Source organism: Phyllobates terribilis, unplaced genomic scaffold (assembly GCF_046119375.1).
Source record: "Phyllobates terribilis strain yellow unplaced genomic scaffold, ASM4611937v1 Scaffold_4__5_contigs__length_816908805, whole genome shotgun sequence".
Classification (NCBI taxonomy): Eukaryota; Metazoa; Chordata; class Amphibia; order Anura; family Dendrobatidae; genus Phyllobates; species Phyllobates terribilis.
The window spans coordinates 676323745-676395565 of NW_027362764.1; the positions used below are offsets into that span (position 1 = coordinate 676323745).

A 71821-nucleotide genomic window follows, 5' to 3' on the forward strand; every position below is an offset into this window, starting at 1 on the left:
CACCCCTCCGACCAGGCGGAGGACCGCCAGCTGTCTCCAGAACCCTTCGGGGTGCCACCTGGTGGTGAATGGACAGAGACTTTCCTATACTCGGTACCCGATACCTCGCCCGCTTCCTCCAGTGAGTCCGACCTAGTGTACTCTGAAGCAGTTGTTTTCTCTGAGCCTCTGCACTCTTCTGACCCGGCGGAGGACCTCCAGTTGTTTCCTGAATCCTCCGGGATACCACCAGATAACAAAGAGACAGTGACTTTTTCTCATTATGTACCTGATAACCCGTCTATTTCTTCCTGTGAGCTTGACAAGATGTACCTCGAAGCAGAGATTACATTTAAGTCTCTGTCCCCCTCCAACCCAGTGAACGACTGGTCCTCGAATTCCTTGCGGAAGATTCTGGCAGGCCTGAAGAAGAGGGGGCGTAAGGGGGGAGGTACTGTAACATACCTGGCGGCGTCCTTGCATGGTGGTCCATCTCCCACTGTGCAAGAGGGCGCACTTGATCTCCTGTCCAGAATGTCTCTCTGGCTTCCCTCCATGCTGTCTGTTTGTGTCTGTTTCTGCTGCTTAAGGGCGGCGCCCGATCACTTCCTGCCTTTTGTACCTGCTGTGGGTCACACCCCTTGTGCGTCCTCAACCTATTGCTGTCTGTCACTTGGTATATAGCTCAGCAGCTCCCTTCTATCCCTGCCTGAGCATAGTGTTTCATTCAGTGTGTGCTTGCACTCTGAAGGTGCCAGGTCCCGTTCTGTGTTCTCTTGTCTGCCTATCCTGGAGGCTGTATTTCTAGGCCTGTCTGAACTAAGTCCTGTATGTCTCCTGCTTTGCGGTATCAGCTCCCGTGTCTGAACTGTGTCCTGTATGTCTCCTGCTTTGCGGTATCAGCTCCCGTGTCTGAACTGAGTCCTGTATGTCTCCTGCTTTGCGGTATTAGTTCCCGTGTCTGAACTGAGTCCTTTCTGTGTATCTTGTCTGTCCTGTCTGAACACGCTCCTAGCCTGTTCCTCCCGCCTTCTAGGGGCCGATTACCTAGACCCGCTCCTGTATCTTGTCTGTCCTGTCTGAACACGCTCCTAGCCTGTTCCTCCCGCCTTCTAGGGGCCGATTACCTAGACCCGCTCCTGTATCTTGTCTGTCCTGTCTGAACTCGCTCCTAGCCTGTTCCTCCCGCCTTCTAGGGGCCGATTACCTAGACCCGCTCCTGTATCTTGTCTGTCCTGTCTGAACACGCTCCTTGCCTGTTCGTCCCGCCTCTCTGGGGGCAGTATTCCCAGACCCGCTCCTGTATCCCGCTGCAGTGTCGGTCTCCTCCGTACACTCAGTTCCAGTCTGAACTCTCTCCTATCCTTTACCTGTTTTGCCTCTATGTCCGTTCCCTTCCTTTTTCTGCAGAGTCTGAACTCGTACCTAACTCCTGCCTGTTGTCTCTGTACTCCCGTTTGTGAGTTTGTGGTCCACTCGCTACTTCACTGCAAGTACCCTGTGGGTGTCTGGCTCTGCCTTTCCCTTCCTGTCTGTTCCGTGTGAACAGAGCCCTGTCCTCCCTGCTCAGCCTTGTCTGCACTCTAGCCGTGCTTGCCTGTACCCCTCTGCCTGTATTATTCCTGAGTCCCAGTGTGTACTGGGTCCTATCCCGCCTGTGTTCCTACCTGCTAGTGCCTCCCTGTCTGCACTCTTGCTGTGCTTGCCTGTACCCCCCTGCCTGCTTACCCGCCTGCCTGCATACCAGTCGTGCCTGCCTATACCCACCAGTCTGTGTGCCAGCCTACCAGCCTGTTCCAGTAATCCCTGTGTGGGTCAACCCCCGTGTCCGGAGTTTGACCTGGAGTAGCACCTGGTCCCTCTGCCCGGTTTCTCCCTGGTGCACTGGCGTCGTATGCCGTCGTGCCATCTTGGTCGGATCGGCCAGATACTTAGTTACGCCCCTCCAGGCACTCTCCGGTTCATGGTCCAGTGGAACCACTACAACCGCACACGCCAGTCAGTCCGGGCGTGTGCATAACAATTAACCCTTTCACGCAGTCTCCTGTCCACCCGTATAGCTAATTGCATTGCCTCCTGCAAGTTTCCAGGTGTGGGATAAGCAATCAGTAAATCCTTTACCCTTTCACATAGCCCTGCAAGAAACAAGCTTTTCAAAGCAGAATCGTTCCACCCCACCTGGGCAGACCACCGACGGAAGTGAGAACAATATTTTTCCACATTACCTGATCCCTGCCTCAAACGTCTTAATTCAGACTCAGCAGATGAGACACGATCAGGATCATCGTACAACAAACCGAAAGCAGAAAAAAAACTATCCACTGATCTAAAGCACGGATCACTAGGTTGGAGAGAGAAGGCCCATCCCTGAGGATCTTTGCGCAAAAGTGACATTATGATCCCTATGCGCTGTGATTCATCACCAGAGGATCCGGGTCTCAAACGAAAATATAATAGACAAGCATTTTTAAAAGAAAAAAAATCTTGTTTTTCGCCAAAAAATAGATCAGGCAGACGTACCTTAGGTTCCACAAAATGCGCTCCAGAACAGCTACTCACGTGTTGTTGGAGCTTGGTCACCTCCAGAGAGAGTCCCTGCAAGCGTTGAGCCAAATCTTGCACCGAGACCATGATGGAAAACTGGAGGTCTTTCCTTAGAGAATTTTTTTTTTTTTTTTTTTTTTATGGCTGGAATTACTGTTATGATCTGCTACAGAGACTAAGGAAAGAAAGGAGATCTATCCCTACAATAGAACTAAACTAGATCCCTACGATGTAGCGGGGAACCTGATCCTGCGATCAGACCCGCTAAAGTCCTCGGCTAGTCTGAACGCAGACCTATAGATGTGAGGGAGGGATCCCTACAAGATCTAGAGACTGGGAAAAGTTGGACACCTCCTAGCAGAAATAGTAGCAGTCAAAGACAAACACACAACAAAAAGGCATAGGGGTCAGAAGACCTAGCAAAACTAACAGAGAACGGCAACAGAGCAACAAGCTAGCTCAACAGTAGTAAATACAAATGAAGTCCAGCAAAGCCAGGAGGGCGGAGCCGGATTAAATAGGCAAAATGGTCATGTGACCAGCAAACTAAAAAAAAACTAACAGGAGAGTTGTAACACGCTTGGTGGCGAGCAATCTGGCCGTGACGGGGCGGACTCCGAAGGGTCCATGCAAAGTCTGTGCCATCCCTACAGGTGTGGTTTGTTTAGCAGTGATTCACCCGCCGCATCAGGTGTCTTCAAAAATGTCTCGGCGCAGGGTCTCCTGCAGGCTAAACCCTTCATCGCGGTAATGTGACAGAAAGAGCAAGCTGGACCCGTAACTTGGGGGCGGAGCGAGACGTTCAGGGGTGAATGAAGGAAGAGGGTGAGATGGTTGCCAGTGACTTTGAGCTGCTCTTCAGGGGGGAGGGTCGTGTTGCCTGCAAAGGTCTTCTGCTTGGGGTTACCGGTGGTTGTCTCCAGCCATGCGGGAGACGCTGGTCCTGGTGAAAAGGAGCCTAGTATTAAAAGTAAAGAAGCAACAATGCTGGAGGCCCACGGTGATCAGAAGGATGCTGGTATTTTGCAGAGATGAAATAGCGCAAGAGAGAAAGCAGATGAAAAAAAGAAAAGAGAATGAATGTGTGCACTTGTGAAAGGGAATAGAAAAAAGTCACAGAAGAGAGTGCCCCCTGCTGGTGGAAGGAAAGAAAAAGTAAAAGCTTTCAGCACCTGGTAGTCCCAGGCAGTCTCCCATCCAAGTACTAACCAGGCCCAACCCTGCTTAGCTTCCGAGATCGGGCACTTTCAGGGTGGTGCGGCCGAAGGCACAGACAAGCCTCTCACTTGCTGCTTTTCTACTTTGAAGTCTGGCTGCCGTCTGCCGTCTGCCCTTTCCAGTGTTCAGCAAGACCAGGTTCTTTTGTGCTTTCCCTTCTCTTCTATTTTTTTGCTGGCTTCCTTAAAAGGTCTTGTAGACAGAACGCCCCACTCAGAGCCGCTGAGTTCACTGATCGGCTGCAGCGCTGGCGACGGAACGTCAGCTTCACGGCCAATGCCACAGGCCGGGAGCAGAGGCGAGACTCACCAGTAGACCCGGGTAGGGTGAGTAGAGCATGGTTAGTTGCTTTCTAATAGCCTGCAGCCGGGGATTAACTTTTAATGAAAGGGAACAATCCCTTTGACTGTCTGCAGCGCGCCACACATAGGAAGCGCACTCTCACACACAAGCCAGCATGCACACGTGCTCGCACGTGACAACACCCCCTATCTGCCCCTGCAACCTCTCCGTCACCATGCGTCAGACTCTCCTGCCTGTTTTATGATTTCAGGGCCCTAGCAGGAATCACCCCCCCTCCCCAATTCCTTCCACACCTTCCTTGCACTGAGGTTAGCTCTTTGTCAGCCGTCTGGCTTGGTTACACAAGCTTCTTTGCAGAGAAACATGTTACTCCTGCTGGCCCTTGCTAGGCGGCCGGCATCCAAAACCTTCCCTGGGCACCTGCTGAAAGCCTGGCCCCTTCACGGCCCCGGGTGCTTTTAACGCCATCATTTCCACACGGCGAGCTGCGGAGTCAATAAGCACTCCTAGCCGTGGTAAGAAGCTCGGTGTCAGGCCTGCGTGAAGGCGGCGGGGTAGCGTACTTAGCTGCCAACTGGCTCAGAGGCCTTGGGGCTTCCATCATCTAAGTTACTTAAGGTCGGTGTCCGGCAAGGCGCCGTTCCATGCTAACCGAGCTGGGCAGTAGGGCAAAATGTCATCAAAATAGTCTACAGCACCCAGTGTTCCCACGAGGTCTCCCATCCAAGTACTAACCAGGCCCAACCATGCTTAGCTTCCAAGATTAGACAAGATCAGGCGTGTACAGAGTGGTTTGTCTGTAGGCGCAGACAAGCCTCTCACTTGCTGCTTTTCAAATTTGAAGGCACAGACAAGCCTCTCACTTGCTGCTTTTCTACTTTGAAGGCTGGCTGCCGGATGCCCTTTCCAGTGTTCAGCAAGACCAGGTCCTTTTGTGCTTTCCCTTCTCTTCAATTTTTTTGCTGGCTTCCTTAAAAGGTCTTGTAGACAGAAGGCCCCACTCAGAGCCGCTGAGCTCACTGATCGGCTGCAGCGCTGTCGACGGAACGTCAGCTTCACAGTCAATGCCACAGGCCGGGAGCAGAGGCGAGACTCACCGGTAGACCCGGGTAGGGTGAGTAGAGCGCGGTTAGTTGCTTTCTAATAGCCTGCAGCCGGGGATTAACTTTTAATGAAAGGGAACAATCCCTTTAACTGTCTGCAGCGCGCCACACCTAGAAAGCGCACTCTCACACACAAGCCAGCATGCACACGTGCTCGAACGTGACAACACCCCCTATCTGCCCCTCCAACCTCTCCGTCACCATGCGTCAGACTCTCCTGCCTGTTTTATGATTTTAGGGCCCTAGCAGGAATCAACCCCCCCTCCCCAATTCCTTCCGCACCTTCCTTGCCTTCCTTGCACGGAGGTTAGCTCTTTGGCAGCCGTCTGGCTTGGTTACACAAGCTTCTTTGCAGAGAAACATGTTACTTCTGCTGGCCCTCGCTAGGCGGCCGGCATCCAAAACCTTCCCTGGGCACCTGCTGAAAGTCTGGCCCCTTCACGGCCCCGGGTGCTTTTAACGCCATAATTTCCACACGACGAACTGCGGAGTCAATAAGCACTCCTAGCCGTGGTAAGGAGCTCGGTGTCAGGCCTGCGTGAAGGGCGGCGGGGTAGCGTACTTAGCTGCCAACTGGCTCAGAGGCCTTGGGGCTTCCATCATCTAAGTTACTTAAGGTCGGTGTCCGGCAAGGCGCCGTTCCATGCTAGCCGAGCTGGGCAGTAGGGCAAAACGTCATCAAAATGGTCTACAGCACCCGGTGTTCCCAGGAGGTCTCCCATCCAAGTACTGTCCAAGCCCAGCCCTGCTTTGCTTCCGAGATCAGACAAGATCTGGCGTATCCAATGTGGTATGGCCAGTAGACGCTGCTCGATCCATCGCCCGGCCAGCCTTTCTCAGTATCGCTTGGTGGCGAGCAATCTGGCGGTGACGGGGCGGGCTCCAAAGGGTTCATGCAAAGGCTGTGCCGTCCCTACAGGTGTGGTTTGTTTAGCAGTGATTCACCCGCCGCATCAGGTGTCTTCAAAGATGGCTCGGCGCAGGGTCTCCTGCAGGCTAAACCCTTCATCGCGGTAATGTGACAGAAAGAGCAAGCTGGACCCGTAACTTGGGGGCGGAGCGTGACATCCAGGGGTGAATGAAGGAAGAGGGTGAGATGGTTGCCAGTGACTTTGAGCTGTTCTTCAGGGGGGAGGGTCGTGTTGCCTGCAAAGGTCTTCTGCTTGGGGTTACCGGTGGTTGCCTCCAGCCACCCGGGAGACGCTGGTCCTGGTGAAAAGGAGCCTAGTATTAAAAGTAAATAAGCAACTATGCTGGAGGCCCACGGTGATCAGAAGGATGCTGGTATTTTGCAGAGATGAAATCGCGCAAGAGAGAAAGCAAATGAAAAAAAGAAAAGAGAATGAATGTGTGCACTTGTGAAAGGGAATGGAAAAAAGGCATAGAAGAGAGTGCCCCCTGCTGGTGGAAGGAAGGAAAAAGCAAAAGCCTACAGCACCTGGCATTCCCAGGTGGTCTCTGTTAAATGGTTAATTATGGAAATTCATTTGGAATGTTAATCGATAATCATTTTTCTGAGTTCTATGCCTCAGCCATCGTGTCTAGTTGACATGCGCTATTTGTGTGTGTATTTTTGGTTCACTACCATATGCTGAACAGGTGTCCATACGACTGGCTATAAAAGCTCATGGTACAGAAAGGGAGGGCTCTCTTGCTCTTCCCACCCCACAAGACACAGTATCTTCATGCTGAGAAGCAGATGACATGTAGGCCTGGACACATGCTGGACAAAGACATGATTTACCAGCCAGGATCCAAGGAAAGATGGGTGAATATCAACAATTAAGCTAATTATGGACAAATGGACAATTACTTTATAACTAATTATTGTATGTACCTGCTGCAATCTGATTCTTTTTATTGGACAATCCAAGAATAAATAGATACATTTTTTTATAAGAATATCGTGATATTGATACTTTGAGAAGTCCTCAGTAGAAAAAAATAATACAGGAAGAGTATTATTTTACAATGGTGAGCCAGCCAGTCCTGTTTTTTTGTTTTTTAAATTAAGTAAGTGAATTTCTTCCGTGAACAAGGGGGGAGTCCTGAAGAGCTGAACAGCTGTTGTTCACGTGTCAGTAAATTCACTAGTTTGTCACGAGAAGCAAAAAGGACCTACAGACTGAGGAAAGACAGGAAGCAGAGGTACTAACAAGGAACAGAATCACACAGGAAAAGAATCAGATGAACTGAAGACAGGACGTGCTGATAAAGAGAAGCCAAGGAATCTTAAGGTAAGCAAAATATGGATATAATTTCTTCTTTTGCTAAACAAAGTAATATTAATTTCAAAGTTAATGTAGGAGATGACATAGAAGTTTTGTGGCTCAGTTTATACAAAGAATGTGAATTGCAGAATTTACAGTTAACTTCTAAATTGGTAAATAGAGACAAACAGAAATTGAGAAATATTCTACATTTGGTAGATTTTTTTCATAGTCTTGTGTTAGAGATTTCTAAGCAGGAAAATAGTGTAGAAGTGTCAGACGGTGATACTGATTCTGACTGTAATGTGGAAAATGAACAAGAAGTAAGACACATGTCTGTAACTGAAGGTGACCTTGGGTCTGACCAAGAGACGGACATACAGAAACCTGACATGGGAGGAGACATGACTGACATATGAGAAACCGACATACTAGGTGATGTGGGAGGAGACGTGAGTGATGTAGGAGGAACGGACGTACAAGAGCCACTAAAAATATCAGAGAATTCTGGAATTACCCACGCTCAACTCCAAATTAAAATGAGGAAAAATTTGCTGAAATTATACAAAATCATGCCAAAATATGATGTCAAAATCCATGCCTGTAGAAATTCAGAAACATTTGAGAGCTTCTCTGATAAGTTTGATTTATCCAATGAGGAGAGGAATCAATTATTTAAAATATGGATTCCTGTGACATTGTCCAGACGTTTACATTTAATGCCCTGTGAAAATGACTCTCCTAATGGATGGGAAAATGATTCGGACAGATTAAGATATTTGATTTATTGTGTCACAAAGGATTTTCCCAACATAGAAGATCTGCAGAAACTAAGGATTGGTAGGAAGGAATGTACATATACATTCATGTCCATATTTGAACGGTTGTACAAAGCTCTCATCAAAAATGGAAAAGTACAACATATGATAACAACTTTTGTACAAAAATTCAAATTCCTAAATTCAGTTTCCCAAGTTATGGCATCACAAAAAAATTCATTATTTGAATGTGCGCAGATGCTGGATTTTGTTAGAAAACATGAGAATCGTGAAAAGAAAATAAATCAAGCTAAATTTATAAAACCAGGAAAGGTAAAATCTTACCAAAAGCCAATATCAAACTCTCCTAGACTGAGTCATCCCCATAGTGAACTCTATCAAATACGCAGAAGATTTCATATATGTTATAAGCCATATCAGCCAGTGCAAAGATCCATCTCTCCACAGAATGAGTTAATTCTCAGTCAGAACTGTGATTCTCTAAAAAGGAAAATGGCTGAAACTGATGGACAGAGACAGGTGAGACGACCAACTCACAGTGACGTCATGGAATGTGGACAGAAGAACAGGCAGTTCTCTGAGGTTTTGAAGGATAGAAAAATGTATTTCCTAAATAGGGCGTTCCTGGAGATATTTGAGAGAGACAGAAGATTTGGTTTAGGGAGTGGCTAAGAAAAAACTGTAATTATAATGTTGTATCAAAATGTAATACAATGTCTCAATATTTATTTATAATCTTATACAGTAAAATTGTAGTTTCATAGTTTCTCATAGTTCATATATATATATATATATATATATATATATATATATATATATATACACTTGTCTAAGTAGAGATTGCGTATAATTGTATTTATATATACGTTTATAAAATATATATATATATATGTTAATTAATAAATTAGAACTTCATATATATAAATTTAAGTAGCAATATTTTGAATTACATTAGAACCAACCAATATATGTATAAGATATTTAAATAATTCTGTTTCTGTATGAATTTGATATTTAATTTTATTTTCTTATATTTCCTTAGAGTTTTCATTCCAAAGCAAGATTTGATCAAAGAACTCTAAAATGGATTTATTTCTTTATTCACACAGGAAGTGAAAAAATTGCATGATTTTATGTGTATAACATTTTAAAATAATAACAATATATCTAGCTGAACTATAATATATATGTAATACTTATTAATTCTTTTGTGTTGCTAATATTTTCTGTGCATGAAGTGTTCGTGCAAATTAAAGTAGCTTTACAGCATGACGTGTGACAGCTGCGGCCTTTGAACTTTGAGCTAATAGTATAGGATCCCATTCATTCTATTTTCAACTGATGTAACTTAAGACCGGGCAGCCAGTGAAAAAAGAATCTAAGACAAGAGTTTTTTCAAGTGTCTGAAATTCCAGTGACTTACTCTCATATTATATAATATGTACTTGGGGAATATTCAAAGAAATAGAATCATAGAATCATAGAATGGTAGAGTTGGAAGGGACCTCCTGGGTCATCTGGTCCAACCCCCTGCTCAAAGCAGGATTCACTAGATCATCTCAGACAGATGTCTGTCCAGCCTCTGTTTGAAGACGTCCATTGAAGGGGAACTCACCACCTCTCGTGGCAGCCTGTTCCACTCATTAATCACCCTAACTGTCAAAAAGTTTTTTCTAATATCTAATCTGTGTCTCCTCCCATTTAGTTTCATCCCATTGCTTCTAGTCTTTCCTTGTGCAAATGAGAATAAAGGTGATCCTTCTACAATGTGACAGCCCTTGACATATTTGTAGACAGCTATTAAGTCTCCTCTCAGTCTTCTTTTTTGCAAGCTAAACATTCCCAAATCCTGCAACCGTTCCTCATAGGACATGGTTTGCAGACCAGTCACCATTCTGGTCGCTCTTCTCTGAACTTGCTCCAGTTTGTCTATGTCTTTTTTAAAATGTGGTGCCCAAAACTGTACACAGTATTCCAGATGAGGTCTGACCAAAGAGGAGTAAAGACCGATAATGACTTCACGTGATCTAGATTGTATGCTTCTGTTAATAGATCCCAGAATTGTATTTGCCTTTTTTGCTGCTGCATCACACTGTTGACTCATGTTCAGTCTATGATCTATTAGTATACCTAAGTCTTTTTCGCATGTACTGTTGCTTAGCTCTATTCCTCCCATTCTGTATATGCTTTTTTCATTTTTATTGCCCAGATGTAGTACTTTGCATTTTTCCCTGTTAAAAACCATTCTGTTGGTTGCTGCCCACTGCTCCAGTTTATTTAGGTCTTTTGGAATCCTCTCTCTCTCTTCTCTAGTATTAGCTATCCCTCCTAGCTTTGTGTCATCAGCAAATTTAATCAGTTTACCCTCAATTCCTTCATCTAAATCATTGATAAAGATGTTGAACAATACAGGTCCCAGGACGGAGCCCTGTGGTACCCCACTTGAGACATTCATCCAGCTGGATGTGAAGCCATTTACAACCACCCTTTGAGTCCGATCACTAAGCCAGTTATGAATCCACCTAACAGTTGCCTGGTCCATTGCATACTTGGTCATTTTTTCAATAAGGATGGTGTGAGATACTTTGTCAAATGCTTTGCTGAAGTCAAGATATACTATATCTACAGCATTTCCCTGATCCACCCAGTCAGTGATTCTGTCATAGAAGGAAATTAAGTTAGTCTGACATGACTTGCTAGTTACAAACCCATGCTGACTCTGGTTAATCACTTCATTCTTATCCATGTACTTACATACATGTTGTTTAATAATTTGTTCAAAGATCTTTCCTGGTACAGAAGTCAGACTAACCGGCCTATATTTCCCTGGGTCCACCTTCTTCCCCTTTTTGAAGATAGGAACAACATTTGCTCTTCTCCAGTCTTCTGGGACTTCTCCTGTTCTCCAAGAATTTTCAAAGATTATGGAGAGTGGTTCTAAAATTTCTTCTACGATCTCCTTCAGTACTCTGGGGTGTAATTCATCTGGACCTGGAGACTTGAACTCATTTATGTTAGCTAAATATTCCCTCACAATCTTTCTGTTTACAGATAACTTGGATTCCTCTATTCCTTTAAAAGGACAGTGGAGATCAGTTGATGTTACATTTTCTTTCTGAGAGAAAACAGATGCAAAATAAGAATTAAAACGTTTGGCCTTCTCAACATCCTCTCTTACCATTTCTCCATTTTCATCCTGTAAAAATCCTATAGCATCTTTGACTTTTCTTTTACTTTTGACATACCCCCAAAATCCTTTTTTATTGCTTTTGACATCTGTTGCAAGCCTTAATTCATTGTCAGCTTTAGCTAACCTGATACGTGCCCTGCAGGATCTGCAGACTGCATTATAATCTTCTTTAGATATGCCTCCCTCTTTCCATTTAATAAACATTTCTTTCTTTCTTTTTAGCATGTGTTTAAGTTCTGTGTTCATCCATCCTGGTTTCCTTAAATGCTTCCCATTCTTCCTAGTTTTCGGGATTGTTAACGATTGTGCTTTGAGAATCTCATTTTTAAAAATTTCCCATCCTTCCTGGACATTTTTGTCCTTAAGGACATCCAGCCATTGGATCCCTCCTATTCTCTTTCTGAGTCTCTTAAAATCTGCCTTTTTAAAATCTAACCTTGAAGTTTGAGTCTTCACATGTCTTCCTCCTCTAGTTATCCAAAATTCTATAATAGCATGATCGCTGCCTCCTAGGGTCCCAGCCACCTTTACCTCCTCAACCATTTCCTCCCTGTTTATAAGGATTAGATCCAAAGTAGCAGATCCCCTTGTTTTCTCCCCTACCTTTTGGAAGATAAAGTTGTCAGCAAGAGAGGATAAGAATTTGCTTGACCTGTTAGTTTTACTTGAGAGAGATTCCCAACAAATGTCTGGATAGTTGAAATCTCCCATGACCACTACGTCATATTTGTTGGAGAACTTGGTCATTTGATACATAAAGAGTTCATCCATATCTTCAGCTTGCCCAGGTGGCCTGTAGTAAATGCCTACAATGGTGTCCTTTCCGTTGTTCTCTCCTTGTATTCTTACCCAAACAGTTTCCACAGAACTCCCAGTCTCTGAAGCTTCAATCTCTGTGCAGATATACGCTTTTCTAACATACAATGCAACACCTCCTCCTCGTTTATCAAGTCTGTTTCTTGCAAATAAGTTGTATCCTTTTAGCCTTTTATTCCAATCATGTGTATCGTCCCACCAAGTTTCAGTGATTCCAATGACATCATATTCCTTTTCCTGCGTTAGTAGTTCCAATTCTCCTTGTTTGTTGCCCATGCTTTGTGCATTTGTATAAAAACATTTTAGTTTGTGATTGGTTTCTCTTCCTCCCATATTTTTATTATTTAAATTGTTTTGTCTTTGTTCTTCCTTTCCACTTCCAGTAGCAGAGATCTCAATAGTATTTGTCAGCTGTATGGCTTTTTCTGGCCTTTTGCTTCCCTTCCAACATTGTTCTAGTTTAAAGCTCTTCTGATGAGTGTAGCAAGGCGACTTCCAAATACATGTTTTCCAGTCTTCGTAAGGTGCACCCCATCTCTAGCAAGTAGTCCATCGTATAGGTAATTCATTCCGTGATCCAGAAATCCAAATCCTTGTTGACGGCACCATCGACGTAGCCAGTTGTTCACCTGTAGAATCTTATTCCACCTCATTGTTCCATGGCCATCCACTGGGAGGATGGATGAGAAGACCACCTGCGCTCCCAATTCTTTCACTTTCTTGCCTAAGTCTTGAAAGTCACTGCAGATGGTTTCCAGGTCCTTTCTTGCGGTGTCATTTGTCCCCACATGTATTAGCAGGAATGGGTAGTGATCTGTAGGTCTGAAGAGTCTTGATATCCTGTCAGACACATCTTTAATTTTTGCTCCTGGAAGACAGCACATTTCTCTTGAGGTTATGTCTGGTCTGCAGATAGCGGCCTCTGTTCCTCTTAACAGGGAATCCCCCATGACCACCACTCTCCGTTTTTTCTTCACAACATTCTTCTTTTTCCATCCAGGAGGATTCTGCGGGCTTACAAGGTTATTCATTGCTGGCAAAGTCTTATTTTGCTGTATTTCTTCATGGTTCTCCTGCGTGAGAGCCTGGTACTGGTTCCTGAGCAGTATGGGTGCTGACTGCCTCTCGATCCTCCTGCTTCTGTGGGTCACATGCTTCCATTCCTCTGTTTCGTCAGGTGCAGTTCGAATTTCTTCTCTTTCTGAATCATGAAGAGATAATTCTGCTCTGTCTAAGAACTCTTCACCTTCCTTAATGATTTTCAAGGTAGTTAACCTCTCTTCTAGATTTCGCAACTTTTCCTCCAACAGGGACACAAGCTTGCATTTCTGGCATGTGAAGTTTGGCTTTTCCACTGGCAAGTCTGTGAACATGTAGCAGGATGTCCTCTTTTCAGCTCCAACAGCCAAAATCCAGTGTTCTTTGAGCTCGCGGAGACTCTTCACTTACCCCAAAATGCAGTGGGAATATGCAAATTATCTCCTCAGGACTCCTCCCCTGGTTTACCGATGTCCTCTTTTCAGCTCCAACAGCCAAAATCCAGTGTTCTTTGAGCTCGCGGAGACTCTTCACTTACCCCAAAATGCAGTGGGAATATGCAAATTATCTCCTCAGGACTCCTCCCCTGGTTTACCGATGTCCTCTTTTCAGCTCCAACAGCCAAAATCCAGTGTTCTTTGGGCTCGCGGAGACTCTTCACTTACCCCAAAATGCAGTGGGAATATGCAAATTATCTCCTCAGGACTCCTCCCCTGGTTTACCGATGTCCTCTTTTCAGCTCCAACAGCCAAAATCCAGTGTTCTTTGAGCTCGCGGAGACTCTTCACTTACCCCAAAATGCAGTGGGAATATGCAAATTATCTCCTCAGGACTACTCCCCTGGTTTACCGATGTCCTCTTTTCAGCTCCAACAGCCAAAATCCAGTGTTCTTTGAGCTCGCGGAGACTCTTCACTTACCCCAAAATGCAGTGGGAATATGCAAATTATCTCCTCAGGACTCCTCCCCTGGTTTACCGATGTCCTCTTTTCAGCTCCAACAGCCAAAATCCAGTGTTCTTTGAGCTCGCGGAGACTCTTCACTTACCCCAAAATGCTGTGGGAATATGCAAATTATCTCCTCAGGACTCCTCCCCTGGTTTACCGATGTCCTCTTTACAGCTCCAACAGCCAAAATCCAGTATATAAATATAAAGATATTCAATTGATATGGCAATGCGCATTAATAAATTGGGATACAACAATTTTGGGTTAAATATATATATATATATATAAAACTTCATATGTGGAATGTTTGAGTTGAACAGATCTGTGAATGTCAGAGTGAAGGTGACAGATGAGTAAATCAGCAGCTGCTAAGTGTGATTGATGTGACAGAGGCCTCGTATGTTTGTATGTTTGAAAAAAAAAAATGTTTCTTTATGTGAAGGTACAAAAATATATTTAATTCTGAGGAAATTATAATACATAATTAGGTATTACAGTGCCTACAAGTAGTATTCAACCCCCTGCAGATTTAGGTGGTTGACACATGCGGAATTAACTTGGCAATGTGACATTTGTACTGTAGATCAGCCTGGAAGTGGGAAATGCACTGCAGCAACTTTTTTTTTGTTTTCTTGTTTTTTTAAAACGTTAAAAGTTAATTCAGAGTGTCATTTAATTTTCAACCCCTCAAACCACAAGAATTCTGTTTGGTCCCCCTAAAGTATTAAGAAGTAGTTCAGGCATCAAGAATAATGAGCTTCACATGTGTGGATTAAAGATCTCTTTTGCCAGCCTTTTCTGACTATTTAAGACCCTCCCCAAACTTGTGAACAGCACTCAGACATGGTCAACATGGGAAAGACAAAAGAGCATTCCAAGGCCATCAGAGACAAGATCGTGGAGGGTCACAAGGCTGGTAAGGGGTACAAAACCCGTTCCAAGGAGTTGGGCCTACCTGTCTCCACTGTTGGGAGCATCATCCGTAAGTGGAAGGCTTATGGAACTACTGTTAGCCTTCCACGGCCTGGACAGCCTTTGAAAGTGTCCTCCCGTGCCGAGGTCAGGCTTGTCCGAAGAGTCAAGGCTAACCCAAGGACAACAAGGAAGGAGCTCCGGGAAGATCTCATGGCAGTGGGGACATTGGTTTCAGTCAATACCATAAGTAACATACTCCACCGCAATGGTCTCCGTTCCAGACAAGCCCGTAAGGTACCTTTACTTTCAAAGCGTCATGTCAAGGCTCGTCTACAGTTTGCTCATGATCACTTGGAGGACTCTGAGACAGACTGGTTCAAGGTTCTATGGTCTGATGAGACCAAGATCGAGATCTTTGGTGCCAACCACACACGTGACGTTTGGAGACTGGATGGCACTGCATACGACCCCAAGAATACCATCCCTACAGTCAAGCATGGTGGTGGCAGCATCATGCTGTGGGGCTGTTTCTCTGCCAAGGGGCCTGGCCATCTGGTCCGCATCCATGGAAAGATGGATAGCACGACCTACCTGGAGATTTTGGCCAAGAACCTCCGCTCCTCCATCAAGGATCTTAAGATGGATTGTAATTTCATCTTCCAACAAGACAACGACCCAAAGCACACAGCCAAGAAAACCAAGGCCTGGTTCAAGAGGGAAAAAGTCAAGGTGTTGGAGTGGCCCAGTCAGTCTCCTGACTTTAACCCAATTGAAAACTTGTGGAAGGAGCTCAAGAATAAAGTCCACATGAGACACCCAAAGAACCTAGATAACTTGGAGAAGATCTGCATGGAGGAGTGGGCCAAGATAACTCCACAGACCTGTGCCGGCCTGATCAGGTCTTATAAAAGACGATTATTAGCTGTAATTGCAAACAAGGGTTATTCCACAAAATATTAAACATAGGGGTTGAATAATAATTGACCCACACTTTTATGTTTAAAATTTAATAAAATTCAACTGAGCAACATAACTTTTTGGTTTGTAAGATTTATGCTTCTGTTCATAAAACCTACTCTCGTTTGCAGTTTGAAGGCTCTAACTTATTTGCATCTTATCAAACCAGCTAAATCTGCAGGGGGTTGAATACTACTTGTAGGCACTGTATCTACATATATATATTTCTATATTTCTTTAATAATTATTATTTCTTGAGTTAACTAATAGTGGATAAGGGCAACCACACATCAAAATGGTTTACAAAGCAAATTTATATTTAGAATAATTTTCCACATGATAATATTCTTGAATAACTATAATATTATTTTTAATGGTTACCTAAATAGGTACACACCTTTCTTTAGTCAAATCTATGCTACTCATCGATATGAAATTTATGCACAATATTTCTAGAAGAATAATTATTTTTAATTTGGTTCTGATATATACATAAATTTTATAAAATAATATTTTTGGTATTAAGGGGGAAAATGTGTTTTTGATCCTGATTACATAATCACTTTTGATCAATACTTATTTTCCACACATTTTAATAAAGAAGAAATAATAATAAGGTACTATGGTATAATTAAGAAGGGTATTACATGCAAAGTTGCATAATTTAATATTTTTTGGTGGTACAAGGTTATGACAAATATGAAATCATCCAGATAATGGAGATATAAGGGTATTTTTTATGGAGAATATAATTACTCTGCATTTGTCATTAAAATTTAAAGGCCTTATTTTTATTTTTATTCTTATTTTTACTCTTAATTTTATTTTTCATTTTTAAAATTTTATTCTTACTTTATACTTCTTATTTTTCTATTTTTTCATTTTTTAATTCTCATTTGATTTTATTTGAGTTCAATATCTCAATTGAGAAAACACATTAATATTTAATAAAGTAATGTCTCATACAAGAGTATTGCTTCATTAAATATATATTGCTAAGGAAAAAAATGTTTACATTTTCTGAGTAAACACAACAATTCATTCATTCATTTATTCATTCATTCATTCATTCATACATTCATATATTTATTCATTTTGGTTCAGGAGTATACATTCTTTGATATTATTGGTTTAATAAAGATATAAAAACTTGTTTTTTCAAAATACACTGACACCTATTGGTTGGAAAAGGTAATTACACCTATGACATAAAAATGTTCTATCATATGGAGAACTTGATCGATAATGAATTATTATCTATTATTGTTTATTATTCCAAACATAATTTATTTTAATATTTTGATAATAATTAGATGGATATTACTGATTGCTATGGTACGCTGTGATATTAAAGGTTAGGAAAAACTGCCAGATTTGGTATCAGATTAGGGAATGAAGACTTCAATCAAGACATCGCAATTATGAATTCTATCTTAATAAAGACTTTTAATTTTTTATAAATCAAAGAGATTCTCAAAAGTTACAAGAAGAAGCAACTGATATCAGGACGTCTCAGAAGGTAACAGGTGTGAATGCTGAGTGTTATAATAGACTGTGTCCATTACATACAAAACAATTCACACCACTGATCACCAGGACGGCAGAGGACGATGATCCTATATGTACTGTGTTGTGTTTAAGTTTCATCACGTTCCAGTGGTTTCTTATCACCTGCAACGCTTCAATGAAAGCTGGTGAACAGGTAATACCTGGCATATGTGTCCTGTATATAAAGGACTGAGTACTGGTTATGGTGCTATATAAAGCAGGAAAGTGTCAAGTTAACCCTTGCTTTACTGACCAAAGACGTCACATCTGTTCCAAAAGTGACACGAGACCAGTGCGGACACACGGAAGATTCCAAAGACGATCCAACGTAAGTCCAGGTGACACTGCACAGATATTAAAGCTACATTTCATCCATGGACTTTGTTTTCTTATCAACTGACACACATGATCTTTCTAATAAAGAGTACAGTTTATGGACTGAACAATAATGAACACAATTATGGACTGTACAATATCTACATGCTGTAATTTATTTCAAAGGAGTTTTCATCTAAAGACTGTGTTATAAAAGAACCAAGAAGAAGACGAGACGACGACCCGATGACATCAGATGATGACGATTGAACCCGCGATTGCTTCAATTTCGATATAGGGAAGTATAATTATACATATTAAATGAATATTAGTCACGGCTTACCATAACATGAATTCACATCATTATATAACAATAATCCGATATTGATACTATTATTACTATTATTATTATTATGGAAATTTAATGATATTGCCACGGAAGAAGGAAAGAAAAAATGATTGATGAATGTATCTTCTTTTGAGAAATTTCAGTTAAAGTCCTTTTATTCTCAAAAAAGGGGGAAATGTTAAATGGTTAATTATGGAAATTCATTTGGAATGTTAATTGATAATCATTTTTCTGAGTTCTATGCCTCAGCCATCGTGTCTAGTTGACATGCGCTATTTGTGTGTGTATTTTTGGTTCACTACCATATGTAGAACAGGTGTCCACACGACTGGTTATAAAAGCCCATGGTACAGAAAGGGGGGGCTCTCTTGCTCTGCCCACCCCACAAGACACAGAATCTTCATGCTGAGAAGCAGATGACATGTAGGCCTGGACACATGCTGGACAAAGACATGATTTACCAGCCAGGATCCAAGGAAAGATGGGTGAATCTCAACAATTAAGCTAATTATGGACAAATGGACAATTACTTTATAACTAATTATTGTATGTACCTGCTGCAATCTGATTCTATTTATTGGACAATCCAAGAATAAATAGATACATTTTTTTATAAGAATATCGTGATATTGATACTTTGAGAAGTCCTAAGTAGAAAAAAATAATACAGGAAGAGGATTATTTTACAGTCTCCCATCCAAGTACTAACCAGGCCTGACCCTGCTTAGCTTCCAAGATCAGATGAGATAGGGCATGTTCAGGGTGGTGTGGCCGTAGGCGGAGACTAGCCTCTCACTTGCTGCTTTTCTACTTTGACGTCTGGCTGCCGGATGCCCTTTCCAGTGTTCAGCAAGACCAGGTCCTTTTGTGCTTTCCCTTCTCTTCAATTTTTTTGCTGGCTTCCTTAAAAGGTCTTGTAGACATAACGCCCCACTCAGAGCCGCTGAGCTCACTGATCGGCTGCAGCGCTGTCGACGGAACGTCAGCTTCACGGCCAATGCCACAGGCCGGGAGCAGAGGCGAGACTCACCGGTAGACCCGGGTAGGGTGAGTAGAGCGCGGTTAGTTGCTTTCTAATAGGCTGCAGCCGGGGATTAACTTTTAATGAAAGGGAACAATCCCTTTGACTGTCTGCAGCACGCCCCACCTAGGAAGCGCACTCTCACACACAAGCCAGCATGCACACGTGCTCGCACGTGACAACACCCCCTATCTGCCCCTACACCCTCTCCGTCACCATGCGTCAGACTCTCCTGTCTGTTTTATGATTTCAGGGCCCTAGCAGGAATCACCCCCCCCTCCCCAATTCCTTCCGCACCTTCCTTGCCTTCCTTGCACTGAGGTTATCTCTTTGTCAGCCGTCTGGCTTGGTTACACATGCTTCTTTGCAGAGAAACATGTTACTTCTGCTGGCCCTCGCTAGGCGACCGGCATCCAAAACCTTCCCTGGGCACCTGCTGAAAGCCTGGCCCCTTCACGGCCCCGAGTGCTTTTAACGCCATCATTTCCACACGGCGAGCTGCGGAGTCAATAAGTACTCCTAGCCGTGACAAGGAGCTCGGTGTCAGGCCTGCGTGAAGGCGGTGGGGTAGCGTACTTAGCTGCCAACTGGCTCAGAGGCCTTGGGGCTTCCATCATCTAAGTTACTTAAAGTCGGTGTCCGGCAAGGCGCCGTTCCATGCTAGCCGAGCTGGGCAATAGGGCAAAATGTCATCAAAATGGTCTACAGCACCTGGTGTTCCCAGAAGGTCTCCCATCCAAGTACTGTCCGAGGCCAGCCCTTCTTTGCTTCTGAGATCAGACGAGATCGGGCGCATCCAAGGTGGTATGGCCAGTAGACTCTGCTTGATCCATCGCCCGGCCAGCCTTTCTCAGGATCGCTTGATGGCGAGCAATCTGGCCGTGACGGGGCGGGCTCCGAAGGGTCCATGCAAAGGCTGTGCCGTCCCTACAGGTGTGGTTTGTTTAACAGTGATTCACCCGCCGCATCAGGTGTCTTCAAAAATGTCTTGGCGCAGGGTCTCCTGCAGGCTAAACCCTTCATCGCGGTAATGTGACAGAAAGAGCAAGCTGGACCCGTAACTTGGGGCGGAGCGAGACGTCCATAGGTGAATGAAGGAAGAGGGTGAGATGGTTGCCAGTGACTTTGAGCTGCTCTTCAGGGGGGAGGGTCGTGTTGCCTGCAAAGGTCTTCTGCTTGGGGTTACCGTTTGTTGCCTCCAGCCACACGGGAGACGCTGGTCCTGGTGAAAAGGAGCCTAGTATTAAAAGTAAAGAAGCAACAATGCTGGAGGCCCACGGTGATCAGAAGGATGCTGGTATTTTGCAGAGATGAAATAGCGCAAGAGAGAAAGCAAATGAAAAAAAGAAAAGAGAATGAATGTGTGCACTTGTGAAACGGAATGGAAAAAAGGCATAGAAGAGAGTGCCCCCTGCTGGTGGAAGGAAGGAAAAAGCAAAAGCCTACAGCACCTGGTATTCCCAGGCAGTCTCCCATCCATGGACAAACCAGGCCCAACCCTGCTTAGCTTCCAAGATCAGAAAAAATCGGGCGTGTTCAGGGTGGTGTAGCCGTAGGCAGAGACAAGCCTCTCACTTGCTGCTTTTCTACTTTGAAGTCTGGCTGCCGGATGCCGTTTCCAGTGTTCAGCAAGACCAGTTCCTTTTGTACTTTCCCTTCTCTTCAATTTTTTTGCTGGCTTCCTTAAAAGGTCTTGTAGACACAACGCCCCACTCAGAACCGCTGAGCTCACTGATCGGCTGCAGCGCTGTCGACGGAACGTGAGCTTCACGGCCAATGCCACAGGCCGGGAGCAGAGGCGAGACTCACCGGTAGACCCGGGTAGGGTGAGTAGAGCGTGGTTAGTTGCTTTCTAATAGCCTGCAGCTGGGGATTAACTTTTAATGAAAGGGAACAATCCCTTTGACTGTCTGCAGCGCGCCACACCTAGGAATCGCACTCTCACACACAAGCCACCATGCACACGTGCTCGCACGTGACAACACCCCCTATCTGCCCCTACAACCTCTCCGTCACCATGTGTTAGACTCTCCTGCCTGTTTTATGATTTCAGGGCCCTAGCAGGAATCACCCCCCCCCCCCCCCCAATTCCTTCCGCACCTTCCTTGCCTTCCTTGCACTGAGGTTAGCTCTTTGGCAGCCGTCTGGCTTGGTTACACAAGCTTCTTTGCAGAGAAACATGTTAATTCTGCTGACCCTCGCTAGGCGGCCAGCATCCAAAACCTTCCCTGGGAATCTGCTGAAAGCCTGGCCCCTTCACGGCCCCGGGTGCTTTTAACGCCATCATTTCCACACGGCGAGCTGCGGAGTCAATAAGCACTCCTAGCCGTGGCGTCAATAAGCACTCCTAGCCGTGGCGTCAATAAGCACTCCTAGCCGTGGCAAGGAGCTCGGTGTCAGGCCTGCGTGGTAGCGTACTTAGCTGCCAACTGGCTCAGAGGCCTTGGGGCTTCCATCATCTTAGTTACTTAAGGTCGGTGTCCGGCAAGGCGCCGTTCCATGCTAGCCGAGCTGGGCAGTAGCGCAAAATGTCATCAAAATGGTCTACAGCACCCGGTGTTCCCAGGAGGTCTCCCATCCAAGTACCGTCTGAGCCCAGCCCTGCTTTGCTTTTGAGATTAGACGAGATTGGGCGTATCCAAGGTGGTATGGCCAGTAGACACGGCTTGATCCATCGCCCGGCCAGCCTTTCTCAGGATCGCTTTGTTATGATCTGCTACAGAGAGTATGGAAAGAAAGGAGATCTATCCCTACAATAGAACTAAACTAGATCCCTACGATGTAACGGGGAACCTGATCCTGCGATCAGACCCGCTAAAGTCCTCGGCTAGTCTGAACGCAGACCTATAGATGTGAGGGAGGGATCCCTACAAGATCTAGGGACTGGGAAAAGTTGGACACCTCCTAGCAGAAATAGTAGCAGTCAAAGACAAACACACAACAAAAAGGCATAGGGGTCAGAAGACCTAGCAAAACTAACAGAGAACGGCAACAGAGCAACAAGCTAGCTCAACAGTAGTAAATACAAATGAAGTCCAGCAAAGCCAGGAGGGCGGAGCCAGATTAAATAGGCAAAATGGTCATGTGACCAGCAAACTAAAAAAAACCTAACAGGAGAGTTGTAACAGTACCCCCTCTTCTAAGAGGATCCTCCGGATCCCCTAGGCCCAGGCTTACCAGGAAACCTCCTGTGAAACGCTCGGAAAAGTCTGGGGGCAGAAACATAATCCGCTCGAACCCATGAGTTATCCTCAGGTCCGAAACCCTTCCAAGCGACGAGATACTGCAAACTCCCTCTATTCCGTCTAGAATTTAGGATGCGGGAAATTTCATATTCCCCGTCCTCCACCACCGGAGGAACAGTGGCAGAGGCGTCACCATCCGACACATCAGCTTTTTTCAAAAGAGAAACATGAAACACCGGATTAATCCTCCAGGACGTAGGAACCTCCAGCCTAACAGCAGATTGGTTAACTATCTGAAGTACCTTAAAGGGCCCTACGAATTTGGGACCCAATTTTTTAGAAGGAATCCTCAATCGCAGATTCTTAGAGGACAACCAAACCATGTCACCAACCGCAAACAAAACCTCTTGCCGTTTCCTATCAAAGTACCTCTTATATTTTTTGTTAGCCTCCTGAAGATTACCACGCACATCCGTCCAAACTCTCTCCAAATCACCGGAAAAACTCTCCTCCTCAGGCACAACCGAAACCAATTTGGAAAATGACCCAAAAGACGGATGTCTCCCAGAACAACACAAAAAAGGCGAACACCCAGCAGAAGAGGATGTATGGTTGTTAAGAGCAAATTCAGCAAGTGGCAGAAACTCAGACCACGCCTCTTGATTGTCTGCCACAAAACAACGCAAGAACTGCTCAACATCCTGGTTCTTCCTTTCTGTCTGGCCATTAGACTCAGGATGATATCCGGATGAAAACGACAAATGAACTCCCAACCTGTCACAAAAGGCACGCCAAAAACGAGCCACGAACTGAGGTCCCCTATCAGAAACAATGTCAGTAGGAACACGATGTAGTCTGACAATCTCCTTGACAAAGGCCTTAGCGAGAGTCTTAGCGCAAGGCAGTTTGATGAAGGGAACCAAGTGACACATCTTGCTAAAACGGTCCACGACAACCCAGATGACCGTGAAACCTTCAGAGGGAGGAAGGTCAGTAATAAAGTCCATAGCCAGATGTGTCCAAGGTGCACTAGGAACCTCCAGAGGGCAAAGCAACCCCGCAGCAGGAGCATGCGAAGACTTGGATCTTGCACACACAGTACATTGGCGCACCCACTTAATGACTTCCTTCTGCCATCCAGGCCACCAAAAACTGCGACCCACAAGTCTCTTGGTCTCAGAAATTCCTGGATGACCTGCCAACCGAGACTCATGACACTCAACAAACAAATCTCTCCTAAAGGTCCTAGGCACAAACAACCTCCCATGTGGAGTGTTAGATGGGGCATTCTCCTGTGCTTTAAGAATCTCATCCTCCAAAATGGAGTCCAAAGCAGCAATCACAACACCTTCTTGTAAAATGGTCTCCTCTTCCTCCTCAACACCGACCATGGGAGAAAAGCTGCGAGACAAAGCATCCGCTTTAACATTCTTGGTACCCAGGATGTAAGTAACGGAAAAATTAAACCGCGAGAAAAAAAGTGCCCACCTAGCCTGACGGGCATTCAAGCGCTTGGCAGCATCAAGATAGATCAGATTTTTATGATCAGTGAAAACCTGAATGGGAAATTCAGCACCTTCCAAGAGATGACTCCAGTGTTCAAATGCGAGTTTAATCGCCAGCAATTCCCGATTACCAATATCGTAATTAAGTTTCGTCTCGGAAAATTTTTTTGAAAAAAGGGCACAGGGATGTACTCCATCCTTGTTTTCCTGAGACAACACCGCACCAACCCCCCCCAAAGAAGCATCAACCTCAACCAAAAACGGCTTAGTCACATCAGGCTGCATAAGGATGGGAGCAGAGGTGAACCTCTCCTTTAGAAACACAAAAGCTTCAATGGCCTCAGAAGTCCACTGAACCGCATTAGCACCTTTCCTGGTGAGATCGGTCAGCGGTTTGACAATAATAGAAAATTTTTTTATGAATTTTCTGTAATAATTGGCGAAACCCAAAAACCTCTGTATCGATTTCAAACCAATAGGCCTAGGCCATTCCTGCACAGCTTGAACTTTAACCGGGTCCATCTCAAAACCTTCACTGGAGATAATGTAGCCCAAAATACTAATTCTCTGTACAGCGAACTCACATTTCTCCAGCTTAGCAAAAAGCGAATTGTCCATTAATAACTGTAATACCTCACGTACGCTCCGCCAATGAGACTCCAGATCCGGCGAATAAATCAAAATGTCATCCAAATACACAACCACATTTTTGCCGATTAAAGGTCTAAGGATATCATTAATAAGATTCTGAAAAAATGCTGGAGCATTGGTGAGACCAAAAGGCATAACCAGATTCTCAAAATGACCCACAGGAGTGTTAAAAGCAGTCTTCCATTCATCACCCTCCTTCATGCGCAACAAATTGTATGCCCCCCGGAGATCAATTTTAGAGAACCACTTGGCCCCCACTAACTGGTTAAATAAATCAGGAATCAATGGCAGTGGGTAAGGATTGCGTACAGTAATTTTATTAATCTCACGAAAGTCCAGACAAGGACGTAAACCGCCATCTTTTTTTTTTACAAAAAAAAATCCAACAGCCACAGGAGACTTGGAAGGCCTAATGTGACCGGCGGCCAAGCTTGTCTGTATGTATTCTTCCAAAGCCTTTCTTTCAGGAATAGTAAGATTAAATAAACGACTCTTAGGAAGAGTCGCGCCAGGGACAAATTCAATGGTACAATCATAGTCTCTATGGGGAGGCAAAACCTGCGACTCCTCCTCAGAAAAAACTCTCCAAAAATCCTGAATAGGTACAGGCAATTCCCCTCTATCCACAGCAGCAATGCGCCCGTTACAACACTTGTCATAACACTTAGGGCTCCAGGACTTAATTTCATTGGTAGACCAATCCAGTATAGGATTGTGCAATTTTAACCAGGGTAACCCCAATATTACTGGAGAAGGCAAATTATCCAATACCACCAAATCCAAATTCTCTTGATGAATACCATTAATAGTGAGGGGAAGTTCACAGACCTTGTGAGTAACACTCTTCAAGGGAGAGCCATCGACAGAAACCACAGCAGTAGGGGATGACAAAGTTTTAGGTTCTAATCTAAGTTTTTCCAAGAATCCCCCATCAATCACATTCAGAGTAGATCCATAATCCACAAATACCCGAAATTCAATTAATTCATCCTGAGCAGCAGTAGTGGCAGATAGGAATACTCCCTTAGAATTTAAACAGGCAATACGAGCATGACTGACCATTTTTTTTCTTTCTTCTTACGAAGCACACAGCTCTTAATAAAATGACCAGAATTTCCGCAATAGAAACACAAGCCTTCAGAAAGTCGGCGGTCTTTTTCCTGAGAGCGGGGTGCCATCGCCCCAATTTCCATCGGCTCTCCATTGTCAGCACAGAACCTCTCAGGACTCGAAGCTGACATAGCAGAGGATTTGCTCTCATTAACCCTTTCATGCAGTCTCCTGTCCACCCTTATAGCTAATTGCATTGCCTCCTGCAAGTTTCCAGGTGTGGGATAAGCAATCAGTAAATCCTTTACCCTTTCACATAGCCCTGCAAGAAACAAGCTTTTCAAAGCAGAATCGTTCCACCCCACCTGGGCAGACCACCGACGGAAGTGAGAACAATATTTTTCCACATTACCTGATCCCTGCCTCAAACGTCTTAATTCAGACTCAGCAGATGAGACACGATCAGGATCATCGTACAACAAACCCAAAGCAGAAAAAAAACTATCCACTGATCTAAAGCACGGATCACTAGGTTGGAGAGAGAAGGCCCATCCCTGAGGATCTTTGCGCAAAAGTGACATTATGATCCCTATGCGCTGTGATTCATCACCAGAGGATCCGGGTCTCAAACGAAAATATAATAGACAAGCATTTTTAAAAGAAAAAAAATCTTGTTGTTTGCCAAAAAATAGATCAGGCAGACGTACCTTAGGTTCCACAAAATGCGCTCCAGAAAAGCTACTCACGTATTGTTGGAGCTTGGTCACCTCCAGAGAGAGTCCCTGCAAGCGTTGAGCCAAATCTTGCACCGAGACCATGATGGAAAACTGGAGGTCTTTCCTTAGAGAAAATTTTTTTTTTTTTTTTTTTTATGGCTGGAATTACTGTTATGATCTGCTACAGAGACTAAGGAAAGAAAGGAGATCTATCCCTACAATAGAACTAAACTAGATCCCTACGATGTAACGGGGAACCTGATCCTGCGATCAGACCCGCTAAAGTCCTCGGTTAGTCTGAACGCAGACCTACAGATGTGAGGGAGGGATCCCTACAAGATCTAGGGACTGGGAAAAGTTGGACACCTCCTAGCAGAAATAGTAGCAGTCAAAGACAAACACACAACAAAAAGACATATGGGTCAGAAGACCTAGCAAAACTAACAGAGAACGGAAACAGAGCAACAAGCTATCTCAACAGTAGTAAATACAAATGAAGTCCAGCAAAGCCAGGAGGGCGGAGCCGGATTAAATAGGCAAAATGGTCATGTGACCAGCAAACTAAAAAAAAACTAACAGGAGAGTTGTAACACGCTTGGTGGCGAGCAATCTGGCCGTGACGGGGCGGGCTCCGAAGGGTTCATGCAAAGGCTGTGCCGTCCCTACAGGTGTGGTTTGTTTAGCAGTGATTCACCCGCCGCATCAGGTGTCATCAAAAATGTCTCGGCGCAGGGTCTCCTGCAGGGTAAACCCTTCATCGCGGTAATGTGACAGAAAGAGCAAGCTGGACCCGAAACTTGGGGGCGGAGCGAGACGTCCAGGGGTGAATGAAGGAAGAGGGTGAGATGGTTGCCAGTGACTTTGAGCTGCTCTTCAGAGGGGAGGGTCGTGTTGCCTGCAAAGGTCTTCTGCTTGGGGTTACCGGTAGTTGCCTCCAGCCACGCGGGAGACGCTGGTCCTGGTGAAAAGGAGCCTAGTATTAAAAGTAAAGAAGCAACAATGCTGGAGGCCCACTGTGATCAGAAGGATGCTGGTATTTTGCAGAGATGAAATAGCGCAAGAGAGAAAACAAATGAAAAAAAGAAAAGCGAATGAATGTGTGCACTTGTGAAAGGGAATGGAAAAAAGGCATAGAAGAGAGTGCCCCCTGCTGGTGGATGGAAGGAAAAAGCAAAAGCCTACAGCACCTGGTATTCCCAGGCGGTCTCCCATCCAAGTACTAACCAGGCCTGACCCTGCTTAGCTTCTGAGATCAGACAAGATCGGGCGTGTTCAGGGTGGTGTGGCAGAAGGCAGAGACAAGCCTCTCACTTGCTGCTTTTCTACTTTGACGTCTGGCTGCCGGCTGCCCTTTCCAGTGCTCAGCAAGACCAGGTCCTTTTGTGCTTTCACTTCTCTTCAATTTTTTTGCTGGCTTCCTTAAAAGGTCGTGTAGACACAACGCCCCACTCAGAGCCGCTGAGCTCACTGATCGGCTGCAGCGCTGTCGACGGTACGTCAGCTTCACGGCCAATTCCACAGACCGGGAGCAGAGGCGAGACTCACCGGTAGACCCGGGTAGGGTGAGTAGAGCGCAGTTAGTTGCTTTCTAATAGGCTTCAGCCGGGGATTAACTTTTAATGAAAGGGAACAATCCGTTTGACTGTCTGCAGCGCGCCACACCTAGGAAGCGCACTCTCACACACAAGCCAGCATGCACACGTGCTCGCACGTGACAACACCCCCTATCTGCCCCTACAACCTCTCCGTCACCATGCGTCAGACTCTCCTGCCTGTTTTATGATTTTAGGGCCCTAGCAGGAATCACCCCACTCCCTCCCCAATTCCTTCCGCACCTTCCTTTCCTTCCTTGCACTGAGGTTAGCTCTTTGGCAGCCGTCTGGCTTGGTTACACAAGCTTCTTTGCAGAGAAACATGTTACTTCTGCTGGCCCTCGCTAGGCAGCCGCCATCCAAAACCTTCCCTGGGCACCTGCTGAAAGCCTGGCCCCTTCACGGCCCCGGGTGCTTTTAACACCATCATTTCCACACGGCGAGCTGCGGAGTCAATAAGCACTCCTAGCCGTGGCAAGGAGCTCGGTGTCAGGCCTGCGTGAAGGCGGCGGGGTAGCGTACTTAGCTGCCAACTGGCTCAGAGGCCTTGGGGCTTCCATCATCTAAGTTACTTAAGGTCGGTGTCCGGCAAGGCGCCGTTCCATGCTAGCCGAGCTGGGCAGTAGGGAAAACGTCATCAAAATGGTCTACAGCACCCGGTGTTCCCAGGACGTATCCCATCCAAGTACTGTCGGAGCCCAGCCCTGCTTTGCTTCCGAGATCAGACGAGATCAGGCGTATCCAAGGTGGTATGGCCAGTAGACGCTGCTCGATCCATCGCCCGACCAGCCTTTCTCAGGATCGTTTGGTGGCGAGAAATCTGGCCGTGATGGGGCGGGCTCCGAAGGGTCCATGCAAAGGCTGTGCCGTCCCTACAGGTGTGGTTTGTTTAGCAGTGATTCACCCGCCGCATCAGGTGTCTTCAAAAATGTCTCGGCGCAGGGTCTCCTGCAGGCTAAACCCTTCATCGCGGTAATGTTACAGAAAGAGCAAGCTGGACCCGTAACTTGGGGGCGGAGCGAGACGTCCAGGGGTGAATGAAGGAAGAGGGTGAGATGGTTGCCAGTGACTTTGAGCTGCTCTTCAGGGGGGAGGGTCGTGTTGCCTGCAAAGGTCTTCTGCTTGGGGTTACCGGTGGTTGCCTCCAGCCACACGGGAGACGCTGGTCCTGGTGAAAAGGAGCCTAGTATTAAAAGTAAAGAAGCAACAATGCTGGAGGCCCACGGTGATCAGAAGGATGCTGGTATTTTGCAGAGATGAAATAGCGCAAGAGAGAAAGCAAATGAAAAAAAGAAAAGAGAATGAATGTGTGCACTTGTGAAAGGGAATGGAAAAAAGGCATAGAAGAGAGTGCCCCCTGCTGGTGGAAGGAAAGAAAAAGCAAAAGCCTACAGCACCTGGTAATCCCAGGTGGTCTCCCATCCAAGTACTAACCAAGCCTGACCCTGCTTAGCTTCTGAGATTAGATGAGATCAGGCATGTTCAGGGTGGTGTGGCCGTCAGCAGAGACAAGCCTCTCACTTGCTGCTTTTCTACTTTAAAGTCTGGCTGCCGGATGCCCTTTCCAGTGTTCAGCAAGACCAGGTCCTTTTGTGCTTTCCCTTCTCTTCAATTTTTTTGCTGGCTTCCTTAAAAGGTCTTGTAGACAGAACGCCCCACTCAGAGCCGCTGAGCTCACTGATCGGCTGCAGCGCTGTCGACGGAACGTCAGCTTCACGGCCAATGCCACAGGCCGGGAGCAGAGGCGAGACTCACCGGTAGACCCGGGTAGGGTGATTAGAGCGCTGTTAGTTGCTTTCTAATAGCCTGCAGCCGGTTATTAACTTTTAATGAAAGGGAACAATCCCTTTGACTGTCTGCAGCGCGCCACACCTAGGAAGCACACTCTCACACACAAGCCAGCATTCACACGTGCTCGCACGTGACAACACCCCCTATCTGCCCCTACAACCTCTCCGTCACCATGCGTCAGACTCTCCTGCCTGTTTTATGATTTCAGGGCCCTAGTAGGAATCACCCCCCCCCTCCGCAATTCCTTCCTTACCTTCCTTGCCTTCCTTGCACTGAGGTTAGCTCTTTGACAGCCGTCTGGCTTGGTTACACAAGCTTCTTTGCAGAGAAACATGTTACTTCTGCTGGCCCTCGTTAGGCGTCCGGCATCCAAAACCTTACCTGGGCACCTGCTGAAAGTCTGGCCCCTTCACGGCCCCGGGTGCTTTTAACGCCATCATTTCCACACGGCGAGCTGCGGAGTCAATAAGCACTCCTAGCCGTGGTAAGGAGCTCGGTGTCAGGCCTGCGTGAAGGGCGGCGGGGTAGCGTACTTAGCTGCCAACTGGCTCAGAGGCCTTGGGGCTTCCATCATCTAAGTTACTTAAGGTAGGTGTCCGGCAAGGCGCCGTTCCATGCTAGCCGAGCTGGGCAGTAGGGCAAAACGTCATCAAAATGGTCTACAGCACCCGGTGTTCCCAGGTGGTCCCCCATTCAAATACTGTCTGAGCCCAGCCCTGCTTTGCTTCCGAGATCAGACGAGATCGGGCGTATCCAAGGTGGTATGGCCAGTAGACTCTGCGCGATCGATCGCCCGGCCAGCCTTTCTCAGAATCGCTTGATGGCGAGCAACCTGGCCGTAACGGGGTGGGCTCCGAAGGGTCCATGCAAAGGCTGTGCCGTCCCTACAGGTGTGGTTTATTTAGCAGTGATTCACCCGCCGCATCAGGTGTCTTCAAAAATGGCTCGGCGCAGGGTCTCCTGCAGGCTAAACCCTTCATCGCGGTAATGTGACAGAAAGAGCAAGCTGGACCCGTAACTTGTGGGCGGAGCGAGACATCCAGGGGTGAATGAAGGAAGAGGGTGAGATGGTTGCCAGTGACTTTGAGCTGCTCTTCAGGGGGGAGGGTCGTGTTGCCTGCAAAGGTCTTCTGCTTGGGGTTACCGGTGGTTGCCTCCAGCCACCCGGGAGACGCTGGTCCTGGTGAAAAGGAGCCTAGTATTAAAAGTAAATAAGCAACAATGCTGGAGGCCCACGGTGATCAGAAGGATGCTGGTATTTTGCAGAGATGAAATAGCGCAAGAGAGAAAGCAAATGAAAAAAAGAACAGAGAATGAATGTGTGCACTTGTGAAAGGGAATGGAAAAAAGGCATAAAAGAGAGTGCCCCCTGCTGGTGGAAGGAAGGAAAAGCAAAAGCCTACAGCACCTGGCATTCCCAGGCGGTCTCTGTTAAATGGTTAATTATGGAAATTCATTTGGAATGTTAATCGATAATCATTTTTCTGAGTTCTATGCCTCAGCCATCGTGTCTAGTTGACATGCGTTATTTGTGTGTGTATGTTTGGTTCACTACCATATGTAGAACAGGTGTCCATACGACTGGCTATAAAAGCCCATGGAACAGAAAGGGGGGGCTCTCTTGCTCTGTCCACCCCACAAGACACAGAATCTTCATGCTGAGAAGCAGATGACATGTAGGCCTGGACACATGCTGGATAAAGACATGATTTACCAGCCAGGATCCAAGGAAAGATGGGTGAATCTCAACAATTAAGCTAATTATGGACAAATGGACAATTACTTTATCACCAATTATTGTATGTACCTGCTGCAATCTGATTCTTTTTAATGGACAATCCAAGAATAAATAGATACATTTTTTATAAGAATATCGTGATATTGATACTTTGAGAAGTCCTCAGTAGAAAAAAATAATACAGGAAGAATATTATTTTACAGTCTCCCATCCAAGTACTAACCAGGCCTGACCCTACTTAGCTTCCGAGATTAGATGAGATCGAGCGTGTTCAGGGTGGTGTGGCGGTAGGCAGAGACAAACCTCTCACTTGCTGTTTTTCTACTTTGACGTCTGGCTGCCGGCTGCCCTTTCCAGTGCTCAGCAAGACCAGGTCCTTTTGTGCTTTCCCTTCTCTTCAATTTTTTTGCTGGCTTCCTTAAAAGGTCTTGTAGACACAACGCCCCACTCAGAGCCGCTGAGCTCACTGATCGGCTGCAGCACTGTCGACGGAACGTCAGCTTCACGGCCAATGCCACAGGCTGGGAGCAGAGGCGAGACTCACCGGTAGACCCGGGTAGGGTGAGTAGAGTGCAGTTAGTTGCTTTCTAATAGCCTGCAGCCAGGGATTAACTTTTAATGAAAGGGAACAATCCCTTTGACTGTCTGCAGCGCGCCACACCTAGGAAGCGCACTCTCACACACAAGCCAGCATGCACACGTGCTCGCACGTGACAACACCCCTTATCTGCCCCTACAACCTCTCCGTCACCATGCGTCAGACTCTCCTGCCTGTTTTATGATTTCAGGGCCCTAGCAGGAATCACTCCCCCCCCTCCCCAATTTCTTCCGCACCTTCCTTGCACTGAGGTTAGCTCTTTGTCAGCCATCTGGCTTGATTACACAAGCTTCTTTGCAGAGAAACATGTTACTTCTGCTGGCCCTCGCTAGGTGGCCGGCATCCAAAACCTTCCCTGGGCACCTGCTGAAAGCCTGGTCCCTTCACGGCCCCGGGTGCTTTTAACGCCTTCATTTCCACACGGCGAGCTGCCGAGTCAATAAGCACTCCTAGCCGTGGCAAGGAGCTCGGTGTCAGGCCTGCGTGAAGGCGGCAGGGTAGCGTACTTAGCTGCCAACTGGCTCAGAGGCCTTGGGGCTTCCATCATCTAAGTTACTTAAGGTCGGTGTCCGGCAAGGCGCCCTTCTATGCTAGCCGAGCTGGGCAGTAGGGCAAAACGTCATCAAAATGGTCTACAGCACCCGGTGTTCCCAGGAGGTATCCCATCCAAGTACTGTCCGAGCCCTGCCCTGCTTTGCTTCCGAGATCAGACGAGATCAGGCGTATCCAAGGTGGTATGGCCAGTAGACGCTGCTCGATTCATCGCCCGGCCAGCCTTTCTCAGGATCGCTTTGTGGCGAGCAATCTGGCCGTGACGGGGCGGGCTCCGAAGGGTCCATGCAAAGGCTGTGCCGTCCCTACAGGTGTGGTTTGTTTAGCAGTGATTCACCCGCCGCATCAGGTGTCTTCAAAAATGGCTCGGCGCAGGGTCTCCTGCAGGCTAAACCCTTCATCGCGGTAATGTGACAGAAAGAGCAAGCTGGACGCATAACTTGGGGATGGAGCGAGATGTCCAGGGGTGAATGAAGGAAGAGGGTGAGATGGTTGCCAGTGACTTTGAGCTGCTCTTCAGGGGGGAGGGTCATGTTGCCTGCAAAGGTCTTCTGCTTGGGGTTACCGGTGGTTGCCTCCAGCCACGCGGGAGACGCTGGTCCTGGTGAAAAGGAGCCTAGTATTAAAAGTAAATAAGCAACAATGCTGGAGGCCCACGGTGATCAGAAGGATGCTGGTATTTTGCAGAGATGAAATAGCGCAAGAGAGAAAGCAAATGAAAAAAAGAAAAGAGAATGAATGTGTGCACTTGTGAAAGGGAATGGAAAAAATGTATAGAAGAGAGTGCCCCCTGCTGGTGGAAGGAAGGAAAAAGCAAAAGCCTACACACCTGGCATTCCCAGGCGGTCTCTGTTAAATGGTTAATTATGAAAATTCATTTGGAATGTTAATCGATAATCATTTTTCTGAGTTCTATGCCTCAGCCATCGTGTCTAGTTGACATGTGCTATTAGTGTGTGTATTTTTGGTTCACTACCATATGTAGAACAGGTGTCCATACGACTGGCTATAAAAGCCCATGGTACAGAAAGGGGGGGCTCTCTTGTTCTGCCAACCCCACAAGACACAGAATCTTCATGCTGAGAAGCAGACGACACGTAGGCCTGGACACATGCTGGACAAAGACATGATTTACCAGCCAGGATCCAAGGAAAGATGGGTGAATCTCAACAATTAAGCTAATTATGGACAAATGGACAATTACTTTATAACTAATTATTGTATGTACCTGCTGCAATCTGATTCTTTTTAATGGACAATCTGTCACGCTGTCTCTGTATACTGGAGGTAGGGGGCCTAAGCTGACCCTAAGCTGGGGCCCAGACTAATCCCTCAACCTGGAGGTACTGTTAAAGGTACAGAGGTCCAGGCCGCCAGCGTAACCCCTACCTCCTGAGGATCCCTGCACCTAAGTAATCTAGTCCTGAGAAGGACCCCGATCACAACAAAAGGGGACAAGTAATAATATGCCCACACACAGTACTTAGACGAACGAGACAGTACAAGGGAAAAACCAAAACCACCTTGAATACAAAAACTACACAACTACAACAGAGGGAACACCAACGGGAAAGGAGATAAATGATAAAGCGAGGAAGGGAAAAAACACTCCAAATACACTTATCTCAGAAACTCCAAATACCACGATCCGCTCTATTAGTCTGCATGAAATGCTTTCACCGACACTTCCCAAACAGACCAGAAGGCATTTGAAGGAGTCTCACTACAGCAGCATTGATTGCAGCTGGGCGAGGCTGGACCTCGTCTAGCACAGAGAGAGAGAGAATTAACTCCCTCACTGCCGAAAACACAAAGCACCAAAAAGTCAGCTGCGAGAAGTCAGGCTGTGTAATCGTGACGATCTTCGTGGCGACACACGCGTGACAGTACCCCCCCTTCTACGAGGGGCCTCCGGACCCTCAGGGCCAGGTTTATCCGGGTGAGTCGTGTGGAAGGCCCGAACTAATCGGTCTGCGTTAATATCCGACGCAGGAACCCACATCCTCTCCTCAGGACCATACCCTTTCCAATGAACCAGGTACTGAAGGGACCGGCGATTAAAGCGTAAATCGATGACCCTCGATACCTGGAACTCCAAGTTACCATTGACCACCACTGGAGGGGGAGGTAAAGGTGACGGTACCACCGGCGCCAAATACCTCTTAAGCAACGATCTGTGGAACACGTTGTGAATTTTAAACATAGGGGGGAGGTCAAGACGGAATGCCACCGGATTAATAATAGAACTGATTCTGTACGGCCTGATGAACCTGGGACCCAGTTTCCAGGAGGGAACCTTAAGTTTAATATTCCTGGTAGACAACCATACCCGATCGTTCACACTTAGGTCCGGACCAGACACTCTCCTCCTATCAGCCATACGTTTGTATCGGTTCCCCATAGTATTCAGATTCTTCAGCACCCCTCTCCATACTGAAGCGAGTGATGAGGAAAATCGTTCCTCCTCAGGAACCCCCACGAAGAGCCCCCCCTACTGAAAGTACAAAACTGGGGGTGAAAACCATATGCCCCAAAAAACGGGGACTTACCAGTGGACTCGCTCCGCCTATTATTAAGAGCAAACTCTGCCAGAGGTAAGAAAGAAGCCCAGTCCTCCTGGTTCTCTGACACAAAACACCGGAGATATGTCTCCAAGCTCTGGTTCATACGTTCCGTCTGACCATTGGTCTGAGGATGAAAAGCCGATGAGAATGACAAATGCATCCCCCGCCGTGCACAAAACGCCTTCCAGAACTTGGACACAAACTGAGACCCCCGATCAGACACCACCTCGGAGGGTACCCCGTGAAGCCTCACAATCTCCCCAATGAACACCTGCGCAAGAGTTTTAGCATTAGGGAGAGCCGGAAGAGCGATAAAATGTGCCATCTTGCTGAACCTGTCCACTACAACGAGTATGACCGTTTTACCCGAAGACGGAGGGAGGTCTGTAATAAAGTCCATAGACAGATGAGTCCAAGGACGCTCCGGGATCTTCAAAGGTAAGAGGGCCCCAGACGGATGGGTATGTGAGGTCTTAGAGCGCGCACAAACCCCACAGGACGCGACAAAAGTTACCACCTCCTTATGTAAGTTAGGCCACCAAAACCGACGCGAGAGGAGATCCACAGTTGCTTTACTCCCCGGGTGTCCTGCCAAAACTGAGTTATGGTGTGCCTCGATCACCTTTTGTCGCAACTGATCTGGAACAAACAGTCTCCCCGGAGGTCCAACAGGGGCGTCCCCCTGAGCCTCCAATACCTCCTCCTCCAGCTCAGAGCATACTGCGGAAACCACCACCCCCTCCTGAAGGATAGGAATCGGGTCGTCCGTATTCCCGGCCCCAGGGAAACTACGAGATAAGGCATCCGCCTTTACATTTTTTGACCCAGGACGATATGTAACGACAAAATTAAACCTGGTAAAAAACAATGACCACCTAGCTTGTCTGGGATTCAGACGTTTCGCGGACTCCAGATATAGCAGGTTCTTGTGATCGGTGATGACGGTGACCGGATGGACTGCCCCCTCCAAAAAATGGCGCCACTCCTCAAAAGCTAACTTAATGGCCAAGAGTTCCCTATTGCCGACATCGTAATTCCTCTCAGCGGACGACAATTTTTTAGAGAAAAAGGCGCACGGATGCCACTTACCAGGGGACGAACCCTGTGACAATACTGCTCCCACCCCTACCTCGGAAGCGTCTACCTCTACAATGAATGGCTGTGACGCATCAGGTTGAATGAGTATGGGTGCCGAGGCAAAACATTTTTTCAAGGAGGAGAATGCTTGACAAGCCTTGTCAGACCACCTAGAAAAATCCGTCCCCTTTTTAGTCATGTCTGTGAGAGGCTTAACCATGGACGAGAAATTACGAATGAACTTCCGGTAATAATTAGCAAACCCCAGGAAACGTTGTAGTGCCTTAAGATTCTCTGGTCGATCCCACTCAAGAACTGCCCGCACTTTCCCAGGGTCCATACGAAAACCGGACGCTGAAACCAGGAAGCCTAAAAACTGGAGTTCCTGTACGGCGAACACACACTTTTCCCATTTGGCATACAGTTTATTATCCCGCAAGATCTGTAACACCTGCCTAACGTGCTCCTGATGAGACACCAGATCCGGCGAGTAAATTAAGATATCATCCAGATATATGACAACAAACTGTCCCACCAGGCGGTGAAAAATGTCATTAACAAAGTGTTGGAACACCGCCGGGGCATTAGTCAGACCGAATGGCATGACAAGGTTCTCATAATGCCCCTCCGGAGTGTTAAACGCCGTCTTCCACTCATCCCCCTCCTTCATCCTAATCAGATTGTACGCCCCCCTGAGATCCAACTTAGAGAACCATTTGGCGCCCACGATCTGATTAAAGAGATCGGGAATAAGTGGGAGCGGATACGGATCTCGGACCGTAATCTGATTAAGTTCACGGAAATCCAGGCAAGGGCGTAGGCCTCCATCTTTCTTCTTAACAAAGAAGAACCCCGCAGCCACCAGTGAAGATGAAGGTCTAATATGCCCCTTAGCCAGACTTTCTGAAATATAATCCTTCATGGCCTGCCTCTCAGGACCAGAAAGGTTATACAACCTAGCTTTAGGTAACTTGGCCTCAGGGAGCAGTTTTACAGAACAGTCATACTCGCGATGAGCAGGTAGTTCCTGACACCCTTTCTCCGAGAATACATCCTCAAAGTCCGCCAGAAATGGAGGTAAGACCCAAGGAGTAACCGCACCGATGACCGTGTTCATGCAGTTTTTATTACAGAATTTACTCCATTGGCTTATCTCTCTGGTTTGCCAATTAATAACCGGGTTATGCTTAGTTAACCAAGGAAGGCCCAACACTATAGGAGTGGGAAGACCCTCCAACATGTAGCAAGACAACAGTTCTTTATGTATCGCCCCCACTTGAAGTTTTACGTCATGCACAGCTTGCAAAAAACTTCCCTGACCGAGAGGCCTGGCATCGATCGAGAATATGGGGATGGGTTTAGCCAACTCACTCAATCGCATACCTTGAACCCGGGCAAACCGAGCATCAACCAGATTAGCCCCGGCCCCACTATCCAGAAGAACAGATATCCTCTCAGTTCTCGTACCCACCACCACCTCCGCCGGTACGAGAAACTGAGACGAACCTAGGGACGAAATACCTACTCCCAGATTGCCGTCCACCACACAACCTGGGATCAACAGTTTTCCGACGACTCTTCACTCTGCAAGGGACGGGATGGACACCCCCCAATAAAATGTCCCTTTCTCCCGCAGAAGAAAGACGTTCCTGTCTTATGGCGCACCACCGGTCCCCTCCCCCGAAATGATGTCCCTCCTAATTGCATAGGCTCCTCTGGACTGACCAGGGGAACCACCATATGAGGGGACCTTGTAGGAGGTGGAGTCATCACAGGGGGTAGAGTTATCCCGCACCTCTCCCGAAGCCGTCTGTCAACGCGAATAGCAAGGGCCATAGCGGCTTCCAGTGACGCGGGAGAGTCATACTGTGCCAACACATCCTGTAATTTGTCGGATAAACCTTGACAAAACTGGCTCCTAAGAGCCGGGTCATTCCACTGGGTGTCCGTGGCCCACCTACGGAACTCCGAACAGAATTCCTCCGCCGGACAATCTCCCTGCTGGATCCTACGTAACTTAGACTCAGCAAGGGAGATCCGATCTGGGTCATCATATACGAGTCCCAGAGCAGCGAAAAACCTATCCACTGACGGGAGAGCCGGGGAGCCCGGGGGAAGAGAGAACGCCCAAGATTGTGGGTCCCCTTGTAGGAGCGAGATGACAATTCCCACCCTTTGTTCTTCACTCCCCGATGACCGAGGCCGCAGCCGAAAGTACAACTTGCATGCCTCCCGGAAAACAAAAAACTTGTCCCGCCCCCCCAGTGAACCTGTCAGGGAGAGCTACTTTAGGTTCTGGTCCAGCTTGCTCCTGAGGATGCAAAACCTTGGACCTAACGTCCGCCAGCTCCATGGACAAACTCTGCAACTGCCGAGCTAGACCGGCTACTGGATCCATGGTAGCTGGAGAAAAACTAAGTGGATCGGTGAAAATGTCACGCTGTCTCTGTATACTGGAGGAAGGGGGCCTAAGCTGACCCTAAGCTGGGGCCCAGACTAATCCCTCAACCTGGAGGTACTGTTAAAGGTACAGAGGTCCAGGCCGCCAGCATAACCCCTACCTCCTGAGGATCCCTGCACCTAAGTAATCTAGTCCTGAGAAGGACCCCGATCACAACAAAAGGGGACAAGTAATAATATGCCCACACACAGTACTTAGACGAACGAGACAGTACAAGGGAAAAACCAAAACCACCTTGCATACAAAAACTACACAACTACAACAGAGGGAACACCAACGGGAAAGGAGATAAATGATAAAGCGAGGAAGGGCAAAAACACTCCAAATACACTTATCTCAGAAACTCCAAATACCACGATCCGCTCTATTAGTCTGCATGAAATGCTTTCACCGACACTTCCCAAACAGACCAGAAGGCATTTGAAGGAGTCTCACTACAGCAGCATTGATTGCAGCTGGGCGAGGCTGGACTTCGTCTAGCACAGAGAGAGAGAGAATTAACTCCCTCACTGCCGAAAACACAAAGCACCAAAAAGTCAGCTGCGAGAAGTCAGGCTGTGTAATCGTGACGATCTTCGTGGCGACACACGCGTGACACAATCCAAGAATAAATAGATACATTTTTTTATAAGAATATCGTGATATTGATACTTTGAGAAGTCCTCAGTAGAAAAAAATAATACAGGAAGAGTATTATTTTACAATGGTGAGCCAGCCAGTCCTGTTTTTTTGTTTTTTAAATTAAGTAAGTGAATTTCTTCCGTGAACAAGGGGGGAGTCCTGACGAGCTGAACAGCTGTTGTTTACGTGTCAGTAAATTCACTAGTTTGTCACGAGAAGCAGAAAGGACCTACAGACTGAGGAAAGACAGGAAGCAGAGGTACTAACAAGGAACAGAATCACACAGGAAAAGAATCAGACGAACTGAAGACAGGACGTGCTGATAAAGAGAAGCCAAGGAATCTTAAGGTAAGCAAAATATGGATATAATTTCTTCTTTTGCTAAACAAAGTAATATTAATTTCAAAGTTAATGTAGGAGATGACATAGAAGTTTTGTGGCTCAGTTTATACAAAGAATGTGAATTGCAGAATTTACAGTTAACTTCTAAATTGGTAAATAGAGACAAACAGAAATTGAGAAATATTCTACATTTGGTAGATTTTTTTCATAGTCTTGTGTTAGAGATTTCTAAGCAGGAAAATATTGTAGAAGTGTCAGACGGTGATACTGATTCTGACTGTAATGTGGAAAATGAACAAGAAGTAAGACATGTGTCTGTAACTGAAGGTGACCTTGGGTCTGACCAAGAGACGGACATACAGAAACCTGACATGGGAGGAGACATGACTGACATACGAGAAACCGATATACTAGGTGATGTGGGAGGAGACGTGAGTGACGTAGGAGGAACGGACGTACAAGAGCCACTAAAAAATATCAGAGAATTCTGGAATTACCCAGGCTCAACTCCAAATTAAAATGAGGAAAAATTTGCTGAAATTATACAAAATCATGCCAAAATATGATGTCAAAATCTATGCCTGTAGAAATTCAGAGACATTTGAGAGCTTCTCTGATAAGTTTGATTTAACCAATGAGGAGAGGAATCAATTATTTAAAATATGGATTCCTGTGACATTGTCCAGACGTTTACATTTAATGCCCTGTGAAAATGACTCTCCTAATGGATGGGAAAATGATTCGGACAGATTAAGATATTTGATTTATTGTGTCACAAAGGATTTTCCCAACATAGAAGATCTGCAGAAACTAAGGATTGGTAGGAAGGAATGTACATATACATTCATGTCCATATTTGAACGGTTGTACAAAGCTCTCATCAAAAATGGAAAAGTACAACATATGATAACAACTTTTGTACAAAAATTCAAATTCCTAAATTCAGTTTCCCAAGTTATGGCATCACAAAAAAATTCATTATTTGAATGTGCGCAGATGCTGGATTTTGTTAGAAAACATGAGAATCGTGAAAAGAAAATAAATCAAGCTAAATTTATAAAACCAGGAAAGGTAAAATCTTACCAAAAGCCAATATCAAACTCTCCTAGACTGAGTCATCCCCATAGTGAACTCTATCAAAAACACAGAAGATTTCATATATGTTATAAGCCATATCAGCCAGTGCAAAGATCCATCTCTCCACAGAATGAGTTAATTCTCAGTCAGAACTGTGATTCTCTAAAAAGGAAAATGGCTGAAACTGATGGACAGAGACAGGTGAGACGACCAACTCACAGTGACGTCATGGAATGTGGACAGAAGAACAGGCAGTTCTCTGAGGTTTTGAAGGATAGAAAAATGTCTTTCCTAAATAGGGCGTTCCTGGAGATATTTGAGAGAGACAGAAGATTTGGTTTAGGGAGTGGCTAAGGAAAAACTGTAATTATAATGTTGTATCAAAATGTAATACAATGTCTCAATATTTATTTATAATCTTATACAGTAAAATTGTAGTTACATAGTTTCTAATAGTTCATATATATATATATATATATATATACACTTGTCTAAGTAGAGATTGCGTATAATTGTATTTATATATACGTTTATAAGATATATATATATATATTAATTAATAAATTAGAACTTCATATATATAAATTTAAGTAGCAATAGTTTGAATTACATTAGAACCAACCAATATATGTATAAGATATTTAAATAATTCTGTTTCTGTATGAATTTGATATTTAATTTTATTTTCTTATATTTCCTTAGAGTTTTCATTCCAAAGCAGGATTTGATCAAAGAACTCTAAAATGGATTTATTTCTTTATTCACACAGGAAGTGAAAAAATTGCATGATTTTATGTGTATAACATTTTAAAATAATAACAATATATCTAGTTGAACTGTAATATATATGTAATACTTATTAATTCTTTTGTGTTGCTAATATTTTCTGTGCATGAAGTGTTCGTGCAAATTAAAGTAGCTTTACAGCATGACGTGTGACAGCTGCGGCCTTTGAACTTTGAGCTAATAGTATAGGATCCCATTCATTCTATTTTCAACTGATGTAACTTAAGACCGGGCAGCCAGTGAAAAAAGAATCTAAGACAAGAGTTTTTTCAAGTGTCTGAAATTCCAGTGACTTACTCTCATATTATATAATATGTACTTGGGGAATATTCAAAGAAATATAAAGATATTCAATTGATATGGCAATGCGCATTAATAAATTGGGATACAACAATTTTGGGTTAAATATATATATATATATATATCTAAAACTTCATATGTGGAATGTTTGAGTTGAACAGATCTGTGAATGTCAGAGTGAAGGTGACAGATGAGTAAATCAGCAGCTGCTAAATGTGATTGATGTGACAGAGGCCTCGTATGTTTGTATGTTTGAAAAAAAAAATGTTTCTTTATGTGAAGGTACAAAAATATATTTAATTCTGAGGAAATTATAATACATAATTAGGTATTATCTACATATATATATTTCTATATTTCTTTAATAATTATTATTTCTTGATTTAACTAATAGTGGATAAGGGCAACCACACATCAAAATGGTTTACAAAGCAAATTTATATTTAGAATAATTTTCCACATGATAATATTCTTGAATAACTATAATATTATTTTTAATGGTTACCTAAATAGGTACACACATCTCTTTAGTCAAATCTATGCTACTCATCAATATGAAATCTATGCACAATATTTCTAGAAGAATAATTATTTTTAATTTGGTTCTGATATATACATAAATTTTATAAAATAATATTTTTGGAATTAAGGGGGAAAATGTGTTTTTGATCATGATTACATAATCACTTTTGATCAATACTTATTTTCCACACATTTTAATAAAGAAGAAATAATAATAAGGTACTATGGTATAATTAAGAAGGGTATTACATGCAAAGTTGCATAATTTAATATTTTTTGGTGGTACAAGGTTATAACAAATATGAAATCATCCAAATAATGGAGATATAAGGGTATTTTTTATGGAGAATATAATTACTCTGCATTTGTTATTAAAATTTAAAGGCCTTATTTTTATTTTTTTTCTTATTTTTACTCTTAATTTTATTTTTCATTTTTAAAATTTTATTCTTACTTTATACTTCTTAATTTTCTATTTTTTCATTTTTTAATTCTCATTTGATTTTATTTGAGTTCAATATCTCAATTGAGAAAACACATTAATATTTAATAAAGTAATGTCTAATACAAGAGTATTGCTTCATTAAATATATATTGCTAAGGAAAAATATGTTTACATTTTCTGAGTAAACACAACAATTCATTCATTCATTTATTCATTCATTCATTCATTCATACATTCATATATTTATTCATTTTGGTTCAGGAGTATACATTCTTTGATATTATTGGTTTAATAAAGATATAAAAACTTGTTTTTTCAAAATACACTGACACCTATGGGTTGGAAAAGGTAATTACACCTATGACATAAAAATGTTCTATCATGTGGAGAACTTGATTGATAATGAATTATTATCTATTATTGTTTATTATTCGAAACATAATTTATTTTAATATTTTGATATTAATTAGATGGATATTACTGATTGCTATGGTACGCTGTGATATTATAGGTTAGGAAAAACTGCCAGATTTGGTATCAGATTAGGGAATGAAGACTTCAATCAAGACATCGCAATTATGAATTCTATCTTAATAAAGACTCTTAATTTTTATAAATCAAAGAGATTCTCAAAAGTTACAAGAAGAAGCAACTGATATCCGGACGTCTCAGAAGGTAACAGGTGTGAATGCTGAGTGTTATAATAGACTGTGTCCATTACATACAATACAATTCACACCACTGATCACCAGGACGGCAGAGGACGATGATCCTATATGTACTGTGTTGTGTTCAAGTTTCATCACGTTCCAGTGGTTTCTTATCACCTGCAACGCTTCAATGAAAGCTGGTGAACAGGTAATACCTGGCATATGTGTCCTGTATATAAAGGACTGAGTACTGGTTATGGTGCTATATAAAGCAGGAAAGTGTCAAGTTAACCCTTGCTTTACTGACCAAAGATGTCACATCTGTTCCAAAAGTGACACCAGACCAGTGCGGACACACGGAAGATTCCAAAGACGATCCAACGTAAGTCCAGGTGACACTGCACAGATATTAAAGCTACATTTCATCCATGGACTTTGTTTTCTTATCAACTGACACACATGATCTTTCTAATAAAGAGTACAGTTTATGGACTGAACAATAATGAGCACAATTATGGACTGTACAATATCTACATGCTGTAATTTATTTCAAAGGAGTTTTCATCTAAAGACTGTGTTATAAAAGAACCAAGAAGAAGACGAGACGACGACCCGATGACATCAGATGATGACGATTGAACCCGCGATTGCTTCAATTTCGATATAGGGAAGTATAATTATACATATTAAATGAATATTAGTCACGGCTTACCATAACATGAATTCACATCATTATATAACAATAATCCGATATTGATACTATTATTACTATTATTATTATTATGGAAATTTAATGATATTGCCAAGGAAGAAGGAAAGAAAAAATGATTGATGAATGTATCTTCTTTTGAGAAATTTCAGTTAAAGTCCTTTTATTCTCAAAAAGGGGGAAATGTTAAATGGTTAATTATGGAAATTCATTTGGAATGTTAATCGATAATCATTTTTCTGAGTTCTATGCCTCAGCCATCGTGTCTAGTTGACATGCGCTATTTGTGTGTGTATTTTTGGTTCACTACCATATGTAGAACAGGTGTCCATACGACTGGCTATAAAAGCCCATGGTACAGAAAGGGGGGGCTCTCTTGCTCTGCCCACCCCACAAGACACAGAATCTTCATGCTGAGAAGCAGATGACATGTAGGCCTGGACACATGCTGGACAAAGACACGATTTACCAGCCAGGATCCAAGGAAAGATGGGTGAATCTCAACAATTAAACAATTAAGCTAATTATGGACAAATGGACAATTACTTTATAACTAATTATTGTATGTACCTGCTGCAATCTGATTCTTTTTAATGGACAATCCAAGAATAAATAGATACATTTTTTATAAGAATATCGTGATATTGAAACTTTGAGAAGTCCTCAGTAGAAAAAGATAATACAGTAAGAGCATTATTTTACAGTCTCCCATCCAAGTACTAATCAGTCCTGACCCTGCTTAGCTTCCAAGATCAGATGAGATCAGGCGTGTTCAGGGTGGTGTGGCCGTAGGCAGAAACAAGCCTCTCACTTGCTGCTTTTCTACTTTGACGTCTGGCTGCCGGAAGCCCTTTCCAGTGCTCAGCAAGACCAGGTCCTTTTGTGCTTTCCCTTCTCTTCAATTTTTTTGCTGGCTTCCTTAAAAGGTCTTGTAGACACAACGCCCCACTCAGAGCCGCTGAGCTCACTGATCGGCTGCAGCGCTGTAGACGGAACGTCAGCTTCACGGCCAATGCCACAGGCCGGGAGCAGAGGCGAGACTCACCGGTTGACCCGAGTAGGTTGAGTAGAGCGCGGTTAGTTGCTTTCTAATAGCCTGCAGCCGGGGATTAACTTTTAATGAAAGGGAACAATCCCTTTGACTGTCTGCAGCGTGCCACACCTAGGAATCGCACTCTTACACACAAGCCAGCATGCACACGTGCTCGCACGTGACAACACCCCCTATCTGCCCCTACAACCTCTCCGTCACCATGCGTCAGACTCTCCTGCCTGTTTTATGATTTCACGGCCCTAGCAGATATCACCCCTTCCCCTCCCCAATTCCTTCCGCACCTTCCTTGCACTGAGGTTAGCTCTTTGTCAGCCGTCTGGCTTGGTTACAAAAGCTTCTTTGCAGAGAAACATGTTACTTCTGCTGGCCCTCGCTAGGCGGCCGGCATCCAAAACCTTCCCTGAGCACCTGCTGAAAGCCTGGCCCCTTCACGGCCCCGGGTGCTTTTAACGACATCATTTCCACACGGCGAGCTGCGGAGTCAATAAGCACTCCTAGCCGTGACAAGGAGCTCGGTGTCAGGCCTGCGTGAAGGCGGCGGGGTAGCGTACTTAGCTGCCAACTGGCTCAGAGGCCTTGGGGCTTCCATCATCTAAGTTACTTAAGGTCGGTGTCCGGCAAGGCGCCGTTCCATGCTAGCCGAGCTGGGCAGTAGGGCAAAACGTCATCAAAATGGTCTATAGCACGCGGTGTTCCCAGGAGGTCTCCCATCCAAGTACTGTCCGAGCCCAGCCCTGCTTTGCTTCCGAGATCATATGAGATAGGGGGTATCCAAGGTGGTATGGCCAGTAGAAGCTGCTCGATCCGTCGCCCGGCTAGCCTTTCTCAGGATCGCTTGGTGGCGAGCAATCTGGCCGTGACGGGGCGGGCTCCGAAGGGTCCATGCAAAGTCTGTGCCGTCCCTACAGGTGTGGTTTGTTTAACAGTGATTCACCCGCCGCATCAGGTGTCTTCAAAAATGGCTCGGCGCAGGGTCTCCTGCAGGCTAAACCCTTCATCGTGGTAATGTGACAGAAAGAGCAAGCTGGACCCGTAACTTGGGGGCGGAGCGAGACGTCCAGGGGTGAATGAAGGAAGAGGGTGAGATGGTTGCCAGTGACTTTGAGCTGCTCTTCAGGGGGGAGGGTCGTGTTGCCTGCAAAGGTCTTCTGCTTGGGGTTACCGGTGGTTGCCTCCAGCCACGCGGGAGACGCTGGTCCTGGTGAAAAGGAGCCTAGCATTAAAAGTAAAGAAGCAACAATGCTGGAGGCCCACGGTGATCAGAAGGATGCTGGTATTTTGCAGAGATGAAATAGCGCAAGAGAGAAAGCAAATGAAAAAAAGAAAAGAGAATGAATGTGTGCACTTGTGAAAGGGAATGGAAAAAAGGCATAGAAGAGAGTGCCCCCTGCTGGTGGAAGGAAGGAAAAAGCAAAAGCCTACAGCACCTGGTATTCCCAGGTGGTCTCCCATCCAAGTACTAACCAGGCCCAACCCTGCTTAGCTTTCAAGTTCAGACGAGATTGGGCGTGTTCAGGGTGGTGTGGCCGTAGGCAGAGACTAGCCTCTCACTTGCTGCTTTTCTACTTTGACGTCTGGCTGCCGGCTGCCCTTTCCAGTGCTCAGCAAGACCAGGTCCTTTTGTGCTTTCCCTTCTCTGCAATTTTCTTGCTGGCTTCCTTAAAAGGTCTTGTAGACACAACGCCCCACTCAAAGCTGCTGAGCTCACTGATCGGCTGCAGCGCTGTCGACGGAACGTCAGCTTCACGGCCAATGCCACTGGCCGGGAGCAGAGGCTAGACTCACTGGTAGACCCGGGTAGGGTGAGTAGAGCGCGGTTAGTTGCTTTCTAATAGGCTGCAGACGGGGATTAACTTTTAATGAAAGGGAACAATCCCTTTGACTGTCTGCAGCGCGCCACACCTAGGAAGCGCACTCTCACACACAAGCCAGAATGCACACGTGCTCGCACGTGACAATAGCCCCTATCTGCGCCTACAACCTCTCCGTCACCATGCATCAGACTCTCCTGCCTGTTTTTTGATTTCAGGGCCCTATCAGGAATCACCCCCCCCAATTCCTTCCGCACCTTCCTTGCACTGAGGTTAGCTCTTTGGCAGCCGTCTGGCTTGGTTACACAAGCTTCTTTGCAGAGATACATGTTACTCCTGCTGGCCCTTGCTAGGCGGCCGGCATCCAAAACCTTCCCTGGGCACCTGCTGAAAGCCTGGCCCCTTCACGGCCCCGGGTGCTTTTAACGCCATCATTTCCACACGGCGAGCTGCGGAGTCAATAAGCACTCCTAGCCGTGACAAGGAGCTCGGTGTCAGGCCTGCGTGAAGGCGGCGGGGTAGCGTACTTAGCTGCCAACTGGCTCAAAGGCCTTGGGGCTTCCATCATTTAAGTTAGTTAAGGTCGGTGACCGGCAAGGCGCCGTTCCATGCTAGCCGAGCTGGGCAGTAGGGCAAAACGTCATCAAAATGGTCTACAGCACCCGGTGTTACCAGGAGGTCTCCCATCCAAGTACTGTCTGAGGCCAGCTCTGCTTTGCTTCTGAGATCTGACGAGATCGGCTTATCCAAGGTGGTATGGCCAGTAGACGCTACTTAATCCATCGCCCGGCCAGCCTTTCTCAGGATCGCTTGGTGGCGAGCAATCTGGCCGTGACGGGGCGGGGTCCGAAGGGTCCATGAAAAAGGCTGTGCCGTCCCTACAGGTGTGGTTTGTTTAGCAGTGATTCACCCGCCGCATCAGGTGTCTTCAAAAATGTCTCGGCACAGGGTCTCCTGCAGGCTAAACCCTTTATCGCGGTAATGTGACAGAAAGAGCAAGCTGGACCCGTAACTTGTGGGCGGAGCGAGACGTCCAGGGGTGAATGAAGGAAGAGGGTGAGATGGTTGCCAGTGACTTTGAGCTGCTCTTTGGAGGGGAGGGTCGTGTTGCCTGCATAGGTCTTCTGCTTGGGGTTACCGGTGGTTGCCTCCAGCCACGCGGGAGACGCTGGTCCTGGTGAATAGGAGCCTAGTATTAAAAGTAAAGAAGCAACAATGCTGGAGGCCCACGGTGATCAGAAGGATGCTGGTATTTTGCAGAGATGAAATAGCGCAAGAGAGAAAGCAAATGAAAAAAAGAAAAGAGAATGAATGTGTGCACTTGTGAAAGGGAATGGAAAAAAGGCATAGAAGAGAGTGCCCCCTGCTGGTGGAAGGAAGGAAAAAGCAAAAGCCTACAGCACCTGGCATTCCCAGGCGGTCTCTGTTAAATGGTTAATTATGGAAATTCATTTGGAATGTTAATCGATAATCATTTTTCTGAGTTCTATGCCTCAGCCATCGTGTCTAGTTGACATGCGCCATTTGTGTGTGTATTTTTGGTTCACTACCATATGTTGAACAGGTGTCCATACGACTGGCTATAAAAGCCCATGTTACAGAAAGGGGGGGCTCTCTTGCTCTGCCCACCCCACAAGACACAGAATCTTCATGCTGAGAAGCAGATGACATGTAGGCCTGGACACATGCTGGACAAAGACATGATTTACCAGCCAGGATCCAAGGAAAGATGGGTGAATCTCAACAATTAAGCTAATTATGGACAAATGGACAATTACTTTATAACTAATTATTGTATGTACCTGCTGCAATCTGATTCTTTTTAATGGACAATCCAAGAATAAATAGATACATTTTTTATAAGAATATCGTGATATTGATACTTTGAGAAGTCCTCAGTAGAAAAAAATAATACAGGAAGAGTATTATTTTACAATGGTGAGCCAGCCAGTCCTGTTTTTTTGTTTTTTAAATTAAGTAAGTGAATTTCTTCCGTGAACAAGGGAGGAGTCCTGTCGAGCTGAACAGCTGTTGTTCACGTGTCAGTAAATTCACTAGTTTGTCACGAGAAGCAGAAAGGACCTACAGACTGAGGAAAGACAGGAAGCAGAGGTACTAACAAGGAACAGAATCACACAGGAAAAGAATCAGACGAACTGAAGACAGGATGTGCTGATAAAGAGAAGCCAATGAATCTTAAGGTAAGCAAAATATGGATATAATTTCTTCTTTTGCTAAACAAAGTAATATTAATTTCAAAGTTAATGTAGGAGATGACATAGAAGTTTTGTGGCTCAGTTTATACAAAGAATGTGAATTGCAGAATTTACAGTTAACTTCTAAATTGGTAAATAGAGACAAACAGAAATTGAGAAATATTCTACATTTGGTAGATTTTTTTCATAGTCTTGTGTTAGAGATTTCTAAGCAGGAAAATAGTGTAGAAGTGTCAGACGGTGATACTGATTCTGACTGTAATGTGGAAAATTAACAAGAAGTAAAACACGTGTCTGTAACTGAAGGTGACCTTGGGTCTGACCAAGAGACGGACATACAGAAACCTGACATGGGAGGAGACATGACTGACATACGAGAAACTGACATACTAGGTGATGTGGGAGGAGACGTGAGTGACGTAGGAGGAACGGACGTACAAGAGCCACTAAAAATATCAGAGAATTCTGGAATTACCCATGCTCAACTCCAAATTAAAATGAGGAAAAATTTGCTGAAATTATACAAAATCATGCCAAAATATGATGTCAAAATCCATGCCTGTAGAAATTCAGAGACATTTGAGAGCTTCTCTGATAAGTTTGATTTATCCAATGAGGAGAGGAATCAATTATTTAAAATATGGATTCCTGTGACATTGTCCAGACGTTTACATTTAATGCCCTGTGAAAATGACTCTCCTAATGGATGGGAAAATGATTCGGACAGATTAAGATATTTGATTTATTGTGTCACAAAGGATTTTCCCAACATAGAAGATCTGCAGAAACTAAGGATTGGTAGGAAGGAATGTACATATACATTCATGTCCATATTTGAGCGGTTGTACAAAGCTCTCATCAAAAATGGAAAAGTACAACATATGATAACAACTTTTGTACAAAAATTCAAATTCCTAAATTCAGTTTCCCAAGTTATGGCATCACAAAAAAATTCATTATTTGAATGTGCGCAGATGCTGGATTTTGTTAGAAAACATGAGAATCGTGAAAAGAAAATAAATCAAGCTAAATTTATAAAACCAGGAAAGGTAAAATCTTACCAAAAGCCAATATCAAACTCTCCTAGACTGAGTCATCCCCATAGTGAACTCTATCAAATACGCAGAAGATTTCATATATGTTATAAGCCATATTAGCCAGTGCAAAGATCCATCTCTCCACAGAATGAGTTAATTCTCAGTCAGAACTGTGATTCTCTAAAAAGGAAAATGGCTGAAACTGATTGACAGAGACAGGTGAGACGACCAACTCACAGTGACGTCATGGAATGTGGACAGAAGAACAGGCAGTTCTCTGAGGTTTTGAAGGATAGAAAAATGTCTTTCCTAAATAGGGTGTTCCTGGAGGTATTTGAGAGAGACAGAAGATTTGGTTTAGGGAGTGGCTAAGGAAAAACTGCAATTATAATGTTGTATCAAAATGTAATACAATGTCTCAATATTTATTTATAATCTTATACAGTAAAATTGTAGTTACATAGTTTCTAATAGTTCATATATATATATATTTATATATATATATATATATACACTTGTCTAAGTAGAGATTGCGTATAATTGTATTTATATATACGTTTATAAAATATATATATATATATTAATTAATAAATTAGAACTTCATATATATAAATTTAAGTAGCAATATTTTGAATTACATTAGAACCAACCAATATATGTATAAGATATTTAAATAATTCTGTTTCTGTATGAATTTGATATTTAATTTTATTTTCTTATATTTCCTTAGAGTTTTCATTCCAAAGCAGGATTTGATCAAAGAACTCTAAAATGGATTTATTTCTTTATTCACACAGGAAGTGAAAAAATTGCATGACTTTATGTGTATAACATTTTAAAATAATAACAATATATCTAGTTGAACTATAATATATATGTAATACTTATTAATTCTTTTGTGTTGCTAATATTTTCTGTGCATGAAGTGTTCGTTCAAATTAAAGTAGCTTTACAGCATGACGTGGACAGCTGCGGCCTTTGAACTTTGAGCTAATAGTATAGGATCCCATTCATTCTATTTTCAACTGATGTAACTTAAGACCGGGCAGCCAGTGAAAAAAGAATCTAAGACAAGAGTTTTTTCAAGTGTCTGAAATTCCAGTGACTTACTCTCATATTATATAATATGTACTTGGGGAATATTCAAAGAAATATAAAGATATTCAATTGATATGGCAATGCGCATTAATAAATTGGGATACAACAATTTTGAGTTAAATATATATATATATATATGAAACTTCATATGTGGAATGTTTGAGTTGAACAGATCTGTGAATGTCAGAGTGAAGGTGACAGATGAGTAAATCAGCAGCTGCTAAGTGTGATTGATGTGACAGAGGCCTCGTATGTTTGTATGTTTGAAAAAAAAAAATGTTTCTTTATGTGAAGGTACAAAAATATATTTAATTCTGAGGAAATTATAATACATAATTAGGTATTATCTACATATATATTTCTATATTTCTTTAATAATTATTATTTCTTGAATTAACTAATAGTCGATAAGGGCAACCACACATCAAAATGGTTTACAAAGCAAATTTATATTTAGAATAATTTTCCACATGATAATATTCTTGAATAACTATAATATTATTTTTAATGGTTACCTAAATAGGTATACACCTCTCTTTAGTCAAATCTATGCTACTCATCGATTTGAAATTTATGCACAATATTTCTAGAAGAATAATTATTTTTAATTTGGTTCTGATATATACATAAATTTTATAAAATAATATTTGTGGTATTAAGGGGGAAAATGTGTTTTTGATCCTGATTACATAATCACTTTTGATCAATACTTATTTTCCACACATTTTAATAAAGAAGAAATAATAATAAGGTACTATGGTATAATTAAGAAGGGTATTACATGCAAAGTTGCATAATTTAATATTTTTTGGTGGTACAAGGTTATGACAAATATGAAATCATCCAGATAATGGAGATATAAGGGTATTTTTTTATGGAGAATATAATTACTCTGCATTTGTCATTAAAATTTAAAGGCCTTATTTTTATTTTTATTCTTATTTTTACTCTTAATTTTATTTTTCATTTTTAAAATTTTATTCTTACTTTATACTTCTTATTTTTCTATTTTTTCATTTTTTAATTCTCATTTGATTTTATTTGAGTTCAATATCTCAATTGAGAAAACACATTAATATTTAATAAAGTAATGTCTAATACAAGAGTATTGCTTCATTAAATATATATTGCTAAGGAAAAAAATGTTTACATTTTCTGAGTAAACACAACAATTCATTCATTCATTTATTCATTCATTCATTCATTCATACATTCATATATTTATTCATTTTGGTTCAGGAGTATACATTCTTTGATATTATTGGTTTAATAAAGATATAAAAACTTGTTTTTTCAAAATACACTGACACCTATGGGTTGGAAAAGGTAATTACACCTATGACATAAAAATGTTCTATCATATGGAGAACTTGATTGATAATGAATTATTATCTATTATTGTTTATTATTCCAAACATAATTTATTTTAATATTTTGATAATAATTAGATGGATATTACTGATTGCTATGGTACGCTGTGATATTATAGGTTAGGAAAAACTGCCAGATTTGGTATCAGATTAGGGAATGAAGACTTCAATCAAGACATCGCAATTATGAATTCTATCTTAATAAAGACTTTTAATTTTTATAAATCAAAGAGATTCTCAAAAGTTACAAGAAGAAGCAACTGATATCCGGACGTCTCAGAAGGTAACAGGTGTGAATGCTGAGTGTTATAATAGACTGTGTCCATTACATACAATACAATTCACACCACTGATCACCAGGACGGCAGAGAACGATGATCCTATATGTACTGTGTTGTGTTCAAGTTTCATCACGTTCCAGTGGTTTCTTATCACCTGCAACGCTTCAATGAAAGCTGGTGAACAGGTAATACCTGGCATATGTGTCCTGTATATAAAGGACTGAGTACTGGTTATGGTGCTATATAAAGCAGGAAAGTGTCAAGTTAACCCTTGCTTTACTGACCAAAGACGTCACATCTGTTCCAAAAGTGACACGAGACCAGTGCGGACACACGGAAGATTCCAAAGACGATCCAACGTAAGTCCAGGTGACACTGCACAGATATTAAAGCTACATTTCATCCATGGACTTTGTTTTCTTATCAACTGACACACATGATCTTTCTAATAAAGAGTACAGTTTATGGACTGAACAATAATGAGCACAATTATGGACTGTACAATATCTACATGCTGTAATTTATTTCAAAGGAGTTTTCATCTAAAGACTGTGTTATAAAAGAACCAAGAAGAAGACGAGACGACGACCCGATGAAATCAGATGATGACGATTGAACCCGCGATTGCTTCAATTTAGATATAGGGAAGTATAATTATACATATTAAATGAATATTAGTCACGGCTTACCATAACATGAATTCACATCATTATATAACAATAATCCGATATTGATACTATTATTACTATTATTATTATTATGGAAATTTAATGATATTGCCAAGGAAGAAGGAAAGAAAAAATGATTGATGAATGTATCTTCTTTTGAGAAATTTCAGTTAAAGTCCTTTTATTCTCAAAAAAGGGGGAAATGTTAAATGGTTAATTATGGAAATTCATTTGGAATGTTAATCGATAATCATTTTTCTGAGTTCTATGCCTCAGCCATCGTGTCTAGTTGACATGCGCTATTTGTGTGTGTATTTTTGGTTCACTACCATATGTAGAACAGGTGTCCATAAGACTGGCTATAAAAGCCCATGGTACAGAAAGGGGGGGCTCTCTTGCTCTGCCCACCCCACAAGACACAGAATCTTCATGCTGAGAATCAGATGACATGTAGGCCTGGACACATGCTGGACAAAGACATGATTTACCAGCCAGGATCCAAGGAAAGATGGGTGAACCTCAACAATTAAGCTAATTATGGACAAATGGACAATTACTTTATAACTAATTATTGTATGTACCTGCTGCAATCTGATTCTTTTTAATGGACAATCCAAGAATAAATAGATACATTTTTTTATAAGAATATCGTGATATTGATACTTTGAGAAGTCCTCAGTAGAAAAAAAATAATACAGGATGAGTATTATTTTACAGTCTCCCATCAAAGTACTAACCAGGCCCGACCCTGCTTAGCTTCCAAGATCAGATGAGATCGGGCGTATTCAAGGTGGTATGGCCAGTAGACGCTGCTCGATCCATCGCCCGGCCAGCCTTTCTCAGGATAGCTTGATGGCGAGCAATCTGGCCGTGACGGGGCGGGCTCCGAAGGGTCCATGCAAAGTCTGTGCCGTCCCTACAGGTGTGGTTTGTTTAGCAGTGATTCACCCGCCGCATCAGGTGTCTTCAAAAATGTCTCGGCGCAGGGTCTCCTGCAGGCTAAACCCTTCATCGCGGTAATGTGACAGAAAGAGCAAGCTGGACCCGTAATTTGGGGGCGGAGCGAGACGTCCAGGGCTGAATGAAGGAAGAGGGTGAGATGATTGCCAGTGATTTTGAGCTGCTCTTCAGGGGGGAGGGTCGTGTTGCCTGCAAAAGTCTTCTGCTTGGGGTTACCGGTTGTTGCCTCCAGCCACCCGGGAGACGCTGGTCCTGGTGAAAAGGAGCCTAGTATTAAAAGTAAATAAGCAACAATGCTGGAGGCCCACGGTGATCAGAAGGATGCTGGTATTTTGCAGAGATGAAATAGCGCAAGAGAGAAAGCAAATGAAAAAAAGAAAAGAGAATGAATGTGTGCACTTGTGAAAGGGAATGGAAAAAAGACATAGAAGAGAGTGCCCCCTGCTGGTGGAAGGAAGGAAAAAGCAATAGCCTACAGCACCTGGTATTCCCAGGCAGTCTCCCATCCAAGTACTAAACAGGCCCAACCCAGGTTAGCTTCTGAGAGCAGACAAGAATGGGCATGTTCAGGGTAGTGTGGCCATAGGCAGAGACAAGCCTCTCACTTGCTGCTTTTCTACTTTGAAGTCTGGCTGCCGGCTGCCCTTTCCAGTGCTCAGCAAGACCAGGTCCTTTTGTGCTTTCCCTTCTCTTAAATTTTTTTGCTGGCTTCCTTAAAAGGTCTTGTAGACAGAATGCCCCACTCAGAGCTGCTGAGCTCACTGATCGGCTGCAGCGCTGTCGACGGAACGTCAGCTTCACAGCCAATGCCACAGGCCGGGAGGAGAGGCGAGACTCAACGGTAGACCCGCGTAGGGTGAGTAGAGCGCGGTTAGTTGCTTTCTAATAGCCTGCAGCCGGGGATTAACTTTTAATGAAAGGGAACAATCCCTTTGACTGTCTGCAGCGCGCCACACCTAGGAAGCGCACTCTCACACACAAGCCAGCATGCACACGTGCTCGCACGTGACAACACCCCCTATCTGCCCCTACAACCTCTCCGTCACCATGCGTCAGACTCTCCTGCCTGTTTTATGATTTCAGGGCCCTAGCAGGAATCACCCCCCCCTCACCAATTCCTTCCGCACCTTCCTTTCCTTCCTTGCACTGAGGTTAGCTCTTTGTCAGCCGTCTGGCTTGGTTACACAAGCTTCTTTGCAGAGAAACATGTTACTTCTGCTGGCCCTCGCTAGGCGGCCGGCATCCAAAACCTTCCCTGGGCACCTGCTGAAAGCCTTGCCCCTTCACGGCCCCGGGTGCTTTTAACGCCATCATTTCCACACGGCGAGCTGCGGAGTCAATAAGCACTCCTAGCCGTGGCAAGGAGCTCGGTGTCAGGCCTGCGTGAAGGGCGGCGGGGTAGCGTACTTAGCTGCCAACTGGCTCAGAGACCTTGGGGCTTCCATCATCTAAGTTACTTAAGGTCGGTGTCCGGCAAGGCGCCGATCCATGCAAGTCGAGCTGGGCAGTAGGGCAAAACGTCATCAAAATGGTCTACAGCACCCAGTGTTCCCAGGAGGTCTCCCATACAATTGCTGTCTGAGCCCAGCCCTGCTTTGCTTCTGAGATCAGATGAGATCGGGCATATCCAAGGTGGTATGGCCAGTAGACGCTGCTCGATCCATCGCCCGGCCAGCCTTCTCAGGATCGCTTGGTGGCGAGCAATCTGGCCGTGACGGGGCGGGCTCCGAAGGGTCCATGCAAAGGCTGTGCCATCCCTACAGGTGTGGTTTGTTTAGCAGTGATTCACCCGCCGCATCAGGTGTCTTCAAAAATGTCTCGGCCCAGGATCTATTGCAGGCTAAACCCTTCATCGCGGTAATGTGACAGAAAGAGCAAGCTGGACCCGTAACTTGGGGGCGGAGCGAGACGTCCAGGGGTGAATGAAGGAAGAGGGTGAGATGGTTGCCAGTGACTTTGAGCTGCTCTTCAGGGGGGAGGGTCGTGTTGCCTGCAAAGGTCTTCTGCTTGGGGTTACCGGTGGTTGCCTCCAACCACGCGGGAGACGCTGGTCCTGGTGAAAAGGAGCCTAGTATTAAAAGTAAAGAAGCAACAATGCTGGAGGCCCACGGTGATCAGAAGGATGCTGGTATTTTGCAGAGATGAAATAGCGCAAGAGAGAAAGCAAATGAAAAAAAGAAAAGAGAATGAATGTGTGCACTTGTGAAAGGGAATGGAAAAAAGGCATAGAAGAGAGTGCCCCCTGCTGGTGGAAGGAAGGAAAAAGCAAAAGCCTACAGCACCTGGTATTCCCAGGCGGTCTCCCACCCAAGTACTAACCAGGCCCAACCCTGCATATCTTCCAAGATCAGACGACATTGGGCTTGTTCAGGGTGGTGTGGGCATAGGCAGAGACAAGCCACTCAATTGCTGCTTTTCTACTTTAAAGTCTTGCTGCCGGCTGCCCTTTCCTGTGCTCAGCAAGACCAGGTCCTTTTGTGCTTTTCCTTCTCTTCAATTTTTTTGCTGGCTTCCTTAAAAGGTCTTGTAGACAGAAGGCCCCACTCAGAGCCGCTGAGCTCACTGATCGGCTGCAGCGCTGTCAACGGAACGTCGGCTTCACGGCCAATGCCACAGGCCGGGAGCAGAGGCGAGACTCACCGATAGACCCGGGTAGGGTGAGTAGAGCGCGGTTAGTTGCTTTCTAATAGCCTGCAGCCGAGGATTAACTTTTAATGAAAGGGAACAATCCCTTTGACTGTATGCAGCGCGCCACACCTAGGATGCGCACTCTCACACACAAGCCAGCATGCACACGTGCTCGCACGTGCTCGCACGTGACAACACCCCCTATCTGCCCCTACAACCTCTCCGTCACCATGCGTCAGACTCTCCTGCCTGTTTTATGATTTCAGGGACCTAGCTGGAATCACCCCCCCCTCCCCAATTCCTTCTGCACCTTCCTTGCCTTCCTTGCACTGAGGTTAGCTCTTTGTCAGCCGTCTGGCTTGGTTACACAAGCTTCTTTGCAGAGAAACATGTTACTTTTGCTGGCCCTCGCTAGGCGGCCGGCATCCAAAACCTTCCCTGGGCACCTGCTGAAAGCCTGGCCCCTTCACGGCCCCGGGTGCTTTCAACGCCATCATTTCCACACGGCGACATGCGGAGTCAATAACCACTCCTAGCCGTGGCAAGGAGCTCGGTGTCAGGCCTGCGTGAAGGCGGCGGTGTAGCGTACTTAGCTGCCAACTGGCTCAGCGGCCTTGGGGCTTCCATCATCTAAGTTACTTAAGGTCTGAGTCCGGCAAGGCGCCGTTACATGCTAGCCGAGCTGGGCAGTAGGGCAAAACGTCATAAAAATGGTCTACAACACCCGGTGTTCCCAGGAGGTCTCCCATCCAAGTACTGTCCGAGCCCAGCCCTGCTTTGCTTTCGAGATCAGACGAGATCAGGCGTATCCAAGGTGGTATGGCCAGTAGACGCTGCTTGATCCATCGCCCGGCCAGCCTTTCTCAGGATCGCTTGATGGCGAGCAATCTGGTGGTGACGGGGCGGGCTCCAAAGGGTCCATGCAACGGCTGTGCCGTCCCTACAGGTGTGGTTTGTTTAGCAGTGATTCACCCGCCGCATCAGGTGTCTTCAAAAATGGCTCGGCGCAGGGTCTCCTGCAGGCTAAACCCTTCATCGCGGTAATGTGACAGAAAGAGCAAGCTGGACCCGTAACTTGGGGGTGGAGCGAGACGTCCAGGGGTGAATGAAGGAAGAGGGTGAGATGGTTGCCAGTGACTTTGAGCTGCTCTTCAGGGGGGACAGTCGTGTTGCCTGCAAAGGTCTTCTGCTTGGGGTTACCAGTGGTTGCCTCCAGCCACCCGGGAGATGCTGGTCCTGGTGAAAAGGAGCCTAGTATTAAAAGTAAATAAGCAACAATGCTGGAGGCCCACGGTGATCAGAAGGATGCTGGTATTTTGCAGAGATGAAATAGCGCAAGAGAGAAAGCAAATGAAAAAAAGAAAAGAGAATGAATGTGTGCACTTGTGAAAGGGAATGGAAAAAAGGCATAGAAGAGAGTGCCCCCTGCTGGTGGAAGGAAGGAAAAAGCAAAAGCCTACAGCACCTGGTATTCCCAGGCGGTCTCTGTTAAATGGTTAATTATGGAAATTCATTTGGAATGTTAATCGATAATCATTTTTCTGAGTTCTATGCCTCAGCCATCGTGTCTAGTTGACATGCGCTATTTGTGTGTGTATTTTTGGTTCACTACCATATGTAGAACAGGTGTCCATACGACTGGCTATAAAAGCCCATGGTACAGAAAGGGGGGGCTCTCTTGCTCTGCCCACCCCACAAGACACAGAATCTTCATGCTGAGAAGCAGATGACATGTAGGCCTGGACACATGCTGGACAAAGACATGATTTACCAGCCAGGATCCAAGGAAAGATGGGTGAATCTCAACAATTAGGCTAATTATGGACAAATGGACAATTACTTTATAACTAATTATTGTATGTACCTGCTGCAATCTGATTCTTTTTAATGGACAATCCAAGAATAAATAGATACATTTTTTTATAAGAATATCGTGATATTGATACTTTGAGAAGTCCTCAGTAGAAAAAAATAATACAGGAAGAGTATTATTTTACAATGGTGAGCCAGCCAGTCCTGTTTTTTTGTTTTTTAAATTAAGTAAGTGAATTTCTTCCGTGAACAAGGGGGGAGTCCTGACGAGCTGAACAGCTGTTGTTCACGTGTCAGTAAATTCACTAGTTTGTCACGAGAAGCAGAAAGGACCTACAGACTGAGGAAAGACAGGACGCAGAGGTACTAACAAGGAACAGAATCACACAGGAAAAGAATCAGACAAACTGAAGACAGGACGTGCTGATAAAGAGAAGCCAAGGAATCTTAAGGTAAGCAAAATATGGATATAATTTCTTCTTTTGCTAAACAAAGTAATATTAATTTCAAAGTTAATGTATGAGATGACATAGAAGTTTTGTGGCTCAGTTTATACAAAGAATGTGAATTGCAGAATTTACAGTTAACTTCTAAATTGGTAAATAGAGACAAACAGAAATTGAGAAATATTCTACATTTGGTAGATTTTTTTCATAGTCTTGTGTTAGAGATTTCTAAGCAGGAAAATAGTGTAGAAGTGTCAGACGGTGATACTGATTCTGACTGTAATGTGGAAAATGAACAAGAAGTAAGACACGTGTCTGTAACTGAAGGTGACCTTGGGTCTGACCAAGAGACGGACATACTGAAACCTGACATGGGAGGAGACATGACTGACATACGAGAAACCGACATACTAGGTGATGTGGTAGGAGACTTGAGTGACGTAGGAGGAACGGACGTACAAGAGCCACTAAAAACATCAGAGAATTCTGGAATTACCCAGGCTCAACTCCAAATTAAAATGAGGAAAAATTTGCTGAAATTATACAAAATCATGCCAAAATATGATGTCAAAATTAGAGATGAGCGTTGTTCTACTCGAACTGTTCGCCAATCTCAAATTCGAGCTGTTTTGGGCGGTGTTCGAGCCGTTCGGCGAACACGAACAATTTGAGAAAAATTTGGCTGTTCGAGGTTATGTTCGATAACTGTTCGTGCACCAAAATCATAACTGGATTTTTTCTCAGTAATGATGAAAATTAATGTTAATACGCAGTTTGAGTGTACAACGGGGTGGGGGGAGGGGCAGGGGATGGATCTCTGCAGGAACAATGAAGATCTCCATTTTTTTTTCTCTTTCCCGCATTTGCAGTGGGGAGGTGCAATCTGTCAGCCTATCAGCAGCGCACACACAGAGCGAAGTGCTTTTTTTCACACAAGCAAGGGCATGTGTCATTGGCAGTGTATGTCACATGTCCTTGCCCTATAAGACCAAGCCATTTTCCCCGTCGCCACCATTTTCTCACTGCTGCAGCTGCGTGTTAGACGGCACCGCTGTTGCTGTGTGCGCTATACCTTGTTAATTTCAAGCCAATTTTCGCACAAATATACAGATAGCTTGGGAGTAGGGAATAGTTGTGATTGCAGTCCTTTTAAGGACTAGGTTACAGCATTTCCTACAACTTTTATCAGGGAGGTCTGTGCTCTTAAATAGATAGGTTGTGGGAGTAAAGACTAATTGTAATTGGAGTCCTTTTCAGGACTAGGTTACATCAGTTCCTATCAGTTTTTGCCAGGCAGGTCTGTGCCAGTGCTGTGCAAGTTTTTTTCACAGCATTTGACTGAATCTAGCAAAGCTAATCCTTTTTGGCCTATTGCAGAGTGTGTTAGTCAGTGGAGTAGCCTATCTGTGTTGCAAGATATACCACCTGTGTATAGAATACCAATTTTTTTACTGCACCTAGTGAAGTAAAATCTTTTGGGCATAGCATCATTCTATTAGTCCATCTATACTGACCTCCATCAGGTTGCAAATTAAAACTAATTTTTATCTGCATCTACAGTACCTCTGAAAAAATATTTGGGCTTCTACCTGTGTGTGGGACTTGTTGTATTAGTCCATCTATACTGACCTCCATCAGGTTGCAAACTGGATATATTTTTTTCCTGCATCTACCTCTGAAAAAATATTGGGCTTCTAGCTGTGTGTGGGTCTTGTTCTATTAATCCATCTATACTGACCTCCATCAGGTTGCAAACTGAATATAATTTTTTTCTGCATCTAGCTCTGAAAAAATATTTGGCCTTCTAGTAGTGTGTCGGACTTTCTCTATTAGTCCATCTATACTGACCTCCATCAGGTTGCAAACTGAATATAATTTTTTTCTGCATCTAGCTCTGAAAAAATATTTGGCCTTCTAGTAGTGTGTCGGACTTTCTCTATTAGTCCATCTATACTGACCTCCATCAGGTTGCAAATTAAAACTAATTTTTATCTGCATCTACAGTACCTCTGAAAAAATATTTGGGCTTCTAGCTGTGTGTGGGACTTGTTGTATTAGTCCATCTATACTGACCTCCATCAGGTTGCAAACTGAATATATTTTTTTCTGCATCTACCTCTGAAAAAATATTGGGCTTCTAGCTGTGTGTGGGACTTGTTGTATTAGTCCATCTATACTGACCTCCATCAGGTTGCAAACTGAATATATTTTTTTCTGCATCTACCTCTGAAAAAATATTGGGCTTCTAGCTGTGTGTGGGTCTTGTTCTATTAATCCATCTATACTGACCTCCATCAGGTTGCAAACTGAATATAATTTTTTTCTGCATCTAGCTCTGAAAAAATATTTTTCCTTCTAGTAGTGTGTCGGACTTTCTCTATTAGTCCATCTATACTGACCTCCATCAGGTTGCACATTAAAACTAATTTTTATCTGCATCTACAGTACCTCTGAAAAAATATTTGGGCTTCTAGCTGTGTGTGGGACTTGTTGTATTAGTCCATCTATACTGACCTCCATCAGGTTGCAAACTGAATATATTTTTTTCTGCATCTACCTCTGAAAAAATATTGGGCTTCTAGCTGTGTGTGGGACTTGTTGTATTAGTCCATCTATACTGACCTCCATCAGGTTGCAAACTGAATATATTTTTTTCTGCATCTACCTCTGAAAAAATATTGGGCTTCTAGCTGTGTGTGGGTCTTGTTCTATTAATCCATCTATACTGACCTCCATCAGGTTGCAAATTCAAAATAATTTTTTTCTGCATCTAACCCAGCCAATAGTTTTGGCCTAATACCACAGTTTGGCCACTCAGCTCTGCTCGGTTATCATCCATTGTTTTTTTGTGCAAACAACTCCAGAGTTGTGAATTAGTTAACCACCAAAATGAGTGGAAAAAGGCCTGCTGCTGGTGGAAAGGGGAATAGGCGTGTTGGGAAGGGGAAAAAAGGTTGTGTCCGTGGGGTAGGTGTTAAAGCAACAGTAACATCTGCAGAAGAAAGACCATCTTCCAGCCAAACTAAAATGTCTACTTTTTTTAGCGGACAATGTGATAAGATCCCTTTCTTACGGCCACGCCAATCGCTACAAATTCCAGATGAGGCACAAAAACAGCAGGTGCTTCAACGGATATCAAGTGCTCCTTTAAGTGGGCTCTCCTCCACATCAACTTCAACATCACAAATACTCCAGTCCTCAAAGGTGTCACCCAAATCGCACTTGCTTCCTCACAGCTCCCAAATCTCCAGCTGCCCGTCTGAGTATGAGGTAGAACAGATGGTTGAGTCTGCAGAGCTGTTTACTCATACTATAGCCTGGGAATCAGAGGTCGACTCCAGCGCTTCTGTGAATCCAGACGAGGAAATTATCTGCACTGATGCCCAGAATCTTTATGAGTCGGATCCAGGACCAGACGCAGAAGGTTCTGACCATAATGTAGACCCTCATTCCCAAACTGTAACTCCTGTTGGTGGAGACAATGAGGAAGACGATGATAAGACTCAAATACCTGATTGGAGCGACAACTTTAGTTTTTTGTCAGGGCGGGAAAAGGTTGGCTCTGAGGACGACGGGTGTGATAACGCACAGGGTGATGATGATGAGGTCGGAGATCCCACTTACTGTCAACCCACAGTCAGCCAAGAGATGAGGTCAGCAGAGGAGGTGGAGGAAGATGCTAGTGACGACGAGGTCAGGTTGCGCCTTCCTGGACAGAGACGTAGTACTGGAAGCACGTCAACAACTGCATCCTCAAACACAACTCTGCCTCTCACCACAAGTCGTGGTGGCTCTTCAGGTCGCATGGGTGCTAAGCCTTGCATAGCCTGGGCATTTTTTCAGATCGATAAAGATGACCCAACTCGTGTTATCTGTAACATTTGTCAGCAAAAGCTAAGTAGAGGCCAAAAAATACATAGTTTGAGTACTTCATGCATGAACCGGCACATGGACATGAAGCATAAGTTGCAGTGGGAAGCTCAGTGTGCTACAATGCGGCCTAGCCGGCCGGGCCAACCACCGTCTGCCATATCTTGTGCATCCGCGGCCTCTTCATCCTCTGTGACTGGGGGGACAGCAGTCACACCTGTTTTGGGGCGCAGACCTGCCACCTCTTTACCCGCAACAGCCAGCGTAATTGGCAGGTCATCATTTTCTTTGGAGGTGGTAACACCAGCTGGTGTTGAGCGCTGTCCGACATCGATAGCACCACCTTTGGATGAAGGCAACCTAACATGTCCGCCTGCATCTTCCTCACAGACCGGCAGTTTGCCGGGGACACCCTTATCAACCCCGTCTAAGCACAATAGCCAGCCCTCGGTCCCTCAGATGTGGACAAGTAAAAGACCATTTCCTCCTAGCCATGAGAAAGCTAAGAGGTTGAATTTCACCATCTGCAAGCTCTTGGCTACAGAAATGCTGCCTTTCCGCCTGGTGGACACAGAGGATTTTCGAGACCTTATGTCCGTCGCAGTGCTCCAGTACCAGATGCCCAGTCGGCACTACTTCTCAAAGAAAGGTGTGCCTGCGCTCCACCAGCATGTCGCACATAACATCACCGCTTCTTTGAGAAACTCTGTGTGTGACAGGGTGCATTTCACCACAGACACTTGGACGAGTAGGCATGGACAGGGGCGTTACATGTCGCTGACTGGGCACTGGGTAACTATGGTGACAGCAGGACAAGGGGCTGCTGTCCAAGTCTTGCCGTCCCCACGAGTTGTGCGTCAATCCTCTTTATGTCAAAGTTCCTCCACTGCTTCTGCCTCCTCAACCTCCTCTCGGTCTTCCACCTGCACCCAAAGCCTGTCTGGTCATGCCACAAGCTTTCTAACTGCGCAGAAGGGATCCTGCACACCTCCTTACTTTGCGGGCAGTAGGGCTCAACGTCATCAGGCGGTTTTTACATTGAAATGTCTGGGAAATGTGAGTCACACAGCTGAGGAGTTGTGGTCAGCTCTGGAGAACCAATTTCATAAATGGTTGTCTCCACTGGACCTGAAACCAGGGAAGGCCGTGTGCGACAATGCTGCAAACCTGGGAGCGGCCCTTCGCCGGGGCAATGTCACACATGTGCCTTGTATGGCTCACGTGTTGAACCTGGTTGTCCAGCAATTTTTAGCCCACTATCCCAGACTAGATGGCCTTCTGCAGAGGGCACGGTCGCTGTGTGCTCACTTCCGCCGTTCGCATCCCGCAGCTCAGCGACTTACATCTCTACGGAAGTCGTTGGGCCTGCCACTTCACCGGCTAAAATGCGATGTGCCTACCCGGTGGAATTCAACTCTGCACATGTTGCAGCGACTGTGGCAGCACCGACAAGCCCTGGTGCAATACGTTCTGACGTATAGCCTGGGCCAACGAGATTCAGAGGTGGGGCAAATCACGCTGGAGGAGTGGTCTCAGATCAGGGACCTATGCACCCTTCTGCACAGTTTTGAAATGGCGACGAAGATGTTTAGTGCTGACGATGCCATTATCAGCATGACTATTCCGGTGATTTACATGCTGGAGCACATGTTAAACAGAATTCGGAGTCAGGTGGTGGCACAAGAGGAGGTGGAGGAAGTAGAGGAGGAGGAGTTGTATGCGGAAGGGCTAACATCTGCAAGGTCCAGACGGTCGGCAGCACCAAGGCGGCAGGCATATGAGGGTGGGGGAGATGGTTTTACCAGGGCGCATGGTAGCAGCCAAACTAGTGAGGAAGGTGCAGGAGCCCAGGAAGAAGTGGACGAACTGATGGAAGACTCATCAGATGAGGGAGACCTTGATCACATTTCTGTTGTGCGATGTTGGGGGGAGAGGACAGAGGAAGGAAGCATGATTGTTACCTCGCCACCAACACAACAGGGACTTGGTGCTCCTGGATGCGCAACACACATGAGTGCCTTCTTGCTGCACTACCTGCAACATGACCCTCGAATTATGAGAATTAGAAATAATCCTGACTACTGGGTTGCCACACTGTTAGATCCCCGGTACAAAAGTAAATTTGCAGAAATTATTCTTGCCATAGAAAGGGATGCACGCATGCAGGAGTATCAGCAGAGACTGTTGCAGAATCTTACATGTGCTTTTCCACAAAATACCAGTGGTGCACGTAGTGAATCTCACAGTTCCAGCTTGCCAACCGTGGGACCGTCAAGTGTTCAGCACTCAAACCGTAACAGAACCACAGTATCTGCTGGTAACATCAATTTTGCGGAATCATTTCACCACTTTTTTAGCCCATCCTTTGCAAGGCCACAGGAGACAAGAAGTCTGACACATAGTCAACGCCTAGAGACGATGGTACAGGAGTATCTCCAAGTAAACATTGAAGCCACGACTGTGTCACTGGACCCTTGCTCTTTTTGGGCTTCCAATCTGGATAAATGGCCGGAGCTAGCCACTTACGCCTTGGAGATCTTGTCATGCCCCGCAGCCAGCGTTCTGTCTGAACGTGTGTTCAGCGCTGCTGGTGGTGTGCTGACAGATAAGCGCACGCGGCTCTCCACTGATAATGTAGACAGACTCACGTTCATAAAGATGAACAAATCATGGATCCGAAACGACTTTTCTACCCCTGTGTCATCCTGGGGAGAGTAAAAACTTGATGATTGGTTAAAATCACCCTACCAACCGTTTTAAGCTTTCAAATTACTAATCATGTTTATCTGTATCTTGACTGGAAAATAATTTGGGCTTTGTAGCAGTGTGCAGCACTGATCCTATTAGGCCATCTATACTAAAGCTTCACCAGATTTAAAATTAAAAATAATTTTTAGCTGCATCTAGCCCGGAAAATAATTTTGGGGCTCCGAGATGCGCAAGGCACATAAGTGCCTTCTTGCTGCACTACCTGCAGCATGACCCTCATATTGTCAGAATTCGAAGTAATCATGACTACTGGGTTGCCACACTCTTAGATCCCCCAAACTTTTCGATCAACCTTTTCATTTTAATAAAGACCACAAAAATGGTCATTTTTGAAATTATAAGCATTAGCAGGTTGTTAGAAACTGAAATCAAACAGTTTTCAACTCAAAACTTTATTCTAGGTGATGTTACATTTTCACATAGGACCCCTTGTTCGAAAAGGAGCTTCTGAACTCTCTCGTCCATTGAATTTGTCAGGTTTTGGATGGTTTCTGCTTCAATTGTTTTGCATGAGGACAGAATACCCTCCCAGAGCTGTTGCTTAGATGTGAACTGCCTCCCGCCATCATAGACACTCCTTTTAATGATGCTCCAAAGGTTCTGAATGGGGTAGAGGTCAGGGGAGCATGGGGGTCACACCATAAGTTTGTCCCCTTTTATGCCCATATCAGCCAGAGATGCAGATGTTTTATGTGCAGCATGAGATGGTGCATTATCATGCAGAAAAATGATCTTGCTGTGAAATACACGGTTCTTCTTCTTGAACCATGGCAGGAAGTGCTGTTTGAGAAAATCCACATACATTATGGAGTTCATCTTTAGCGCCTTCAGGGATCCTAAAGGGGCCGACAATCTCTCTCCCCATGATTCCAGCCCAAAACATTACTCCACCTCCTCCTTGTTGGCGCTGTAGCCGTGTTTGCGTGGGGTGTCCATCAACCAGCCATCCTCCACTCCATCCATCTGGACCATCGAGCGCTGCACGGCACTCATCCGTGAACAAAACAGTTTTGAAATCAGTCTTCATGTAATGTTTGGCCCACTGGAGCCGTTTCTGCTTGTGTGAAGTGGATAGAGGAGGTCGACAGGATGGCGCATGCACAGCTGCAAACCTCTGAAGGACCCTGCATCTTGTTGTTCGGGGGACGTTGGAGGCACAAGCAGCTTCAAAAACTTGTCTGCTGCTATGACAAGGCTTTTTTGCCGCTGCTCTTTCAACCTGACGTAATTGCCTGTAGGAAAGAGTCCTCAATTTGCCCTTATCAGCACGCACACATGTGTACTGTGAATCAGCTACATACTTCTTGATTGCCAAGACACTTCATCCTGATCATCGCACAATGTTGATTGTAGTCATGCCTTGACCTAAACACTCCACAATTTGTTGCTTCTCAGCAGCCGACACATCCTTTTTCTTTCCCATTTTGGCAGAAAATGTAGGCTGCTTAATAATGTGAGAGAGCCTTCTTAAGTAGTCTTGCCTTTCATTGGACACACCTGCCAAACTAATTAGCACAGGTGTCTGCAATTGCTTACAGTGATATAAAGAGCCCTGACACACATCACCATCAATGAGTTTAACTGACAAACAAACAAATTCTTCCCTTATCACTCCTAAACACTTTTTGCATAATAATTTGGAACGCAGTGTACATGTGCTTTTCCACAAAACACCAGTGGTTCACGTAGTGAATCTTACTGTTCTAACTTGCCAACTGTGGTCTGTATGGAGTTGTTCAATAAAGGGCCCAAAATTAAGATAACATAGATGGGAGAGGTCTCTATGAATAGGAATTCCTAAGTATTTGATACCCTGTGAGGGCCAGGCAAAGGGAAAGTTGGACTGGATGGAATCCTATATGGATTTGGGGAGGGAGACATCGAGGGCCTCAGACTTCACTGCATTGATTTTAAAATTGTACCATGTAACAAAGTGATCTATTTCAGCCATAACAGCAGGGATGGATATATGTGATTGAGTGATATATACTAGGACATCATCAGCAAATAGAGAGCACTTGTACTCGGTGCCTCCCACCTCAATCCACCTAATATTGGGGTTATGGCGAATTGATGAGAGCAGGTGTTCCGTCACTAGGATGTATAAGAGAGGGGACAGAGGACATCACTGCCTTGTCCCATTGGTGATTGTGAAAGGTGATGAAAATGTTCTGACGCACCCCCTGGGCCTTGGGACACCCGGAGCCGGACCCTTTTTGGTGGATGCTGGTGGTTGTAGTCTTCGTGGCGGCGACCCGGTTCTGTGGTTCAGGGCGGTCAAACCAGTGGCGGAACTATTTATGTGGTTTTGATGTTTAAATGTCCGACTACGCCACCCGTGGATTGCGGTCAGAGTGAACCGCCGCTACAGGGCAGACCGCTGAGGCTGGTGTTGTGGGTGCAGCAGAGCGTAGCATAACTCCCCACGGGAGGAGTATAGCCTCAGGGCAGTGTATGCGGAGGATGGGGGTGATGGTGCAGGGCAGCAGCAGTAACGACACGGAGTCAGTGATGCAGTTCAGGGCCTTTACTCACAGTTCTTATTATCCAGACCACGTCTGCAGGTAACGGCTGCCCACGTCGTACTGTGCTCACCAGGTGAGGGGCTCAGACAACTCCCAGATAACTTTGGAGCACTTCACAGGACCCCCTTTGTGCGTCCTTTGTCTGGCCTTTCTTACCAACGCTTCTGTCCGGCTGCCTCGGGCCTCCTCTTGGTAAACTTGGCGCCAGTTTCCCTGACCCTATGTGGTGCCTTACTAGCGGGTGTAGCGAGGGGCTGCGCCACATAAAATGTCAGAGCCTCCGGTTTCTAGCTGAGGGTCGTTTCCTGCCTCCACTAGTTCGGGGACCGGTCTCCCCCTTTGGCCTGACCCCTCCACGCAGGTGGATTCGGGCGTGCGGTGGCGACTCGCCCGTCCGCACCCCTGGGATCTCTTCATTCCTCGTTCCTGGAGCCTTCTCCGCTCCTCTTCCTTCCTTCTCCCTCTTCCAGGCCTGGGCCTCTGTTACTAGGCCCGCCTCCGGAGCAGAGCTCATGCAGAGCCCCTGCTCCCTGCCACTTCTGCTCAGACTTCTCTGCACTGAACTAAGATGGTGCCCACCTTTTATACTCCCTTCTCAATGCACCCAGGAACTGCTTCCTCCCTGCTCCTGCACTACAGGGTTCCCCTTCCTCAGTGTTCCCTCCCCCCACTCCAGCCAGGGACAGGGACTGTCGTGCCCATCTCAGGGGCATATTGGTTGCCCTGCCCCACAGCAATGTGGTGTAATGCATGCAGGTGTCGGGTCCTGATCCACACTCCATCCTTACCTGAGAGTGAGATATCACACCTCTGGGTGAGGTGCAATACGTCTGTAGCAACCGAGCCCTCAGGGTGCTACAGTTCCATTTATCTTCAGCCTAGGTGACGTATTGCGATACAGGGCCGTGATTTTGGCTATAAAAGGGTCCCCTAGACCCCTACCCCAAGCTTTTTAAGAGAATCATATATGGGGTGCCAGGAGACTCTATGGAATGCTTTCTCAGCATCCAACGAGAGTATCTAATTACAAATTTTTAACTGCATCTAGCCCAGGAAATACTTTGTGCCTAGTAGCAGTGTCTGCTAGTCAGCGGATTATCCCGGCTGTTAAGCAAGCTACACCACCTGTAGTTTAGACACTTAATTTTTTCAAAGGAAATGCTTCGGGACCATGGGATACTTAGTGAAGAGCATCAGGAGGCACCCCAAGGCATAGGGGCTGGGACTGGCAGTAGGATGTCTTGCGGTGGACAGCCGAGCTCGATCCTTATAAAAGCTTTTTAACTGCAGCAGCTTTAGTGGACGCTACTGGAGCTGGTATTACCGCGGCTGCTGGCATGAGACTTGCCCTCCAATAGACCCTTGTAAATGGATTTAAAGTGTATTCATTCAAATTAGAGAGACAATTTAAATTAAAAAGCTTAGAGCTGCCTCCACCACAGGGGGGCTCGCTCGACCCACCAGCGGACAGGCACCAGTATTGGGAGAGGGGGGTTGGCCGTCAGGGTTCACCGCGGCTCTGGCACAAACCCGGCGACATGGAGGTGGCACGGGCAGGAGCGGACTGGCCGTGTCGGCTTCTCACTTTTTGGATTTTAGAAGGGCATGACATGCCTATATCTGTGTCTCCCCCTCCTTTTACTCCTCCACCTCTTTTATTTTCGCATGACTATATGTACTTGTCACTTTTCCATGTGTTAGTTATGTCTTCTGAGCAGTTTGTCAGCTTTTGGACACCTTTGAAGGTGTTTTCTATGTGTTTCTATGTGTTTTTGTTTGCCTGCCATTGGTTTTAACGGTGTTCGAAGGTGTTCGACGAACAGTTCGACGAACAGTTCGGCGAACACACGGGTGTTCGACGAACCGAACCGAACTCGAACTCTACGGGGGTGGCTCAACACTAGTCAAAATCCATGCCTGTAGAAATTCAGAGACATTTGAGAGCTTCTCTGATAAGTTTGCTTTATCCAATGAGGAGAGGAATCAATTATTTAAAATATGGATTCCTGTGACATTGTCCAGACGTTTACATTTAATGCCCTGTGAAAATGACTCTCCTAATGGATGGGAAAATGATTCGGACAGATTAAGATATTTGATTTATTGTGTCACAAAGGATTTTCCCAACATAGAAGATCTGCAGAAACTAAGGATTGGTAGGAAGGAATGTACATATACATTCATGTCCATATTTGAACGGTTGTACAAAGCTCTCATCAAAAATGGAAAAGTACAACATATGATAACAACTTTTGTACAAAAATTCAAATTCCTAAATTCAGTTTCCCAAGTTATGGCATCACAAAAAAATTCATTATTTGAATGTGCGCAGATGCTGGATTTTGTTAGAAAACATGAGAATCATGAAAAGAAAATAAATCAAGCTAAATTTATAAAACCAGGAAAGGTAAAATCTTACCAAAAGCCAATATCAAACTCTCCTAGACTGAGTCATCCCCATAGTGAACTCTATCAAATACGCAGAAGATTTCATATATGTTATAAGCCATATCAGCCAGTGCAAAGATCCATCTCTCCACAGAATGAGTTAATTCTCAGTCAGAACTGTGATTCTCTAAAAAGGAAAATGGCTGAACCTAATGGACAGAGACAGGTGAGACGACCAACTCACAGTGACGTCATGGAATGTGGACAGAAGAACAGGCAGTTCTCTGAGGTTTTGAAGGATAGAAAAATGTCTTTCCTAAATTGGGCGTTCCTGGAGATATTTGAGAGAGACAGAAGATTTGGTTTAGGGAGTGGCTAAGGAAAAACTGTAATTATAATGTTGTATCAAAATGTAATACAATGTCTCAATATTTATTTATAATCTTACACAGTAAAATTGTAGTTACATAGTTTCTAATAGTTCATATATATATATATATATATATATATATATACACTTGTCTAAGTAGAGATTGCGTATAATTGTATTTATATATACATTTATAAAATATATATATATATATTAATTAATAAATTAGAACTTCATATATATAAATTTAAGTAGCAATATTTTGAATTACATTAGAACCAACCAATATATGTATAAGATATTTAAATAATTCTGTTTCTGTATGAATTTGATATTTAATTTTATTTTCTTATAT

The 71821-nt window shown here is 44.7% G+C and overlaps 1 non-coding gene and 16 pseudogenes across 1 annotated transcript; all 17 read right to left on the minus strand.

The window, feature by feature from the left end:
• Window positions 1-3683: 3683 nt before the first annotated feature.
• On the minus strand, window positions 3684-3792 carry LOC141269739 (5S ribosomal RNA; annotated as a pseudogene).
• A 938-nt stretch (window positions 3793-4730) lies between these two features.
• LOC141269954 (5S ribosomal RNA) lies at window positions 4731-4849 on the minus strand (annotated as a pseudogene).
• Window positions 4850-5832: 983 nt separating this feature from the next.
• Window positions 5833-5952, minus strand: LOC141268606 (5S ribosomal RNA; annotated as a pseudogene).
• A 13978-nt stretch (window positions 5953-19930) lies between these two features.
• Window positions 19931-20050, minus strand: LOC141268717 (5S ribosomal RNA; annotated as a pseudogene).
• A 620-nt stretch (window positions 20051-20670) lies between these two features.
• LOC141268882 (5S ribosomal RNA) lies at window positions 20671-20789 on the minus strand (annotated as a pseudogene).
• Window positions 20790-21772: 983 nt separating this feature from the next.
• Window positions 21773-21892, minus strand: LOC141270262 (5S ribosomal RNA; annotated as a pseudogene).
• Window positions 21893-27513: 5621 nt separating this feature from the next.
• On the minus strand, window positions 27514-27632 carry LOC141267613 (5S ribosomal RNA; annotated as a pseudogene).
• Window positions 27633-28574: 942 nt separating this feature from the next.
• LOC141269548 (5S ribosomal RNA) lies at window positions 28575-28694 on the minus strand (annotated as a pseudogene).
• Window positions 28695-29315: 621 nt separating this feature from the next.
• Window positions 29316-29434, minus strand: LOC141268309 (5S ribosomal RNA; annotated as a pseudogene).
• A 943-nt stretch (window positions 29435-30377) lies between these two features.
• Window positions 30378-30497, minus strand: LOC141268255 (5S ribosomal RNA; annotated as a pseudogene).
• Window positions 30498-32686: 2189 nt separating this feature from the next.
• On the minus strand, window positions 32687-32806 carry LOC141267468 (5S ribosomal RNA; annotated as a pseudogene).
• A 13085-nt stretch (window positions 32807-45891) lies between these two features.
• LOC141269619 (5S ribosomal RNA) lies at window positions 45892-46011 on the minus strand (annotated as a pseudogene).
• Window positions 46012-46632: 621 nt separating this feature from the next.
• Window positions 46633-46751, minus strand: LOC141267674 (5S ribosomal RNA). The gene has a single exon (XR_012321328.1). It is a non-coding gene; the product is annotated as a 5S ribosomal RNA (ribosomal RNA).
• Window positions 46752-55127: 8376 nt separating this feature from the next.
• LOC141270326 (5S ribosomal RNA) lies at window positions 55128-55246 on the minus strand (annotated as a pseudogene).
• A 942-nt stretch (window positions 55247-56188) lies between these two features.
• On the minus strand, window positions 56189-56308 carry LOC141269920 (5S ribosomal RNA; annotated as a pseudogene).
• Window positions 56309-56928: 620 nt separating this feature from the next.
• Window positions 56929-57047, minus strand: LOC141268781 (5S ribosomal RNA; annotated as a pseudogene).
• A 951-nt stretch (window positions 57048-57998) lies between these two features.
• Window positions 57999-58118, minus strand: LOC141267922 (5S ribosomal RNA; annotated as a pseudogene).
• Between the last annotated feature and the right edge of the window lie 13703 nt (window positions 58119-71821).